General features: G+C 42.9%; 1 protein-coding gene across 2 annotated transcripts; it reads left to right on the forward strand.

Annotated features, from left to right (window-relative positions):
* Positions 1 to 11,170: 11,170 nt before the first annotated feature.
* Positions 11,171 to 57,978, forward strand: CREG2 (cellular repressor of E1A stimulated genes 2). 2 transcript variants are annotated; one of them, XM_063078932.1, is made up of 5 exons: positions 11,171 to 11,587; positions 13,697 to 13,866; positions 55,154 to 55,267; positions 57,022 to 57,173; positions 57,258 to 57,978. In XM_063078932.1, exons 1-4 carry the CDS (start codon positions 11,171 to 11,173, stop codon positions 57,167 to 57,169), a joined length of 849 nt encoding a protein of 282 aa, XP_062935002.1. In that variant the 3' UTR covers positions 57,170 to 57,173; positions 57,258 to 57,978. The 2 variants fall into 2 exon arrangements, with proteins under 2 accessions (XP_062935002.1, XP_062935001.1); XM_063078931.1 differs by having other exon boundaries at positions 57,022 to 57,978.
* The last annotated feature ends 14,111 nt before the right edge of the window (positions 57,979 to 72,089 follow it).

Consider the following 72,089-nt stretch of genomic DNA (forward strand, 5'->3'; position numbering starts at 1 on the left):
GGGAGCGCGGCGACCCTCCCGCCGCGGGTTCGGATCCTATATAGGACTGACCGGTGCACTCACTGGCTGAGTGCCGGTCACGAAAAAACGACAAAAAAAAAAAAAAAAAAAAAAAAAAAGAAGATTCCTGGGAGCGCCCGAGCTGCGCCGCGACTGAACAGCCCGAGGCGGCAGCGGCCGAGAACTGGGAAAGGCGGCAAACCAGAGACAGAGAGCGAGCACCCGACCTGGCACAGCACTGTGAGTGATCCCTGGCACAGCTCTGTTCGGGGGGTGGATGCCCACGCGGCTCCCGCCTGCACCACCAGGCCACTCACCGCCTGGTGCTGCCTCCATTTTCCCAGGTGCGGGCAGCTCCGCCCTGCTCGGCCATCACTGAGCCCTCCCACTTGCTTGGCCTGGCGCGGGGGCCTCCGCTCCCACTCCCTCCGCGGTTCTCTGGCGGGGCTGGTGGAGGGGGTGTCCCAGGCCAGTGTTGGGATGGCAAGGAAGTACGGGCGGGCCGACTGTCACTCCACCATACCCTGGACTCCGGCCCCAGGTAAACTCCCTGTTACTGGGAGGCAGATACCATCTCTGCGGCCACCAGTTTGGAAAAAAGCCTAACGAATGTCTGGTTGGGAATAGTGTGGTAGGAGAGTTCCCAGGTCCGCTTGAACCTGCCGGACACCAGGCTGCAGGTGGGCGCTAGACTCGGTTCATACTCGGGGGATACAAAGGTGAACAAGACCCGAGAAAGATCTACATAGTGCTACAAAGGCACCCAGAGAGACCAGTCGTCTGTGCCCAGCAGAAACCTGGTAGACTTCCTGGGCGAGGCGGTGCCGAGCAGGGTCTTGAAGGCCCAGCTGATAGACGAGGGGTGCAGAAGACACGCCCCAGCCCAGCACAGTGCGCACAGAGTGGGGAGACGTGCGGCCAGGGAGGGGGAGACTCGACAGAAACCACACACCCGGTGGGGTCGCCACTGCACGATCTAACAGCCTGGGCCAGAGCACACGGAACAGGGAGAAGTCCTGCACAGGAAGTGAAAGCTCAACAGAGATCACACACCCTGTGGTACGTGATCCACCAGCCCAGCAGAGTCCAAGCTGACCAGAAAGGTGGCTCCCCGGAGAAGCCCAAGACCCGAGACAACCACACACACAAGGCACTAGAGGCCAACTGAGCAGTCACGGAGGGAGCCATACGAAATTGGCAACCACAGCAACATCCTAGTTAGTCATTAGTCTCAAACCGGTGAACTGTGAAACCCCCGGCCACAATGAATAAACACCAAAAAAAAGATACCAGAAATACAAAAAATCAAGAAAGTACACCACCAAAAGTTAATTAATCTCAAACTCTAGATCCTATAGAACAAGAAGCCCTTGAAATGACTGACAAGGAATTTCGAGTGATAATTCTAAGGAAACTGAATGAGATACAAGAAAACTCAGCTAGACATCATGATGAAATGAGGAAAAGTATACAGGATCTGAAAGAGGAAATGTACAAGGAAATCAATGTCCTGAAAAAAGATGTAGCAGAACTTGCTGAACTGAAGAAGTTATTCAACGAAATAAAAAACACAACGGAGAGTTTAACCAGCAGGCTTGTCGAAGTTGAAGAGAGAACCTCTGAACTTGAAGATGGGCTGTTTGAAATAACACAAGCAGACAAAAAGAAAGAAAAAAGAATCAAGGACATTGAAGAAAATCTGAGAGAGATATCAGACAACCATAAGCGATCAAATATCCGAGTCATGGGTATTCCAGAAGGGGAGGAAAATGGAGATTCCATTGAAAACATATTCAACAAAATAGTGGCAGAAAACTTCCCAGGTATAGGAAAAATCACAGATCTTCAGATCCAGGAAGCTCAACGATCTCCAAATGTATTCAACCCAAAAAGACCTTCTCCAAGACATGTCATAGTCAAATTGGGAAAACTCAGAGACAAAGAGAGAATCTTAAAAGCTGCAAGAGAGAAGCGTCAAATCACCTATAAGGGAGCCCCAATCAGGTTAATATCAGACTTTTCATCACAAACCCTAAAAGCTAGAAAGGAATGGGATGATATTTTCAAAATACTAAAAGACAAAGATTGCCAGCCAAGAATACTCTACCCTGCAAGGCTATCCTTCCGAAATGAGGGGCAAATAGTATATTTCTCAGACAAACAAAAACTGCGGGAGTTCACTACCACAAGACCACCCTTACAAGAAATCCTCAAGGGAGTACTGGGTTTGGTTCCTGAAAAATAACTACCACTGCCATAAAAACCCAAGAAAAATCTAAACCCGCTAGTATAATAAAAATGGCATTCATGAAGAGAAAACAAGCTAACAAAAACACTATCTACAACCTAAGGAACCAACAAACACAGAAAACAAACAGTAAATCAGAAAGCAAGGAACAAAAGACACCTAAGACAACCAAACAACCAATAAAATGCTAGGAATAAATCAACACCTTTCAATAACAACTCTTAATGTAAAAGGCTTAAATTCCCCAATTAAAAGACACAGACTGGCCGACTGGATCAAAAAGCAGGACCCAACTATATGCTGCCTACAAGAGACCCACCTCACCCATAAAGATTCACATAGACTAAGAGTGAAAGGATGGAAAAAGATTTACCAAGCAAACAGAAAAGAAAAACGAACTGGAGTAGCTATTCTTATATCTGACAAAATAGACTTTAAACTAAAAACCATAAAAAGAGACAATGAGGGACACTACTTAATGATAAAAGGACTGATCCATCAAGAAGACATAACAATCATAAATATGTATGCACCCAATGTTGGAGCAGCCAGATTTATAAAACAAACTCTATTAGACCTAAAGAAGGAAATAGACACTAATACCATAATAGCAGGGGACCTGAACACCCCACTGTCAATATTAGACAGATCATCTAGGCAAAGAATCAGTAGAGAAACACAAGATCTAAACAATACTCTAGACCAATTGGAATTGGCAGATATCTACAGAACATTCCACCCAACAACCTCAGAATATTCATTCTTCTCAGCAGCACATGGATCATTCTCCAGGATAGATCACATATTAGGTCACAAATCAAGTCTCAATAAATTCAAAAAAACTGCAATTATCCCATGTATCTTCTCAGACCACAATGGATTAAAACTAGAAATTAATAACAAACGAAACTCTGGAAACTATACAAACACATGGAAATTAAACAGCATTCTACTTAATGACATATGGGTCCAAGAAGAAATCAAGCAGGAAATCAAAAAATTTCTTGAAACTAATGAAAACAATGATACATCATACCAAAACCTGTGGGATACTGCAAAAGCAGTATTGAGGGGAAAATTTATTGCATTAAACGCTCACTTCAGAAGAATAGAAAGATGGCAAGTGAACAACCTAACACTTCACCTTAAAGAACTAGAAAAACAAGAACAATCCAAACCTAAAGTTAGCAGATGGAAAGAAATCATTAAGATCAGAGCAGAACTGAATGAAATTGAAAACCAAAAAACAATTCAAAAGATCAACGAATCAAAAAGTTGGTTTTTTGAAAAGATAAATAAAATTGACAAACCATTAGCATGGCTAACAAAAAAAAGAAGAGAGAAGACTCAAATAACAAAAATTAGAAATGAAAAAGGCGATATTACAACTGATTCATCTGAAATACAAGGAATCATTCGAGACTACTATAAACAACTATACGCCAACAAATTTGAAAATCTGGAGGAAATGGATAAATTTCTGGACACACACAAGCTCCCAAAACTGAACCGTGAAGACGTAGAAAATTTGAACAGACCAATAACAATAAAGGAGATTGAAGCTGTTATCAGAAGGCTCCCAACAAAGAAAAGCCCAGGACCAGATGGATTCACAGCAGAATTTTACCAAACATTCAAAGAGGAATTGACACCGATTCTTTACAAACTATTCCAAAAGATTGAAATGGACGCAGATCTCCCAAACTCATTCTATGAAGCAAATATCATCCTGATACCAAAACCAGGTAAAGATATAACCAAAAAAGAAAACTACAGGCCGATATCCTTGATGAATATAGATGCAAAAATCCTCACTAAAATACTAGCAAACAGAATACAGCAACACATACGTAAAATTATTCATCACGATCAAGTGGGATTCATCCCAGGGATGCAAGGTTGGTTCAACATACGCAAATCAATAAATGTGATACACCATATTAATAAACTCAAACACAAGGACCATATGATCATCTCTATAGATGCTGAAAAAGCATTTGATAAAGTTCAGCACTCATTCATGACAAAGACCCTCTATAAGTTAGGTATAGAGGGAAAGTATCTCAACATAATTAAAGCCATATATGCCAAACCCACAGCCAATATCATCCTGAATGGGGAAAAGCTGAAAGCTTTTCCTTTAACAGGAACTAGACAAGGATGCCCACTCTCACCACTCCTATTCAACATAGTGTTGGAAGTACTAGCCAGAACAATCAGAGAAGAGAAGGAAATAAAGGGCATTCAGATTGGAAAAGATGAAGTCAAACTGTCCCTGTTTGCAGATGACATGATCCTATATATCGAACAGCCTAAAACCTCTACAAAAAAACTGCTGGAATTGATAAATGATTTCAGCACAGTAGCAGGATACAAAATCAACACACAAAAATCAGTAGCATTTCTTTTCTCCAATAGTGAACATGCAGAAAGAGAAATCAAGAAAGCCTGCCCATTTACAATAGCCACCAAAAAAATAAATTACTTAGAAATTGAGTTAACCAAGGAGGTGAAAAATCTCTATAATGAGAACTACAAACCACTGCTGAGAGAAATTAGAGAGGATACAAGAAGATGGAAAGATATCCCATGCTCTTGGATTGGAAGAATCAACATAGTGAAAATGTCCATACTACCCAAAGTGATATACAAATTCAATGCAATCCCCATCAAAATTCCAAAGACATTTTTCTCAGAAATGGAAAAAACTATTCAGACATTTATATGGAACAATAAAAGATCACGCATAGCCAAAGCAATGCTGAGCAAAAAAAATAAAGCTGGAGGCATAACACTACCTGACTTTAAGCTATACTACAAAGCTATAATAACCAAAACAGTATGGTACTGGCATAAAAACAGACACACTGACCAATGGAATAGAATAGAGAATCCAGAAATCAACCCACACACTTACTGTCAGCTGATCTTTGACAAAGGCACCAAGCCTATTCAGTGGCGAAGGGACTGCCTCTTCAGCAAATGGTGCTGGGATAACTGGATATCCATATGCAGGAGAATGAAACTAGATCCATACCTCTCGCCGTATACTAAAATCAACTCAAAATGGATTAAGGATTTAAATATACACCCTGAAACAATAAAACTTCTTAAAGAAAACATAGGAGAAACACTTCAGGAAATAGGACTGGGCACAGACTTCATGAATACGACCCCAAAAGCACGGGCAACCAAAGGAAAAATAAACAAATGGGATTATATCAAACTAAAAAGCTTCTGCACAGCAAAAGAAACAATTAAAAGAGTTAAAAGACAACCAACAGAGTGGGAGAAAATATTTGCAAAATATATATCTGACAAAGGATTAATATCCAGAATATATAAGGAACTCAAACAACTGTAGAAGAAGAAAACAAGCAACCCAATTAAAAAATGGGCAAAAGAGCTAAGTAGGCATTTCTCTAAGGAAGATATACAAATGGCCAACAGACATATGAAAAAGTGCTCAACATCACTCAGCATCCGGGAAATGCAAATCAAAACTACATTGAGATACCATCTAACCCCAGTTAGGATGGCTAAAATCCAAAAGACTATGAACGATAAATGCTGGCAAGGCTGCGGAGAAAAAGGAACTCTCATACATTGTTGGTGGGACTGCAAAATGGTGCAGCCTCTATGGAAAATGGTATGGAGGTTCCTCAAACAATTGCAGATTGATCTACCATACGACCCAGCTATCCCACTGTTGGGAATATACCCAGAGGAATGGAAATCATCAAGTCGAAGGTATACCTGTTCCCCAATGTTTATCGCAGCACTCTTTACAATAGCCAAGAGTTGGAACCAGCCCAAATGCCCATCATCGGATGAGTGGATACGGAAAATGTGGTACATTTACACAATGGAATACTACTCAGCTATAAAAACGAATGAAATACTGCCATTTGCAACAACATGGATGGACCTTGAGAGAATTATATTAAGTGAAACAAGTCAGGCACAGAAAGAGAAATACCACATGTTCTCACTTATTGGTGGGAGCTAAAAATTAACATATAAATTCACACACACACACACACACACACACACACAAACCGGGGGGGGGGGAAGAAGATATAACAACTACAATTCTTTGAAGTTGATACGAGAAGCAAACAGAAAGGACATTGTTGGGGGGGGAGGGGGGAGGGAGAAGGGAGGGAGGTTTTGGTGATGGGGAGCAATAATCAGCAACAATGTATATCGACAAAATAAAATTTTAAAAAAAAAGAAAAAAAAACACATAGAAGAATAGCTTCATGGTATTGGTCTTGGCAATGATTTCTTGAGTGTGACCCCAAAAGCACAGGCAACAAAATGCAAAAATAAACAAAGTGGGACTATATCAAACTAAAAAGCTTTTGCACAGCAAAGGAAACAATCTATATAATAAAAAGGCAACTTACTGAATGGGAGAAAATATTTACAAACTACATGTCTCATAAGGGGTTAATATCCAAAATACATAAGAATCTCCTACAACTCAATAGCGAAAATAGAAATGATCTGATTTTTTAACGGGCAAACAACTTGAATAGACTTTTTCCATAGAAGACATATAAGTGGCCAACAGATATATACAATGACGCTCAACATCACTAATCATCAGACAAATGCAAATCAAAACCACAATGACACATCATTTCATGCCTGTTAAGATGGCCAATATTTTAAAAAAACCCATCCAAATAAAATAACAAGTGTTGGCAAGGATGTGGAGAAATTAGAACCCTCATGCACTGTTTGTGGGGATGTAAAGTGGTGCAGCAGCTTTGGAAAAACAGTAAGAAAGTTCTTCAAAAAATTTAAAATGGAGCTACCATATAATCTAGCAATCCCACTTCTGGGTATTTGTCCAAAAGAACTGAGAACAGGATCGTGAAGAGATATTCATACCCCCATGTTCATTGCAGCAATATTCATAGTAACCATGAAGTGAAAACAACCTAACTGTCCATTGGTTGATGAATGTATAAAGAAAATGTAGTGTATATATACAGTGGAATCTTACTCAGTCTTAAAAGAGAAGGAAATATGTCATATACTACAACACAAATTAACCTTAAGGACATTATGCTACATGAAATAAGCCAGTCACAGAAGGACAAGTACTGAGTGATTCCTCTTATATGAGGTCTCTAACATAGCCTGACTCACAGAAACAGAAAGTAGAATGGCAGTTGCCAGAGGCTGGGCAAAAAGAGAAATAGAGTTGCTGTTCAGTAGATACAGAGCTCCAGCCATGTAAAACGAAAAGTTCTGGAGATCTACTCTGTGACAATGTGCATATAGTTAACAATATTGTACTGTACACTTAAACATTGTTCAGAGGGTAGATTTCATGTTACAAGTATTAGATAAAATTATAGGAGGCCATCGTTTTGAACTAAGTTACTGCACTAAGCCCCCCCCAAAATAAAAATGGAGTCACCCCTGCTAAATTCCATGTCACTTAGATTGTGTTCTGACCTTCAGAGAAACCAATAGAAAAAAGATAACAGCCAATTTCCCAACCAGGGTAGTTTAAATTTTCAATAGGTATGATAATGAAGTTCCCTCTGCTTTAATCCTTACACAAAAGAGATGGCCTGAGGTAATCTGATGTTAATTAGTCAGTTATTTTTCTATTCTTCTGTCTTCCTGTCCTCACCTTACGAAGAAAGTAACTTTGAAATGACCAATCTGCCTTTTGTTCTTTATTTCTGCTTTCTTCAGCCTTTTCTTGTTTATAAAACCAACCTCCCCTGCTCGGTTCCCTGGAACACTTACTCAATTTTATGGAATAACACGTTGCCTGATTCTAGAATCACAGCAAATCCAATTGAGATCTTTAACTAAACTTGTAATTTTGTCCTTGACATGTGCTTTTACCACAATAAAAATAAATGGGCAAAAGACATTAACAAGGCATTTCATGAAAGAAGACGTCAAACTGGCCAGTAAATATATGAAAAGTGACCCACTCCATTGGTAATCAGGTAAATGCAAATTAAAATAACATTGGGACACCATTGCTCATCCACCAGACTCTGGGGGCTGGGGGGAGATAAAAAACAAAAAACCTAAAAATAATCTGTGTTGATGAGAATGTGGAGTAATAGGAACTCTCATATTCTGATAGTAGCAGTTGTTACAATCGTTTTGGAAGTCGGTTTGACATCATATAGTAAAATTAAACATACTCATCCCCATATCTTTTCTGCCAGGGCTATGTCTCTTAACAGGTCTGGGGGAACAGGTCTCTGCATCTCACCAGAGGGATACACTACCTGTAGCTTTTCAAGGCTATTCAAACTGGTGTGGACTCTGTAGGAATGCAGAAGACCCATGGAGAATTATCTCCCAAAAGTTTAGTTTGAGGGACCTGTCAGATATTCAGGGGTAAATGGCCAAAAGGCAAGAAATAATGGCTCTCATTTACTGAGCACTTACTATGTCCTGGCACATATTATGTGATGGGGCTTAAAGGGTGATTATTGGTCACCCTTTTAAATCTCCTTTGAGTTTGGGTCTAATTGAGAAATAAAACACAGGAATCAGAAAGCTTAATAGAGATAAAGCTAATTGAGAAATTTTGACCAAATAGGGCTCCTATTAGGTTCTGCAACTGAACTTACTCCCTTAGTGACAGACAGGGCAGGGCAACCACACACCTCCTCCAGGGACAGGTGAGCTCAGTCAAGGCAGAAGAAAAGGGGGGACAGACCATTCAGAAAAGAATAGCTTTGCAGGGGCTGAGACGAACATGTTAACTTCCTCTTCCTAAACTCAGCCATCAGATGAGTCACTCTTCCTCCCACAGGGAGTAAGAGGACAGCCAAAAGCCTGCAATGTTCCTGCTAATTTTCCCTTTCTGGGGACTGGAATGAACGTTCTTTCTCCTCTGTGAAAACAGAGAGTGTGTGATGGGCATTCTCCCATCACTGCATACTTCATATCTGATATCCCATTCTGTAATCAAAACCCAGTGAGGGAGATGTGACTATACCTGTTTTGAAGACGAGGAAATGAAGACTCAGAGGAGCCAAATGACGTACCACTATCGACGTCTCTGTGGGCCAGCGTGTGGCTGCAAAGGCATCCCCAGGGCTTGTGCTAGTAGGTGACAGAGAGGATTCAGATTCAGTTGAATCCAGAGCCCATGTTTGTAACCACTTACTATACTGCCTCTCCAAGACTGTGGGATGCTTTATTCCAGGGGCAGGGGGAGAGAGAAAGAATGACAGCCCTAAATTGGTAATTTAGGTTGGCGAGTCAACAACATAAAACCATGGCAGAAGCCATGACAGCAGAGGAATCAGTCAGGGAGGGTATGGGGAAGAAGACGACGAGGCTAGAGACAGAACTCCCCATAGAATACCAGTGCTTAGGAGCAGTCAGAGAAGGGATCGCAAAGGAGACGGAGAAGGTGCAGCCAGAGAGGTAAGAAAAGACCCTGAGGAGGAGAGAGGTCAGCTGTGTGGAAGGCTGCAGGGAGCGCCAGTATCGTGAGGACCGGAGAGAGGCCGTCTGGGAAAGGGCAGGTGCGTTGGGGGTGGGGATGCACTGGAGCGTGGAGTGTGAAGGGGGGTGAACTAGACTTTCCTACAACACTGGCTGTGAATGGACGGGGAGAGGAGGAGGCAGACCGAGGGGTGGGCGGAGCAGACCACGGACCCTCTGGTTACCACCAATGTAACGTTTGCCCAAATGCTTTTTAAAAAAATCAAGTACTATTTCAAGTTATTTTCATCCAGAACAAATCGGAAGCAGGATCATCAGATTGTAGGTAGAAGATCTAGAGTGGAAAATGTCCCCTAGTGGGCTAGACCGCGGGTGCTATAAGCAGAGGAAAGGAAGTGTAATGAGTCTACAGTTGTTTTGATACCTACAAAGCTCCATTACTGGAAACGACCCAAATTTCTATCAAAGAGGATGTTTTAAAATGGTGATAGATTCGTACAATTATCTTCTCACTTTGCTCTGCTTCCTCTCCTCTGGGTGCTGGCTCCCCTTTATTTCAGCTTAAATGTAAGTGACTTGATTCTGCTTTTATTTATTTATTTATTTTTATTATTATTATTTTTTTTTTTGTCTTTTTCGTGACCGGCACTCAGCTAGTGAGTGCACCCGCCATTCCTATACAGGATCCGAACCCGCGGCGGGAGCGTCGCCGCGCTCCCAGCGCCGCACTCTCCCGAGTGCGCCACTGGCTCGGCCCTTGATTCTGCTTTTAGATGGACTGGTGGTAACGCCGTCCTGACATAGCAAAGTGTGAGACGGTTATTGTCCCTGCGGAGAAACACCACGAGCCTTGGTATCCGACAGAATTGGCGCTAACTTCACCACCGTTTTCTCCGTTTTCTCTTCTAATAAAGTGGTGACAATCCCGACCTTGCGTCTAGTTAACAATATAGAACGTTTGCTCCTTGCCACACTCTGTTCTAAGCCTCTTCAAATATTAATTCATTTGAACCCTCCCATCCATCACCGCTACGAGGTAGATATTATCTTCGTTTTCTAAAGAAGGAAATAGAGCCCAGAGAGATGAGGTGCCTTGCAGGGTCACGCAGCTGGCGAGCTGAGGCGTGCGTGGAGCCGGGATCTGAACGCCCACCCTCTGGCTGCAGAGCTTGTGCCATCCTGCAGGAACCGAACCCACCCCGGAGCTGGCACGCGCCGCGCACCCTGCACTCGGCGGCTGCAGGACGCGCAGCGCTCCAGTGCGACCTGGTCTTCCAGGAGCCTCGGCTCCTCCACGCGGCGTGCGTTCGGCTGGGAGAGCACCCCCGGGGCCCGCGCTGGGACCCCGCCCAGGAATCTCGCGGCGGTCACAAGGCGCGTTCCGCCTCCGCGCCTCCGCCGCAGGGGGGCGCTGCCTCCTCGCCGGCCGCGGGCGCGCTGCGGGCGGTCCCCGCGGCAGGGCGCGCCGCCTGCAAGATGTCCGTGCTCCGCGGCGAGCGGCCGGCGAGGCCCGGGACCCGCCTCACCTGGCTGCTGTGCTGCAGCGCCCTGCTGTCCCCGGCCGCGGGCTACGTGATCGTGAGCTCCGTGTCCTGGGCCGTCACCAACGAGGTGGACGAGGAGCTGGACAGCGCCTCCACGGAGGAGGCGCTGCCCGCGCTGCTGGAGGACTCGGGCAGCATCTGGCAGCAGAGCTTCCCGGCCTCGGCTCACAAGGAGGACGCGCACCTGCGGCCCCGGGCGGCCGCCGCTCGCGCCAGGCCGCCCCCCGCGCCGCCCGGCATGTTCTCCTACCGGCCCGAGGGCGGCCCCGGGCTGCGCGCCGGCACCGCCCGCTCCCTGGCCCACGCCAGCGCCTGGGGCTGTCTGGCCACCGTGTCCGCCCACGAAAAGGTAAGCCGTCCCCACTGGGCGCGGGCTGCAGGTGCATGCCTCGCGGTGGCCTGGCAAGCAGGCGGCGGGACCCGGGGACAGGGACACGCTAGCGACCGCTCGCGTACTGGGAGCCAGGTCTAACAGACGTAGCCCGTGGGCAGTATTGGACCGTCGCACCGTGCAAATAATGGAACCAGGCTGTGCTTCCGTGAGCCTGGCAAAGCGTGGCGGCGGAAAGGGGGCACTGAAAACCAGGCTCTCTGCAAAGACGTACAAATAACCAGCGCCTGACCAGAGACCTGGACAAAAGGAGCCAGAGCCGCCTTTGGAACCGCAGAGTAGGCGCGTACAGCCCCTGCCGGGTCACAGCACAGTCCCATAGACCCGAACTGCCCAGTCACCTACTGACATGGGACCAAAGTGGGGATGGGGAGCAAGACACCACCCCGGCTTTGGTGGAAACGTACATTTTTAAAAATGGAACTCAAGAATTTTTCTGGAAAGGAGGCTTATTATGCAAAGTGTGTAAATGCTGGAACGGCTATCAGCAGCTGCAGTTTTTACCGTGCAGTTCACATCAAATGTTTTACTCACCTGTTAGACATGATTCCACCTGGAATGTCATAGAAAAGTAATGTCATGGATATGTATGTAACTTCCATTAAGTATACACCTCCGGAAAGTTTTTAGGGCTGTCAAGATAGATATAAAGGTTTTATTGCAGGGCAATGATTTGAACTCCTATTTACTTCATGCAAGGCAGAATTAATATTTTTAGAATGCACAGGACATTGGCTGGGGGCGCGGGGGGGGGGCAAGTTCTTGTCCTGCCTCAGGGTCTCACCAGCTCGACTGTGGCCAGGTCACTGGCTTCTACACTTTGCTTTCCTCATCTATAAAATTAAATAGTCGACTAGGCAGTTTTGAATGTCCTTTGTTGCTTAAAAATTAACTAAATGGCAACTTTATGCTAATTACAGCAATGATCTTAACCTCTTTAGTGTCAGATTCAGAGCCAGTTGGACATTCACAGCAACGAAATGGTTTTGCACAGTTGCACTCCTAAGACCCATCCTTCTAAAGCCCTCAGGACCACACCCATGACCACCAATAAACTATCAACTTAATCACTTCTTCAAGCCCCACCTTTCAATTGTCATAATAGGATTTCCCAACCTCTTAACACTGCCACAGTGGGGGCCAAGTTTCTAATACCTGGAACTTTGGGGGATACAATTTAAGTTTCAATGAGTTTGGGGGGGGGGGACATTCAATCCACTACATAACACTTCAAAAACAATGACAGCCCGTGAATTCTGAGCTAAGTAACGATAAGGTGCACTTTATAAGGGACAAAACTCATGAAAGATTGGGATGCTTGACCAGCAGCATTTAGGAAAACCTAAGATTTAAATATTTTTGTCTATGTCTGAAGTCACAGAAGCATGATATACTACTATACCCACCTATTGGATGATCATGAACAAAAATTGCTATATCATGTTTCTGTGACTTACTTTATGCTAAAACGGTAACAAATCAACTTCCCATAACATGCCGAGTTCTATAATGAAATGTCATTGCAACAAAAAATGCAGCTAATAAATGAGAAAGTGGAGTAGCCCTAAAAGAAACAGTAATAGAAAGTTTCTGAGGTCCAAAGACCAGGCAAGAAGTTAAAGTTAAGACTTCAATTCTATCCCAAAAGTTTCCAACTGGGGAGGCAGCCAAGCCGGTGAAGGCAGTAAAGGGTAGCTTGCGGGAAAGGCTCAGAAGCACCACCCCTCCCATCAATTTCATCACCCCTTCCCAAAACAATATTAAATTCAATAAAGTGAATGTATTTGCTATGCACAGCCAGCTTCACGAATAATCCTTTAACCATCCCTTACACACAGAATGCTACTGCTAAGCATCTCCTATAGAGATATTCTGCAACCATGACGGGGTGAGTTACGTATATTGGGGACCACCTTACCTTAATGTAGTGCCTGCCAAAAATACTGTGATACCATGGTCTGCTCACATCCCTGGTGCTGTATTTCCTTGCCAGAGACACAAGCTAAGCTCCCAGCTCAAGTTAATCCACAACTCTGCATTGTAAAAGGCTTTTTTGGTGTTTGTTAGATCCAAGGACTACCATTTGGGAACTGCCTGCCCGTCAGTGATGGCCCCTTAAACAACAGCACTGGGGTTCCCTTCTTCTATGTGACAGCGAAGGACTCTGTGGTTGCCGATCTGATGAAGAACCCCATGGCCTCGCTGACACTGCCAGAATCAGAAGGAGAATTTTGCAGGTAAACAAGGGTTTGGCCTCACCCACACAGGTCCTGGGAAGTTTTTGGCAGAGAGTCAGGGTGGGGGGTGAGGGATGCTTTCTGGGTCAAATGGCTTTCACAGAACCCTGAGAGCCAAACTGATGTCTTTACCCTTGGAATCAGATAAATTAGAATTCTACCACTCACCAAGCAATGTCACTTGTATGTAGCAAATTCCTTAACCTTTGTGAGCTTCAGTTTCCCTGCCTGTAAAATGGAAACAATCATTTCTATTCATAAGGTAATTATGAGTGTTGGAAATAGGTTCAAAATGCCTTGTGCGATGCCAGGGTGGGTAAATGGCAGCTTGCTATTATGGAAAGGGTGGGGTGGAGGTGGATGTTATAGTGCAGGAAGTCAGTGGTTTGTCTCCCCAGCACTTGCAGTGCAGAGTCTATTTATTGTTTTTCCAATTCTTTTCTATTCCCCTGAGATGCATGCAATAAAGAGCCAGCATCCTTTAATATATCTTCTCAAAAACTCTCTACAATAAAAGCCTACTAAAGACATTTAAGCACAAATGGAACATTGATCCAGACACCTTTTGTCTGACTTCAAAATGCAAAGCTTGAAATCATACCCTGCGAGGGAGATGTCTCCACGGGGCTGGTGTGGGGGCTGCCTGTGAGAGACCCCGACCCCACCCCAGCCTGGGGAGCTGTGCATGCAGCAGGGTGGCCTGGGTGAGTCCTTGAACCCCTGGGGCCTCAGCCGCTTCACCTGTAAAGTGTAGTGATGCTGTGGGACATCATAGGCTTCATCCCACCTCGGAAAGACCCTGCCGCCCCTGGCATTCACCCTCGGCAATGAGAGACCAGCGGGCACACTGAAGCTGACCCTGTTCCTCACTGGGTTATGGCAAGAAGCCAGGAAAGGAAATGTTTTCTTTTTCTTGGAATATGCTTTCTGTTCTTGGTCAGTCAAGCTTGCTGTTCCTAGAAGTATATTTCCAGGATACCTTTCTAAACTTCTCAGGCTTTCCTAATTCAGGGATCCTAAAAGCCATCGTGCAGGAGCACATTGATCCCAGAACCCAGAGCGCGGCTGCTCTGGGAGAGAGGCAAAGGAATTTAGATCTGGAAACAGAGCTGCAGCAGCACTGGGCCATGGAGGGATTTGTCTCATGTCAGGCCCAGGCTGAAAGCTGCAACACTGAGCAATTCAGCTCAGGAGAGGTCCTCATGGGGGATGGGTCATAGGGTGACTTCTGTCAGCCCCGGTGAAAACTGGGCATGTTTGCTTGCACGACCCAGAGCCATGTGTGCGGACCTACCACATGGCAGGCCACACATAGCAAGTGCACACGTCCGTGCAGCACGCCAGATAACTGGATGAGGCCGCTCATGGCCAGGGGTGACCAGCCAAGGCCAAGGAGCATCAGTATCCTGGCACTCCTGTCACTCTGGCCTGGGCAAGCAAGGTGAGCCCCACCCTTGTAACCCTATGTTTAGATCCTCTGTTAAGACCATTTCTCAGAACTGCTACCCCCTTGCACTATTTAAGCTTCTGAAGTATTGAAATGAGATGTAAATAAATATTTCAAAGCTAATTTTCACCTTGGTAAGCGGCACACTTCAAAGCAAAGCTTACCAAGCAGTGGGGCTCTTCCTATCACCCCAGGTTCAATTTCCCATGAATGGCCTAAGCCCACATGTGATTCATCTGTGTGAGGTTCGCATTCCAAATTCAGCATTACATTTTAGGTTTTGCCTCCAGAATCTCAGTAAGGTTGAACACAGGGACTTCAAAAGTCAAAGCCTTGCTGCCAGCACTGAAAAACAGACACCAAAGCCCCAAATAAATGAGCCAAGCAGAGAACTCCTATGGCCTTCGGGGCACAGCGAGGCATCTGGTAGAAGCGTCTGTGGCTAAGAACTTCCCAGACAGCACCTGCATGGAGTTAGCTGGCAAGGTACCCGCCGGTGGCCCCTCTGTGGGATCCAGGGCAGGAAGAGATCGCCAGTGAGACCAGAGTCCATTGTCAAGTGCTTCAAAGCTTCAAAGTATTTCCCATGGGGGGAGGGCAAGGTTCAGATAATGCCCATTTCTCATCTTGGTAATGATAAATCAAGACCACTTGATCCTTTCACCTCTGGAAGGCAGTTCATACTCTGGAAGGCAGTTCATACTCAGAAAAGTGAAAAAGCCTTCACTCCATGACACAGGTATCCACATGAACTGGAAGCTTGTACGCCTGGTGCTTCCTGTGTGCTCACAGTCCTCTGCCAGTCTGTGTACCTGCCCAGGGCATGGATCTGCCCTGTTTTGTTGTACGTGGGCAGACAGAGCCACACTGGGCTCCTACGGCCTGGAGGGCCATGTTGGAGCTGAGGAGCCCCCAGAAGCTGAACCATAAGCCAGATTTTGACAGGGAGGAAGCAGCATGGCCACTGACCTCTGAAGGGCGGAAAGACGGCCTTCACAGCCATTTGCTGTGGCCCACCGTGCATCCCCGGGAGAGGGGCCATCGCAGCTGCCAGCCTGCCTCTGTACTCAGCAGGGTCAGCCCTGGTTCCAGCAGACCCTGATTCTGGCAGACCCTGCACCAGCACAGCCTGGTGAGCACCACCTCCACCGACAGGACACAGCCCAGGACAAGGAAGTCATCCACCAAGGGGGCGAGCACAATTCAGGCCTAAGGGTGGGAGGGGTGCCAGCCTGATACTCCTGCAAGGGCAGGCTGAGCTGCCCTCTGCACTTTCAGAGCTCCGTGTGGTATGCAAGACAGTTGTGCGTATGGTGTGTGGGTGTTTAATAAGCAGAGAGAAGGGTGGATAGACAGGCAGGCAGACAGATTCCTTCCCGTATTCAACTATTCTCTCCTCGAGAAATATGTACTGCAGTTGCCCCAGTTGGCCTCCCCATTCCACTCTTTATCACCTTGCACTCGTCCTCTATCCAGCAGCCGGGGTAATCTTTTAAAACCCAAATCAGATCCTGGCCTTCCTCTGCTAAAACCCTTTCATGAGGAAAAATAACAAAATCCTTAATATGGCATACAAGGCCCTACCTCCTCATCAGAATAGGTAATAGTGTCTGCCCTATTCCTGACTGACCTAATATTTGATTTATACCTACTTTTATCAAATTAAAAGCATTAGCCTGATAACTTCTTGTAGTCAAAGCTGATGCACTCATATATGCTTTGACACGTAGCTGAGAAATGCTTTTTTCTTGGTAACCCCCCCACATATATGTGGGTGCCCCAAAACCTCGTGTAAAAAGGGAATGAAAAGGTAATACGAATCTTTCCACAAACTTCCTGAAGACCCCTCATGTGTTGACACATCATGTCACTCAAAAATGATATTTAGGTCCATTAGCTGGCCTGTGTATTAAAGATAAAGTTAGATCCAAATTGAAATGGGTGAAGGACATTGAGTATCCCGGCTCCAAGAGTCTCAGGAAGAGACTTAATGGTGAAGAAAATGCACAGAAGATATAATTTCCTTAACTGAAGCTGGGAGAAGCCGATGTCTTGAGTATGATGAAAGGATTTAATGTCCTCATATTTTACAGATTTATAGGGACCTTACAGAGCTTTTAAATGAATCTGTAAAACCCAACCTGGGATACTCCATCCTATTCAGTTGTGAATTTTTCCCAGAACTTTTCAGTGCCCTGTCTGCTGGTCCCTGAACTTTCCCTAAAATGTCACAGCAAAGTTACTAGATTTAATTGGGTGCAGTTGTCCTGACTCCCACCCCAGGGCATATTGAATTGGGTACTATCACATGTCCTTCCTGGAGCAGACAATTTGGAAAATGAATCTGACTAGATAATAAGTAGAAAGTGACTTTGATTATTAGAAAAGTACTAGGTTGGTGGTTTCCGTGGAACAAAGCAGCCAAGAAAAGTTGCTTGGGTAGAATGAATATCATACCTGTTCAGCACGTCACTTGTCCCGTTGGTGTACTCAAGGGAGGAGGGAAAGATGTCTGAGAGCCCTCTGGCTCCATGGTTGACTGGGTGGGATGCTCCAAGAATGGCAAAGACAGAATAGGTGAGAATGGCCATCTAGGTTGCTATATTTTATATATATTCTATGTAGATTGCTATGTAGAATGTTATAAAGTGCAAACTCCCACAAATTTGGAGTAGAAGAGTGACTTTCAACTGCTTGAGAGACATGTTAATGACCTGGACAAGCTTTATCCGTCGCCCAGCCCAGCTCAAGCACCAGAACCTCTTAGGGAAGAGGTATACGGCTTGACCTGGAGCTCCAGGGTGATTCCGATACTGCTTTAGCACAATGAGAACATCGAGTAGGTCTTATATGCATTTTCTGGATTTCCAGGAAAGACCTGCTAAGAACTGTGAGTTAGCCCCAGCATGGCTCAGTCAAAGTTGCAGTCTGATAGAAACACGAACACTGCATAATCTCACTTGTATGTGGACTCTAAAGAAGTCCAACTCACAGAAGCAGAGAGGAGAAGGGTGGTTCCCAGAGGATGGGGGAGGGGGAGATGGGGAGATGTTGGTCAAAGAGGACAAACCTTCAGTTACAAGATGACCAAGTTGAGAGGATCTAAGGTGATGGCCGGTGATGGACATGTTAGTTCATTTGATTGTGGTAGTCATTACATAATGCATACGTGTATCAAATCATTACATTGTACTCTTTGAGTATATTCAATCTTTATTTGATAATTAAATATTTTAATATTAAAAAATGTATTACAGTCTGAAAAATATAGGAAGAAAGGTGGCTCTTCCACTTGTCAGACATCATACCTATCCAGACCAGAACCTGTAAACATGTCTTGCCTAATAATAGTTTATTTAAAGTCTCTTTGATTCAATTATTCTGTTTACTCCTGGGTGCTGTGATATCTTCATGTAATTAATGAGATGAATTAGGGATGGAAATCTATTTCCTAGCTGAGGTTAAGATGGCCAATTAAGCATAAAATTCCAGCTTAAAAGATTCACTGGCAATCAGCAACTCCCTCCTCTCTGTATTTCTCTCTTCCTTCAACACACATAAGCATGGACAGAAGATCCTGCATGCAACTAAGTGAGTTTATACTCAGGCCAGAGACCCAGTTGTATAAAAATTCTCTCTCTCTCTCTCTCCCTTTCTCTCTCTCTCTCTATATATATATATTTATATATACGTGTGTGTGTGTGTGTGTGTGTCTGGCAGGTACAGGGATCCAAACTCTTAACCTTGGTGTTACAACACCATGCTCTAACTAACTGAGTCCTCGATAAATATTGGTTGACAAAGAGAGGCCACCCAAGAAATGCATCTTCTGTTGCAGCATCCTTCCTTATGGAGGATATAGACTTGAACCCTAAAACAATGGGTTTTAAGTTTGTACCTTCTTAGCAAGTCAGGGCAGCAAGCCCTTGGGTCTAGGGGGGATTCTTCAGTTGAACGATGTTGTGTTTGATTATACTGGATCGATTTTTATTTTGAAGATTAGGATATAAACAAAACCAAAAGAGGTTTATCAAATGCCTTTCCTGAAATGAAAAAATTTCAGCTGATAGCTTAAGCAAATGCTAAGTTCCCAAGTAGACTGATTTGATTATCCAGAAAGGAGGATCTGGAAGCACTTTTTCCCTCTTCCCCAAGGGTTTTTTATGAAAAATTGTCATGGATGTCACCATGGGTCACAACCCCTTTGATCCCCAAGGTTGAAGACGTCCCTGCCCTAACGATGAACAGTGGCTCTTGTCAAAATTCTTTAATTACCAGGCCTTGGTGTGGTTTAGCATCACAGGAGATCCTACGATTCTAGTTTCTGAGGGGGAAGTGCTAGACCACGAAAGGATGGAAGCCCATGGGTGTTTGACACATAGAATGGAAGCCTTCAGAAATGAGGATTCAGATGCTTGGACGGGTGCACATTGTAGAGGCAGTTCAACACGAAAGAATCACACATCAAAAAAGCATTGCTCCCACTCGAGCAACTGGACCATTTTCTCGGACATACATGTCCTTCCTGCCCTGTCCTATAAGCAGCCCCTGTATGTTGTAGGCACATTAACAAGAGGAGAAATTCCTCCAATGAAACGGGAGGACTACGGGGAGGGTGTGGGTGGGAGGGTTGGTTTTCCTTCATGCCGTGGGTTCAGGATAAGCCCTTAGTGAGCACAAACAACTACATTATATGTACTGAGTTTAATCATTTCTTCTGTGTGAAAAATAAGAAGAGATTCTGGAAATGTAAAGCCACTCCTCCCCTCCACCTCCATCTTTTTAACTGTTCTTGTAGGAAAAAAACGTTGAATGTTAGATAAAAGCCTCAGCCCAGCCTAATCCCAAAAGCAGGCTCCGGGATTTGTTCCCCTAGAACTCTTTGGAAGGCACTCTGTTCATTCATTCGCTCTCTGGCTAAGCTCGATCGAGTGAACGCACAGAATGTGCACGTGCTGGCAGCAGCTTGCTTGCTAATAGCCAAGATGTGTCTCTGTCTGGAGTCTGCGTCTACCTGAGACGTGATGTGCATTTCAAAGAACAGGGCCCGGCCCTCACCAGATACAGAAGCTGAATCCAATTTCCCTTCACTGACTCTTGTTCATTGCCCTTGAAGGCAACATATAAATCTTCTAAATAAATTGCTCTCCGTTCAAATCCGCATTACCTCTTCTCCTCCTTGGCCCACTCATTCCTGTATTCCTAGCACTAACATTAATCTGAGTGGTTTTTAAAAGAGCTGCCTAGGAAGAGTCAGAGAACTCCGCAGGGGGAAAGTATGATGAGCTGGTGCTCAAGTATTTTCTTCCGTCTTTTGCTCATTTCTGTGGTCATAGCTCATAGCAACCTGCAGCCACTTCTTTCTCCCTGGTTTTATTTCAGCCCCATGAAGTTTTGTCCCCATGGTTCCTATCCATTTCACACATCTACTGATGATTCCAGTTCCTCTGTCTTTACACCAACCTTTCCTTCATCTCTGACTACCTCTAGCCACCCAGTTCACGAATGTTTCACTCACCTGTTAGACATGAACCCGTCTTAAGTGATGACGATGTAACTCCCATATACACCTTCCAAATAGATGTAAATGTTTTATGACAGGGTCCCCACCTCCTGGCAATCATTAATCTACTTTCTGCCTATATGGATTTGCCTATTCTGAACATTTCATATAAATGGAATTTTGTAATGTGTGGCTTTTTGTAACTGATTTCCTTCAGTTAGCATAGTGTTTTCAAGGTTCATTATCTTGTAGCATGTAGCAATAATTTATTCCTTTTTATGGCTGAATAATATTCCATTGTATGACTATACCACATTTTATTTACCCATCCGTCAGTTGATGGACATTTGTTTCCTTGTTTTGGCTATCATCAGTAATACTGCTATGGGTGTTTGTGTGCAAGTTTTTGTGCAGACATATGTTTTCAGTTTCCTTTGGTATATATCTAGGAGTGAAATTGCTGGATCATACGGTAACTCTATGCTTAACTTTTTACGGAACTGCACAACTGTTTTCCTGAGTGGATGTCTCATTTTATATTCCCACTAGCAATGGTTCCAATTTCTCCACATCTTGCCAATACTTTTTATTGTCTGTCTTTTTGATTATAGCTGTTCTAGTGAAGTGATACCTCATTGTGGTTTTGGTTTGCATTTCCCTGATAACTCACATTGCTGAGCATCCTTGTGTGCTTATTGGCCATTTGTATGTCTTCTTTGGAAAAATGTATATTTAAATCCTTTAGATAGGGTTATTTATCTTTTTATTGTTGAGTTGTAAAACTTCCTTATATATCCTAGATATGACCCTTTTTAGATGTATGATTTGCAAATATTTTCCTAATGTGCTTTTATCTGATTTTCTCTCTCTCTTTTTTTTTTTTTTTTTTTTTGTCATTGAAAGAAACAGAAAAACTGCTAAGGATTCAATAGTGACATTCCAGTTGTACATGTTCTTGGTCAATGTCCTTTTTGCATCTGTTAGCTGGGCCTTCCCCATCAGACAAGCAAATAATTGAGTAACATTCCTGAGATAATACAGAGTGTACCTAAATTATCTAGTGAGTAGAAATGGTAACAAAATGTCTGACCAAGAAAAAAGTCTTTAATTAATTGAATTACAAAGGAATTTGGGAGGGAAAGTTATTACTCCAACAATGTAAAGACAAGATAGAGAAATACTGATAATAACAGCATACTAAATATTGTGATGGAAATAAGAATTTCTTTTCCTTCAAATGATATTTATTGAGCACTTACTATATGCTGGGCCTTCCTAGATAAGACTTAATGACAAAGGCTCCTCCTGCTTCTTCGTCACTAGTCACTTGAATCAAGACAGCGCCATCTCTTACAAGACCGCGTGGATAAAGTTCCCTGACAGATAAGCCCATGCCTCTGCACAACCGGGGAGATGAGCAGGATTCCACAGTGTAACTTCAGTTTTCACCATCTTGGCATCTTCATGAACCACTTGCATGTCTGTCTGTCCATCTGTCCATCTATCCATCATTTCCATCTTACCCAACTCAACCTGACGTGTCCTTCAGAAATAAGACACTGACTTCTTAATGTTCTTTCCTTTCTTTACCTCTTTCTTTCCATCTTAAGGCTCTGTTTAAATTTCTTAGTGCCAGTGATTACTGGTCTGTTCCCCAGAATTTCATTTTCTTTCTTTCTCTCTTTTCACTGGTGAGGATGCCTGTGACTCAGCCTCCTGGGACTGCTCAGTCCAAGGTCCCTTCCTCTGAAAAGCCCAGACCCCTCCCCTGGTCTGCCAGGACAGCTGGGGTGTTTGCAAGCTCCCTCCCTGCTGGTCTTGGTTTACAACCCACTTCTTTTCTGCTCTTTACTCCCTGAAGTTTCTGCAGCATTGGCAGAGCTGAGGCTAACTGGGCTGTCCACAAAGCAGCAAAGCTTCCCCTGTAAAATGGACAAGACTCCAATGTGCTTAGAAATACTCATGATCTGGAAGGGCACTGGCCTTTCATTTTACAGATTAGGAGACTGAGGAGCTGAGAACTGCAAGGCAGAGCAACGGATGGTACAGTACTGAGTCTCCATCACCTGCTCTCTGCTGCATGGGCTCTACAAACAGCTCTAATCCTGACAGCCTCCTATTCCCCATGGCTTCTGCTATCCCTGCAACTACCTTCTTTCCTTTCAAATGAATCAAACATTTGAACGGCAGGCAGTTTTCCTCGTTCATCTGCTACATATGTCTAAGCCAGACGTACAGTAGGCTTTTGGAGAGGATAATTAAGTATGCAATGCAGGGATGGTGTCATTAGATAACACATATGCTACATTTTAGGCTAGAGGGACAACTTCTGGATCCACTGTAATGCAGAATAAGGAAAAAAGCCAAGCATACTCTGAGGGCTGCTTTTGTCTGTGGATGCCTGTACTGGGAGTCGCTGTTCTATTTCTGACATCTATTGTCCATGCTGGAGGGGGGAGGATGGAGCCGGGGTAGATTTAAGAAGCACAGGTAGCCAGGTCTGAGCAGCGAGAGGCCTGCCTGCCAGGACAGGTTTCGGCAGTGTGGCAGAATGGCAGAGAGAGCTTAGAAGGAATCTCAGAAATGGTTTCAGGGCAGCATCCAGTCAAAGATCAGCATGGCAGCAAGACCCTTGGGCAGTTGGGGACCTGCCAGGGCATCCCTGCCCCAATCCCAAGGATCAAGTGATTCTGGGGATGAGCAGGCAGCGTGGCCCCTGAAGTGACCCTGAAGCCCTGCAGCCCCAACCTGGCTGCTAGCTCTGGGCCTAGTAACAGGACTAAGGCCAGCCTGACCCCATCGGGCTGGATTCTAGAGCTGTCCAGTGAGCGGCAGAATAACTAAGCTATGCTCGGGAGCAGCCTGAGACCAGGAGAGCCACCTGATCTGCTTGCAAATACCAATTCCTGGGTTCCAGCAGTCTCTGAAGATAGAGGGCTTAGAATCTGCATTTTCAAGGAACAGCCAGGGAATTCTTGATGCACACTTCAATTTGAGAATTACTACAGCAAAGGAAAGAACTTTTGAGTTGTAGTTCAACAATTTGAATCCTTAGTCTTCTAATTAATATCTGCGTGGCTTTGAGCAACTTAATTTGTCTGATTCTCAATTTCCTTAACCCTATAATGGGAATAAGAGTACCCATACATTTGCTATGGGGTTGAAATATTCCAATGTGTAAAAGTTTCTAGCACATGCTCAGTAAATGGTAGCCATTGTCAGCTGTTTCCTCTATGCAGGGTCAGGGATGACAGAGACAGGAAAAGGAGATGAAAATCGATTGTAGCCTATTTACACTGTATGCTTCATCGATGTGATACGATGTATACTATATGATATACATTATGCTTCTGTGCTAAGCAGTGTTCTAAGTAAGTGACATGATACCTCGTGTGATCCTCACAAAAGTCTCATGAGAGAAGAACTATTATTAGCCTTTTACAGATAAGGAAACTGAGGCACATGCTGTCACCCCCACCCCCCTGCCTGCCTCCCCATATCAGCTGCATATGGAAGCAGTGAAAATCCCCAGCCATGTCTGAGAAAGAGCTGATTCAGAAGCTGCAGAACCGACAATACACAGAAGTACTTCTAAGTTGCTTTAAGGTGTTCGAATACAATTTTCCTCCCACGACTTGCCGTGAGTACACGCACACAGGCTCATGTGGCAGCCTCTCCCAACAAAGCGCTCACTTCCACAGACGCCCACTGAGCATCTGCTGTGCGATGAACCATGCTATGCACTGTCAGGGACAAAGACGAGAAAAGGTAGTGTCTGCCTCGGAGGGGAAAGGTGGAAGACACACATGGAAACACGTATTCCGTGGGTGTGTTAAATCCCGAGAAATGTCGGCTGGAGACAGTTGGTGGAGAGAGAAGCTCCATGGATGAGCTGATGTCTTTTCACTCTACACGCTCTCCCTGCTGTCCCCCATCCACCCCCAACCACGACCCACATGTGCCACTGACACCCATACTTATATTCCCAGCTGAGGCCTCTCATCTGAGCTCCAGACCTCAAATCCATCTGCTTCCCAGACATCTCAAGGACACCTCAAACTGAGCTTCCCCCTCCTCCACCAGCGGCCTCGTCACGCAGACCCTCCGCTCCTCCTGCCTCTCACCCCACACCAGTTAGCAAGGTTCACCTGGGCCACCTCCCAGACCTCTCCCTGCCCACCGCTTCTCTCCACCACCCGGCCCAAGCCCTCACTGCCGCTCGCTGTACTCTTTAAATACTCCTGACTGGTCTCCCTAAATCCCCACTTCCCCCTTTCCAACCCATTCTCCATCTTGAAGCCAGGGAGAGGTTTTTTAAATGCCCGTCTGATCTTTCTACCGTTCAGCTTAAAATTCTTCAACGCTTTCCCATTGCTCTTAGGATAATATTTTAAAATCTTAATGTGTCCTGCAAGGACTAAATGGCCCACCCTGTGCCGTTCTAGCCTCTCTGACTTCACTCTCCCCCCTTGTCTTTGTCCTGGTCCCAATGGCCTTTGGCTCTGTCTTAAACTGTTCAGGCTGCTGTAACAAAATATCGAGTGGCTTATAAATAACAGAAATGTATTTCTCACGGTTCTGGAGGCTGGGAAGTACAAAAACAAGGCAGATTCAGTGTCTGGTGGGGCCCACTTTCTGGTTCATAGAAGGCGTCTTCTTACATGGTAGAAGGGCCAAAGGGCCTAACTTATATGGACTCTAATCCCATTCATGAGGGTGGAAAGCACTTCTGTCTAGAGTACATTTCCTACCCCCACTTTAATTCCCACTTGTTTTCCAGGGTTCAGCCTTTGTTGTTACTTAAAACATGGACTGAATTCCATGTTACAATGGCAAATGAGTAAATCATTAATTGCAGAGCAACCTGTCTGGTCCCTGCCTCTTCTGCTGCAGTGCAAGCTCCTTGAGGGCCAATATTGAGTCTTTCTACAACCCCCCAGCCACTAGCACAGATCCTTGAGCATAGTGTGGGGCTATATATTTAGTGGTTGAATGTGCACAATATTTGAGGAGGCATGGAAGGATGGTGTATTAGTTTCCCATTGTTGCTGTAACAAATTGCCACAAACTTAGTACCTTCAAACAGCACAAGTTTATTCTTTTACAGTATGAAATGAGTCTTACAAGGTTAAAGCCAAGGTGGTGTCAGGACTGCTTCCTTCTGGAGGCTCCAGAACACTATCCATTTCCTTGCTTTTTTCAGCTCTTAGAGGCCACCCACATTCCTTAGCTCAGGGCCCCTTCCCTGCATCACTCCAGCCTCTTGCTTCTGTGGTCACATCTGCTACTCACTCGCATCTTCAGGCTCCCTCTTATAAGGACTCTTGTGATTACATTGTGCCCACTTAGATAATCCAAGATAATCTCCCCATCTCATGATCCTTAACTTAATTACACCCACAAAGTCCCTTTTGCCATATAAGGTAACAGGTTCCAGGGATTAGGATGTGGGCATCTTTTGGGGAGTCACTATTCAGCCTACATCAGATAGACATAACAGTTTAAATGTATTTGCAAGTGGAGGTAGAAATATGGTAGTTATTCTAATGTATACTACGGCTTTCTTTGGTATTTTTGGAATATCATAATTGCACTTATTTATAATACAGATATTTTTAAATATAGAAATTAAGTTGGCTCGAACACCTGTGTATTCAGTTGATGAAGGTAAACTTTAATGTACAGTTGTTCCTCAGTACCCTCGGGGGATTGGTTCCAGGACCCCCTGCAGATGCCCAAATCTGCAAATACTCAAGTGCATTATATAAAATGTCATCATATTTGCATTGAATCTATGAACATCCTCCCATATACTTTAAATCAACTCTAGATTACTTATAATACCTAATACAATGTAAATAGCTGTTATACTGTACTTTTTAAAATTTGTATTACTTTTTATTGTTGTGTTGTTGTTTTTTATTGATTTTTCTTTCAAAAATTCTCTTATCTGTGATTGGTTGAATCCATGGATGTGGTATCTGTGGATACGGAGGACTGACTTTATTCTCAGTATATCAAAGTGATAGATAAATGTGAAAACTCAAGAGAAAAATGAAATTGAACCAACATGTGACATAGAGACTTGTCCCTCACAGTGGAATGTCTTTACCACCCTACTGACCAGGAAGTTGATCTGGTTTCCCCTTTTTTCTGTTCTGTCCTATTGCGTGTGGCTGGCCAGAGTCTGTTGAGTCACAAGTTTTGATACTGGGTAAGAGAAAATTCTAGCCCAAGATGAGTAAGAGAATGTAATGGAGCAGTTTTTCCCTTGCATATGGATGTCCAAGGCTTGCGAACAATACAAATTTCAGTCCAAGATACTCAGGGAATGCATGGATTAGAACATAGACCCAAGGAGTGGCAAAGGTGTCAACAGCCCGAAATGGGCAAATGTTCAGAATCTCAAAAATCAGAGGTTGGAAGGGTCTATGGATGAACACAAGTAATTCACATGGTGATTCTGGAACAGGCTGTTGAAAACATGGTTTGTGTGCCCTAAGAATAGGAGGACATGACCACCTACAGGCAATATTGGCTGGGAAGGATGTCACATCAAAAGACCACCTTTCAGGGCCAGCCCATGGCTCACTTGGGAGAGTGTGGTGCTGATAGCACCAAGGCCACAGGTTCGGACCCCTATATAGGGATGGCCGGTTAGCTCACTTCGGAGAGCCTAGGTCAAGGGTTAAGATCCCCTTACCAGTCATCTTAAAAAAAAAAAAAAAAAAACCATCCCCTTCACCAGTAGCTTTCCCTGCGGTGCTTAATCAGGCAATTATTGTGGATTTCCCTAGGCATTTGACAGACACCTGTGTGGTCACATTCTCATGAACAAGATGAACTATAGTAATAATAATAATGGAGATAGATCTGTATTTGTTTGTTTTTCTTATACCTAATTTCACAGAGAATATGAAACTGTGGATGGATGAACACTTGGCTGAATGACCAGAAGGGGATTATTAAAAGGATGGGGTTTAATCTGAACTCTAAGTAGGATGTTCTTGGATCCTTGACCATTCACAATCTCCTGGAAAGTGGTCGGAACCTGAGAGCCAGTGGAAGGGTCCTGGGGTTCAACTGACTTGGAGCTCAGTACAGCGAATCTTATCTGGGAGACAGAAAAATTGTCAAGAGAAGCCCAAGTCATAACCAGGAAAATGGTACCAAGAAGAGAGAACAGAACCGGGAAAAAATTAACTAGGGCAGTATGAAGCATTATACTGGTATGCCATTAAATAAATGATCAGCTTCCCATACCAGCCAGCCACACACACACACACACACACACACACACACACACACACACACACAAATTTAAGTTAAAAATAAAATAACATAGAATAGACATGCTCTTTAACTACTTCCCTAGAAGGATGGAGCAGGGGGCAGCAAACCTGCTACACCTCCTCCACTTCCATACCTTCAGCTAGAGTATTGAGGTCAATTCTGGATATGATAGTATAACAGGGATATTGACAAACTAGGATGCCTCAAAGCAGTCAGCCTGGCAAAGAACAGTCTTAGGAACAACATAAGTGCTTTCTGCAGATGTCTGAAAGGCTGGCACAAAAAAGAGGAATCATATCTGTTATGGGGTTATCTGGGAGGGCAGAAGTAAAAGCTGCAGAGACCTCACAGTTTTCCTCTCGGCTGCCACCCTCTTATTCTTACCTTCAGCATCATGTGGACGGCCTGTCCCACACCCCAGCTTCTCCAGCCAAGTTCTCACTGACCACTCCCATGGCCACATCCCAAATTTGCTAGCAAATGTGCCACATCCAGAATCTCCCTTCCAAGCATCTTACCTCGTATCCTTGCTTGAGTAACCCTTTTGCGTGCAACATGCCTGGGCCACATGGAGCCCACCAATCCTTTTCCCATTGTGATCTCACCATCCATCAGCACCTCCCGGCTTACCTTTCTCTTTACCCAGCTTAGACTTCATGGTCTATCTTTATAATCACCCCTGAGACCCCCTACACGTCATCTGCCCCTCTCCCCTCTGGAGTTCCTGCGTGGCCACACCCAACCCCATTAAACCCTGTTTCCACCTCCTCTCTCCCTGTCACATGACCAAGCAGATGCTTCCCCTCTCAGCTCATGAACAAAATCTTCCCGTGCGTTCTCAACTCTATTAGAAAATCCCACTTCCTTTCCCCTGTAAGGTCTCTCTCACCCTCAGTTTCACACCTCTCCCATATTTGGGGACCAAACCTAATCATCCCCTCCCTTCTCTCTCAGTGGCAGGTGACACCCATACTCCTTTGACTAAGTACAAAACCACACTCACTCCTCTCCCTCCACTAGGTCTGTAAATTTACCTACGTCTTCACCAGGGAGTCTCAAACGAGGTTGTAGGATCTCTCCCCAGGAACATTTGGCAATGTGTGGAGAGAGTTTGGGTTGTTACAACTCGAGTTGGGAGTGGGGGGTGGTATCAGCATCTAGTGAGTAGATCCCAGGAATGCTGCTAAATACAGTATTCTACAATGCACAGGACAGCCCCCACCACCTATCTAATCCCAAATGTCAATAGTGCCGAGGTTAAGAAACCCTGGTCTATACCTGCCTTCCTTCACTTACTACCTGGCAGGATACATCAGGGAGGCACAAAGCCAAGCAGATGTCTCAGTGGGTTCTACTGGCATTTGGGGTGGGACAGTTCATTGTAGAAGATTGTCCCCATGCATTGCAGGACATTTAGAATTTCTGGCCCCTATCCACTAAATCCAAGTAGAGCCCTCCAACCCAGGTGAGGGAACAACCAAAACTGCTTCACATATTTCTAGTTGCCTTTTATGGAGAAGAAATCTCTCCCAGCTGAGAACCATTGTATGATGATGATGTTTTCACCGTCACAGGGCTGAACAGTCCAATCTATTGAAATCCCTATCATTCAGGGATCGCATAAAAAAAATTATTTTGTCTATCTTTTAAAGAGTCAAAGTAAAGTTGAACAAGTATTTCAATGTCATTTGCTGAGTATTTTTGTTTATATTGGCATAATTTCGGAGATCTGTGTTTCTCCCAAAATGGTGGCGCTGAGCTCGGGGTGACTGCAGGAGGCGACAGGGCCCTTCCCCCACCGCCAGGTCCCCGACGCACCACCCCTGGCTCGCTCGCCCGGGTGCCCGCCATCGCCGCTGTTAGGCTTCACCTCTGCCGACCTGGCGCGCTCGGTGGCGGGCGGCCTACAGGCCCCGCCGGGAGGACCCCCAGTGTGGACAGGCAGCGGTGGCTGGGGACGAACGCCTGGTTTTCGGCGGCTCCGGCGCCCCCATTCCCGGCCTCGGTTTCCGGAGAAGGAAGAGCGAGTCCCGCATGAGCCCCGGCGGGGGCGGGCGGGGGCGACGACAGATGTCGCCGTCGGTCGTCACCGTGACATGCCAGTGCTGCGGCTGCTGCAAGTGTACGTGGAGGTGCATCAGCAGTGAGATGCCGGAAGGAGTAAGGAAGCAGTTCCGGTTGTTCTTTCTTTGGATCCTCTCGGGCCTCCGGCGCCTCCTTTCCTACTTCCCATGCTTCCCGTTGTGCAGTATGTGCCTGTCGTCATTCCTGAGCTGTGTGAGATCAGTCTTAGGGTGCTTCCATGATGACAGGCCAGGCAACAGGCCTGCAGATCCTGCACTGGACAGGAATAACCGTGAAGATACGGGACGCAAATCTATCGACTTTGAATGTATGAGAAGTTCTAATGACGCAAGCAAAAACTGAGGGCTCGGGAAGAGCGACCAAAGGTGTCAGGAGGTGCTTCCGCTGTGGCAGGCAGCGCACCAGCCTGCAGTAGCCGTCCCCAGGGAGGAGGTGGCCCCCGTGAGTGGGAGCCACGCAGCGCTCCCGGCTCCGGAGGAGATCACGGAAAAAAGTAAAACTGAAGTTGTAGAAACAGCTGCGGAAGAAACAGCGGCGGAGAAGAAGCTAAAGAGTAAAAAGAAGTGTGGAAAACTTAAAAAAACAAAAGAGAAGCCAAAGAGCAGCTCAGGTCAGGTGGGCAGATGCGGCACAGCAGCGGCTTCGAAGTCCCCAGAGCTGCCAAGGCAGGGAAGGAGGCTTCCGTGCTGAAGCTTTGATCAGTAAACCGCAGCTGCTACAGCCGCTCCCAAGTGCAGCAGAAGAGGATATGCTATCCACCAGGAGCCTCCAAGATGGAAAAATCCTGCATGTGAGGGAGCAGAGGAGGCCAGCAGGGACGTGACGTGGAGCTGGTGTGGCTCAAGGGAAACAGGCTCGGCGCTGGAAAATCATTAGGCCCCGCTGTCTGCAAGCAAAGGTTCGGGGGAGCTCTCAGGCTGGAGAGACCATTCAGGACCTGGGACCCGAGTACCCAGGATCTGTGTGCAGGCAAAGGCGTCCCGGGAATGCCAGAGGCTGGGAAGACGGGCCCCGTCAGAGCCTCCACTAGGAGATTCTACAGGTAAAGGGAGTCCCGGGGCACCAGAGGAACCGCGGCACCCAAGGGTAGGAGCCGAAGTTGCGCTCACCTGGCCCGGCGGCTGGGCGTCGCCTTAGTAACAACCACTTCCGGTTCCGACCGGAAGCCCGCGAAGTCTCTTCGGAGGCGTGCCCGCCTCTACCGGGACGCGATCCCCAGACCGAGCATCCTGGCCAGTGTTCTGAAACCGACCCTCCGCGGAGTTCTCCCGGCGCCCCAGAGGACCCAGAGAGAACAGTGCGACACGTGGCCTTGGGCTGGGCGCCATGGATGCCTTTACCCGCTTCACCAACTAGACCCCAGGATCGGGACCGACTCTTCAGGTGAGTCGTGCCCACGGCCTCCACCAGTTTATCGCATCGCCCCCTACTCGAGTCCCTCTTCTCCAGCACCCAGAGAAGGAGCAGGTAATAGCCCCGTGGATCCAAGCAGGAAGGTACCCTGCCGGCTCCCACAGAGGGAGGCTGGGACTCGAGGCCTTCCCCACACTGAATTCAGCGGGGCTGGGCAGAATTCAGTGTGGAAGAGAACCGTCCCGAGTCTCGTGTGAGAAAGTCCCCGTGTCTGGCGCCGCAGCCGCTGACTGTCACGCTGGTCACGAATCCTCCTCCTCTCCTGACTTTGCTCTCCTGGCAGAGGAGGACTGGGTTCTCTCCACTCAACATTCTTCCGAGGAATTTCTTCTAAAGAGAAACTTTGGGTTGGTATTTGTGCCCAGGGAATCAAACCACTTGTTTGTGGCTTCACATACCCCTTGAAATGCTTATGGAGAGACAGAAGTTTATCTGTCTTCTGTATCTGCCATCATTGCCCGATCTATCTCATTGAGATGCTGCATGTGAAGTAGTTGTGTAAACTGTACTCCAGAATACGGGGGAAGAGCCTCAGAACTAACTGCACCTCTCAGGTACATGCTGTGCTACTGAAAATATCCAAGAGAGATTGTGGCTTTAATATTAATACAGTACTAGTTCGTGATGTTTCTTTTAACTATTTGGTTGATTATTGCTTAATAATAAAAATAGTTGAAGTTTTATTTAACAGCCGTTCCTTCTCTTCTGGGTGTACAGGTGCTCGTACAAACAGACCAATAAGAGTAGTGCCAATAAGGAGACTTTGGGAAGCCTCATTATTTTATGCCAGGTATTGTTCTCAGTGTTTTGCAACTATTAACTTGTTTAACTCTCATCACAACCCTATGAGGTGGATATTCTAATTATCCCCATTTCACAGAGGGTAAACTGTAGCAGAAGGAGGTTAATAGGTACCAAGTAGCAGAGCTGAGAAATTCAAATCTATATAGTTGACTCCAGTGCCCACGTCTTAACTCCCAAGCCATACTGACTTTCTGATTAATCTGATAGATTTTCAAAATAGTTGCATTATTTACAAACTTTACTAAAATAGAAGCATATAATTCCAGCGTACTCAAAATGTACTCTGCAAGGTTTATCAAAGAGGTTGTTAAATAAAATAATAATAATCATTTAGGACATACTTATTCAGCAAGATCTGAGATCTCTGGCATTCATTTCACAACCTCCTTGATCTGTATAACCTCTATGATCAAACTGGCATTTATAAAATAATGTCTGCTTTTGGACTGACCCCTATATAAATATATATATTTTTTGGTGGCTGGCCAGTACAGGGATCGAACCCTGGACCTTGACGTTATCAGCACCAGGTTCTGACCAACTGAGCTAACCTGCTAGCCTGACTCCTATTATTAGACCAAATTTGAGAAAGGGAGATTCATTAACATGACCAACTTGAGCCCTCTAGCCAGGAAGCACACTTAAAAAAAAGATAGAGAGATTGTTTATGACTCCTGTCTTCTCTTTTTACTTCATTCCCATGAACGGGTTCACCATTTTGGAAAATGTGCCACATTTTTATTGAGAATAATATAATAGCATAATAAATAATGACGAATATTATTTATAGTATATATTATATAATATATAAAATAATAATAAATAGCTTAAAGGGATTCAAATGCAGTTACAGTACAGTACGAAACAGGCACTTTATTAAATAGACTGACAAATGCATTTGGATGTTTGACTTTGTGATTTAAAATTTCTCATGTATTATATTTTATCAGTAAGTCATTGTTATTTGTAGGCATGACAATAATCACCTTATTGAGTACATGCTATTATTAAACGGGATTCTGCCTGTATTATCTGTAAAATACTAATTCATTTTGAAAGAAAAATGTAAAAATGTATCTATACTAATTTGTATACTGGTGTGTATTTTGTCCTTTATAAAAAATTAAACAATGTTCAAGCTGTTGGAAAAAAACAAAACAAAACAAAAACAAAACCTTTGAAGGCAATAGAGGTTAAAGTTGAATATTTTAATCCTATCCGCATGTAAAGCCCAGTTAACTATGGTGATGGAAGCTAAACTGAGCATGAATACGTGACCCCAGATAATCATCAGTTTCAGCCTCCTCTGCAACCAATGAATTTATTTAAAAACAACCCAACAAACAAAAAAGAATCCCCCCAACAAAACCAAACAAAAACACAACAGCTGCCAACAAATAGAATTGATTAGTTTTAATTTTTCTTTGATATAAAATACGCACTGTGAGAAAGACAAGAGGACTCAAGAAGCCCAAGTAAACCAAACATATGAAATGAAGGATGAACACTGTAGATGTCTCTGTACTGTCCCTTTCTTCATACTGTCCCCGTGACTTCTGCTAGGCATGCAAATTGGTCAGGATTCCCAGTCACTTTTTTGGAAATCTTCAGACCAGGATGTCTTAACAACTTGGATCTATGAGTAGAATTCAGGGGGATCTAAGGTTTGTTTGTTCATTTGTTTTTTTACATTCATACACTGCCTTTCAAGTGCTAAGCATTTTTATTTAATTTTTAAATTTATTTTTATTTTTTATTGAAACATAATTGATTGTACATATCTGTGGGGTACCATGTAGAATATCAATATTTGTGTACAATATGTGATGCTCAATCATGATTTTATCTTTATTTTCCCTAATCTCTAACTAAAATTTAACATTCCCTTCAGTTACAAACATAGGCAACAAAGCAAAGGAATATTAGCAGAACCTGTGATTTTTGTCTCCATTAAGAATTTTCATATCATGCTACAGTTATTGCTGACATGTCAAAGTCTTCATCATTGCTTTGAAATTGCTCTAGGGATCAGAACTTATTATTTCATGAATAGATAGTGCAGGATATATATTATCATATCATAAATTTGTTTTTTAAACATTTTGTTTAAAAAAAACATTTTGATAACTTTAACGTTAGTGGTTTCCCTTACAATGCTTTGTATTTTAATTTATGCATTTAAAAACATTATTCAGGGAAGCTTCATCAGACTGTCGAAGGAATCTGTGATGTAAAAAGATGATAAACCAGAAATATGCTCTGACTGAAGTCAGCTAAAATTCTAAAGCCTTGGGAGATCTGGAATGGGGCAACAGTCATGTCCCCACATTCTGGAACTGTTACCACAAGACTATTTTTAACCTAAAACCAGACTTAGACACCTGAAAAGGAGTCCTATCAACTTAGGCATGCTGAAAATGTATCTTGTGACCCTTACTCATACATCTGTACATAGCATGTAACGGAGAACGAATCATTAGCCTATAATGTAACCAATGGAAAAACTGATGTACTGATTAAGGGGCTATCCTCTCCCTTCCACCTTGTTCTCCCCTTCTCTGATTACAAAAATACTGAAACCCGGACTGCAAATAGGAGCACATGATTCAAGGCTTCTTGAATCTGTGTCTTCCTGGGCTGCAGTTGCACATATTTGACTCAAACTCTCCCACTTAAAAAAAAAAAAAAAGTTGGCATAATTTCCTAAATTCTCAAGGAGAATAATATATTTTTTCTTCTAACATTTTTTCTACTGAATACCAACACATAAAATAAAACAGAGCTTTAAATATACTAACCGTCAAGATATAAAGTGTTTGAGAAGGTTGCATGTATATTTATTAGAAAAAAAATGCATCCCTTGTGAAGATCTTACAAAACTGTAGCTCATAAAAATGTGAGTAGTGAGTATAAAAAAAATTGTTGTAGTAAAAGGAAGATTACTTATCTCAAAGGAGTTATATGTTTGGACGGCAATCTTCTCATTTAGAAACTACTTGAGGACAAATCATGTTCTTATTGTGTCCTTTATCATGCCCCAATTTATCTCATCCACTTTTTTATGGTTGATCATTCTCCCTATTTAGCAACATCCTCGAACTCCAACATAATGGTGTTCACACCTGCGGCCATGAAACCCCGGGAACAGACCCTTTTAATATTTTGGTCCCTTGACTCCTCTGGATTAAATTAGCACATACCGTATTAGGATCTATTACAGGAAAAATGAGATTAAAAGGGTTAAAGAAGTTTCTGACCAAGTGTGCAACATTTCACACAGCAGAGGCAACTTGTAGGGTGTTGGGGGAGTGCCAGAGCTGGCACAATGTGGCAAACACAGCTGCGGAGCAAGAGAGCAGATGACATGTTCCAGGACACCTTCTGCCACTCTCTACCAGGGGTCCTCAAGCAGGCAAGATATCCCCTGGGCTCCCCAGGTGGTCACCTGTGAATGAGTGGATGGGGCTTTCCTGGTCCTGCCCTTGAGACACAGGTGGCTGACCCCAAGATCAGGTGGAAAGGGCAGAAATGTCCAAAAGAATGTCTACTGACCTGAAGGAGAGATGGAATCAGCACAGCCCAAGTCCTTCAGCCCCTAGGGTCACCCATGCCAGCAATACACAAATAACTAAGCTCATTCCAACTGCAGGAGGCAGAGAGCCCGTTTGGACACCCCCAGGATTCCAAACAAGTGCTTCTGATTGAAGTAGTGATGGGACCCTCCTGCTCTCCCCTCCCTTCTCCTCGGTCACCACTGGATGTCTTTGCACCCCACCACACAGGGATGCTGGATGCATCCAACCTTTACCATGGTCTGGAAGTAACAGCAGGGAATAGGGTACGGGTAGGGTTGTCTGATAAAACACAGGGTGCTGAGATAAATTTGAACTTCAGATAAACAAACACTTATTTAGTATAAGTATGTTCCAAATATTGGATGGGACATACTTATACTGAAAAAAGTTGTTGTCTAAAATTCAGATTTAACTGGGCATCCTGCATTTTTATTAAATCTGGCAACTCTAGGTACAGCATAGGACAGAAACCATGCCACGTGAGACACCTCCATCACTAGCCACCCCTCATTGCAGAGATGAAAGTCACCTCTCACCTTATCTCCTGCCTCCTGCCAGGCTGCTGAGGCCATCCCTGCCACACTCTGTGTCTCCTCTCTGTGCCTTTCTTTTTCTTCTCTGCATCTCCGCAGATAAACAAGACTTAATAAAACCCTTCTGAGTCTCCTATCTGTAAAGGAATTCAAAATTCGGTGACATCAGGGAGGGCACCATTTATAGTATTGCACACACTTAATTCCTTTTCTCTCCTTTTGTCCATTCGGGCTGCTATAAAAAATTACCGTAGACTGGTAATTACCATAGACTGTTCATTACTATGAATATTTAGGGCTGGCTGGTTAGCTTAGTTGGTTAGAGCATGATGCTGATAATACCAAGGTCCAGGGTTTGAACCCTGTACTGGCCAGCCCCCAAAAACAAACAGTGACATATATTTCTCACAGTTCTGGAGGCTGGAAGTCTGAGATCAGGGTGCCAGCCTGGTTGGATTCTGGCAAGGGTTCTCTTCCTGGTTGCTGACTGCCGACTTCTCGTTGTAGTCTCTCATGGTGAAAAGAAAATGAGACAGCTTTCTAGGGTCCATTCATAATAACACTAATCCCATTCATGAGGGTTCTGCCCTCATGACCTAATCACCTCCCAGAGGCTCCACCTCCTAACACCATCACATTAAGGGTTAGGATTTCAATGTATGAATTTTGAGAGGACTCAAACATTCAGTCCATAGCACCTTACAAACATTGGCCTAGGGTCCACGGGGGAGGGAGAGGTTTGCCTTGATAATCAGACTCATAAAGAGCCTTCCTAAACAAAACAGCAGCTCTTCCCAAGATGAATTTGCTACCTTCTGCTACTACCACCACCATCTCTACCACAAACATCCACAGATTCACACATGCAAAAATAGCTGCAGACGGTGATTATTTCTTTAATACCGTAGTGATTTTCTTTTCTTGCTCCATAAGGCGCCAAGGAATGGAGTCAGAGTCAGAGGTCAGGGACTAGCATGTGGTGTATCAGACCAGGGGGCCTGTGCAAAATACTAAACAGAGAACAAGAGGAGTATGAAGAGACTGGGGAGAGATTCATACAGGCCTTTTGTGTCGATGCTGCTCACATCTCTTAAAGGCCCTGGGCTAATGCAGAAAGGCCTCTTTTATTATTTTGCTCCAAAATCCATATAATCTGAAGCATTTTTGTCTAAGAACAGATAACATTTCAAAGTAATTGATGCCCAATTTTTTTTAATCAAAGACTTAGATATAGATATATAGATATCTGTAAATCAGAGTTTCTCATCAGCATGGTATAACTATTTTTACCTCATTGATTCCCAACTGATTAATTTCAACCAAAAGCAAAGAAATGTAATGTTTTTACATGGTGTCAAGAACTATGAAGGGTATAAGATTTTATGCAAATGAACTAACTAGCTTGCCACAGTGTATGGATTCCAGCAGAAGATACAGAACTCCTGGGCCAGAGACAAAATTTTATTACTGACAGCAATCACAGTAGCCAGTTTTATGGTGCTGATTCTCTGATTTCCCAATTCCAGCAGGGTGATGTGAAGAGGGCCAGTCGACACCTGTACACACAGTGGGTGTGTTACAGGAGAGGAACCATGAGCCTAAAGAATCAAAGTCTTGTATGATGGAGAGCAGCCTACTTGCCCTTTGCCCAGGAGTCATACTGGACAGCAAACAAGCCTGCTCCACACTATCTCTATCATCCAAGGTGGTTTGCTTTATAAACACCTTTGTGAAAAGATAGTCCCGAACAAAGGCAGCTAGTGCCTCTGCTCACAGGACACTCAGAAACATGAGAGACCCATGGAGAACTGCCTTCAAACACATGGTCTATGTAGTCTCATCAGAGGGAAACATATAATTTTGTGAATATTTTTAAATACAGGCTATCTTTGCTCTGCATGGTACCATGTTAATGGAACATGTGTGTGGGATCCCCTTCACACAGTTTCATGGTAACTCTACTCCCTTTATTAAAAATAATAGTTCATGGATCGTTATTGATACCATCCATCATTAGATTGATATGTATTGGCATGTCAGGACATTGGCATGTCTTGACCATATGATCCACTCTAAAAACAGAGACAGAGTTCCAGAAACTTGAAACCCTTCAATTAGTGAGGAAGCTTTAGTTGAAAGGAACAAAAATAAGCTCGGATGGGCTTAAAGAATTAAGAAATTTATTAGTTTACATAATTGAAGAATCCAGAAGTATAGTTTTCTTAGGGCCTCAACAATGTCAGCCAAATGAACTTCTTCCCCTCTCTCTTCCCTGCCTTCTGCAGTGTCTGCCTCACCTCAAGGGGGCTCCACTTGTAATCCAACATGGCTGCCAGCACCTCCCAGATACACATGCTCTCCCATTCATGTCCAGCAAAAGTGAGCATCTCTCCAGGTAGATTCCAAAGAAGAGTAAGGGAGTTTTCATCCCAGAAGTCCTCAGCAAGTAGTTCTTTGCACTTTAATGACCAAACTTGCTCTTGTTCCAATCCATGACTCCATCAATATGGCCGAGGGATGTGATGTACTGGTTGGTTCAGTCAATCCAGGCCCTCTCAGGACCTGTGGATGTAACAGGGTTCCTGAAGCTGTGAGAGAGAGAAGTGCATGTCTAAACAATATTTGAGATATGTTACCAAGAGGAGGGGCAATGCCTACTACAACCCCTGTTTACCACAGTAGCTGTCATGAATTGACAACCACCCATCAGGGTCCCCAGGGTACACAATGTCCCCTTTCCTAGCTAGAGTTGTACTGGTTAACCGTTTCAGGAACAGTAACCACAGGTGTGTTGCACCCATGCGACTCAGGGTGGGGTTGCAATTCAACTTCCTTTAGATGGTGTGTTAGTTTTCTGTTGCTACTCTAACAAATTACCACAACTTAGTGGCTTAAAACAACACAAACTTATCATGTTATAGTGCTGGAGGTCAGAGTCTGAAACAGGTCTCACTGGACTAAAACAGGTGTTGGCAGGACTGTATTCCTTTCTGGAGGCTCTTGGGAAGAGGCTGTTGTCTTTTCCAGTCTCTAGAGGTGCCTGCATTCCATGGCTGACGCCCCTTCCACATACAGTGACAGCAATGCCCAGTTGGGTCTTCTCACATCACTTCTACACTCTTTTGCCTCCCTCTTCGATGTGTAAGGATCCCTGTGATTGCTCTGGGTCCATCCAGATAGTCCGGGATAATCTCCCTATCCCAAGTCAGCTGGTGAACAGCCTCACTCCCTTTTGCCATGGAAGGTAGCGTATTTGCATGCTCCAGAGATTAGGATATGGACATCTTGAGGTCCATTATCATACCTCCCACAGGTAGGAAAAAAGTGAGACCAACTTCAGCTGGGTTTCCCACTGTGTAAATGGAAAGTTTTCTATTTACCTATTTAAATATATAATCTCCTTTCTATTCTATGTAATCACCCACAGTAGAGTAAAAATTCTCCCTGTTGAAATGTGCTGTACAATGACTGACTTACGAGGGCTAATTTTATTACTTTCATCATAAAGCAATTTTGTGAAGAAATTAGCTTTAATAGTGAACAAATAAATTGGGCACAACTGATGACAGTCTTATCCAGACACAAATTTATTTTTTCTTATGCATCTCAGTTTTTTTTTTTTACAAAGCTCAATGTAGATTTGGTTTTCATAGTTATTATGTAGATTACATCTCATAATTCTTTCACCTTAACCCACCCAGAAAATTCACAACTCAGCAACTACATTTTTGCAGTGTCAAAAACCCACATATTATAACACTTTCAAATGGTACACAATATTCCCACATGAAGCAATTTACATGAATATGTGGGCATGTCCACTTACTCTCTCTTTACAACTCAACAGGGTATATAATAAAGAAAAACTTCTAGGCAGGTGAAAACAGATTCCTTAAGTATAGCAAAACATGTGCTTTGCTTGACAGATGTACCTTTCTCAAGATTTTAATGTAATGTAATGGAAGAGAATAAGTTTTATTTTATCATGCCTCAAGGCAGCTATTTTATGATATATACCATCTGTAAAAGGAGGAGCTTTCAGAATCTGCTTGGCCAGGTATGTTGGGGGTCCCCAAGACCATCCCCAGGCTCAATGATTTGCTAGAAGAAGTCACAGGATTCAGAAGCTCATGGTTTATTACAGTGAGAGGATACAGAGCAAGATTATAAAAGGCAAAAAGTGCACTAGTTAAAGTCCAAGAAAAACCAAGCACAAGCTTCCAGGTGTCTCCTCCCAGTACAGTTGCATGGGGTTGTGCTTAATTCTCCCAGCAACAATGCATAATAACATGTACAAAGTGTTGCTGACTGGGGAAGTTCACCTGAGCCTTGGTGTCCAGGGATTTTACTGCAGTTCAGTCATGTGTGCACTACAGTGCCAGCATGACCCATCTTAGCTACTCAGTTTTCAAACCCCCAGAGGTCAAACTGATACAGCCTGGCCCAGGGCCTCAGGCATATAAAAACACTCGTATCAGGCAGGATATTCTAAGGGATCAGAGGTTATCTTCCAGGAGTCCTCCTGAAGACAGGCCTTTCTTTGGAACATGCAGGGTTTGAGCAACCCAGGCCTGCTGAGCTAACCCTTGACTGCACAGGAGAAGATGTTGGTATGTGACCTACTTCACAAGGATGTTGTGAGGATTAGACAAGTCAGATGCTTTAAAACATGAGAAGATACATACATCTAAATAATCATATCTGATTTCAAAATGAAAATGTTAGAAATTATATCATTCTCTCAAGCAGTAATCAAATTATGGAACTAAACAAATGAATAGGCAGCCAGAGAAATAGACTTGAACTGATCTGCACAGCCTACCCAGAACCTGTCAGGTCTGCTTAAAGTGGGGCCCAGCTTTTACCACGATGCTGGTGGGCAACACATGATTAGGATGGTAAAAATATACAATATTTCTAAGAGCTATTAAAATATATCTTCACACATTTCCCTGGACTCCTTGGAAGAGGACCTTTCACGAACATGACCAGTCTCCATTTTAAAACTAAAAAAAAAATAATTTCAAAACTGTGTAGATGCCTGCCCACATTATGTATTATCCACTCTCCTAATCTAATCCCTTCCACTACCATGGCAATCTCCATCTGCAACACTCTTAGCAAGAGAGGCAGAGGGGACGGCTTTTGATGTTCCTCATTTCAGGAGCATCACTCAGTCCTTACCACCTCTGTCTGCTCAGGCTGCCGTAGCAAAATATCACAGACTAAGAGGCTTAAACAGCAGACACCTATTTTCTCACACTTCTGGAGGCTGGAAGTCAAAAATCAAGGTGCTGGCAGGTTTGCAGATGGTCACATCATCGTGCCTTCACATGATTTCCTCTGTGTACACACATCCCTGGTATCTCTTCCTCTTCTTATAAGGACATTAGTCCTATGTGATCAGGGCCCCACCTTAGGACCTCATTTTTAACCTCGATTACTTCTTTAAAAGCCCCATCTCCAAATACAGTCATATTGGGAGTTAAGTCTTCAACATGAATTTTGGGGGGACACAGTTCAGTTCATAACAACCTTCTTGATATTTCATGGTCAATCCTACCACAATTTAGGCTGTAAAATCCCAGATCTCTGCAGCCTCTGCACCTTTTCGGCAACCCCCTCCCCCAACATTTCAGCAGCAGCAACAGCATCTCTATATCAGCTTATGACATGCCAGCCACTATTCTAACTACTTTATGTGAATTCATGCATGTAATCCTCACGTAGGGCCCAATGAACAGCACCCCGCTTCCATTCCCATGCTGTAAACCAGAGGTGGAAATATTTTTTTTCTGTGAAAGGCAGATAGTAAATTCTTTAAGACTTGTAGACTATACAGTTCTGGTCACAACAACTCCACCCTGCCACTGAAGCACAAAAGTAGCCATAGACAATATGGAAACAAACCAAAGTGGCTTCAATAACACCTTATTTAAGCACACTGAAATTTGAGTTTCATGTAGTTTTTGTTTGTCATAAAATATTATTCTTCTTTTGACTTCTTTCATCCATTGAAAAATGCAAAATCCATTCTTACCTCTTGAGCGGAATGAAACAGGTCGTGAGCCATGTTTGGACAGTGGGCCATTGTTCACCTGATCTAACCCAATTGAGAAATGAAAGGTTAAGGCAGAGAGAATAGGAAGATATCACCTGTAACATTGGTAAAGCCAGGCATGGAGAGTGTGGGCAAGGGAGCTCCAGAATTAGACAGACTTATACACCAAGTCCAGGCCCTGACCCCAGGCCTCCCTGTATAATGGCAGGTCTCTTTGTAATTTATGGCATAGAAGAGTAGAATAGAATGTGTACTTTTTGCATTGAGATGGGACAAAGCTGCACATGTCCAGTGTCTTCTTCCAAACTCACCAGTCAGTTTAAGTCTGAGTAGTGCAGAGAGTCGAGAGTGTTATGCTACTGAAGCCTCTCTTATCAGCAGAGGGAAGAAGTCTCCTGCCAACTCCCCCACCAACGCATCACAACAACACTAGCAAGCAGGAACTATTTTAATCTATTTTTTACAGATGAGGAAACTGAGGCACAGAGAGATTGAGTCACAACCCAGATTCAAACCTGGAAGGCTGACTCAGAGCCTGATAGAGTTTGGATGTGTTGTCCCCTCCAAAACTCATGTGGAAATGTGATCCTGAATGTGGCAGTGTTGGAAACTGATTGAGTCATGGGGGCAGATCCCTCATGAATGGATTAATGCTCTCCCTGCGGGAGGAAGGATTAATGAGTGAGTTCTCACTTTATTAGTTCCCGCAAGAGCTGGTGTTTAATAGACCCTGGTACCTCCTCTTGCTTTCTCTCTCTTGCTTCCTCTTGCCATGTGATCTGCATGTACCTGCCAGCTGCCTGCCACTTTCCGCCATGAGCAGAAGCAGCCTGAGGCCCGTGCCAGATGCAGCTGTCCCAGAATCGTAAGCCAAATAAACTGCTTTTCTTTATAAATTACCCAGTCTCAGGTATTTCTGTTATAGCAACACAAGCAGACTAAAACAGCCCAGACTCTAAGCCATCCCACTGTAAGCCTTTTGTGTCTTTCCCCGCTCACTGGTATTCATATAGCAGAGTGCTCAGGCCTGCAGACTGTACAAAACAGACCAGAAGAGGACACTTTATTCCCTTTCTCCGGACTGTAACTGGCCTCAAGCAAAAAGGTAAATGCAAGGTGCTTACTGCTTCTCTCCTTCAATGTCGGAGGAACATTCATACTAAAGGTTTCTCATCTTGTCTTAGATAATGAAATGCAGTGCCAGGAAACTAAAAGAACAGAGGTGTTCAGCCTATCTTAAAAAGAAGCTTCTCCATCTTTAAAGAGCAGGGTGTTGTAACACCAAGGTCAAGGGTTTGGATCCCCATACTAGCCAGCCACCAAAAAAAAAAAGGAAAGAAAGAACACCATTTATAACTTCTTTTTGATACATTTGGACCCTGTGAAGAAGGCAGGCAAGAAATTAATATCCTCACTTTACAGAAGAGGAAACAGGCTCAGCCCCTGTGGCTGCAGGTCACATGGTAAACAGTAGCACTGAGACTAGACACTGTGCTCTTCTTATTACTCAGAAACCCTGCACAGCTGTAGCAAATTCAAAGTGGAATTACTCAACATTGGAGCTCCAACTTTCTAGTCCCTTCTAGATACTCAATAGACAGGAATGGTAGAAAAATATTTGAGTTAAGCAGCAACTGAGAATTCTGTGAATAAACAGATTTCAAAACATACTTCCCAAAGTAAAATGTTCAAAGTTTAATTTCTAAGTGGAAAAAAGTAAAATAAAAATTTTTATATAAGCTGTAATTCCAAGTTTATTATTTTCATATATGTATGAGGGTACTTCAAAAAAATTTATGGATATATATATGGTTTCCAAATCTTCTCTGTGTTAAGTTATTGTGTTTATAATTTTAAAAAGAAAAAATCTCATTATTTAAAGTTTTGAGATATGACCACAGATTTCATCAATCTAAAAAACAATACGAAGATAAACATTCTTTCAGATGCATGCTCATAGTAACAAACGGAAGTCCCCTGGGGTTGAAAATGAAGATAGAACAAAAAACCAGAACCAGAACTTCTCTAGAGAGGCTTACCAGTCTGGGAAAATTAGAAGCTTAGGTTTTAATAGAATATGAAAAAGGAAACAATATCTTGGGTTGAAATAGGTGAAGAGTTAGAATATTCTCATATAAAATCAGGACCCCCAGAAAATCACACTTTTAATTAAAGATTGAGAGACTTTATTCATCTTAGGTATTCTTATCCTATACTCTGTTAAGTATAGGCTTTGGTGCCTATATCTGATATTTGTTGTTTCTACTTGCTCTTATTTATTTTTCCTGTGAATTTTGGACTGTGAGCTCATTTTTAACAAGTCTTTATCTGTTAAGAACCCTTTGAGGATTCTCCCAGGGAAAATGAACAGCACAAGAGAACAAATCACTCAAATATTGATAGTTAGAGGTCCCTAAACAAAACCACCAAACCTGCTCACCCCACAGTGAAGTCCATTAGTCAAAAAACCATACCTATGCAGTTGGAATTTCCAATCAGCTTTTGGGAACCACATTTTAAACATGAATGAATAGCCAAGGAAAGTCTCTCCCATTCAAAACAAACAGATAAAAAGAACACAAGAAGATCTAAAACAATTCAGAGAAGGAAGTGATTTTTCAGAAAAGAACAGACTTTAAAATAAAAATACTCAATGAGAACAAAAAAAGAGCTCTTAAAAATTTTAAATATGGCAGAAAAAAATTTTAAAACTCACATAAAGAGTTAGTAGATTTGAGATAATCTCCCAAAAAGTAGGGCCAGCCCGTGGCTCACTCTGGAGAGTGCGGTGCTGATCTCCCAAAAAGTAGAATCAAAACACAAATGATGAAACAGAAAGAATAAGAATATTAAGGGAATAATCCCAAAAGTCCAACAGTCAAAGTAAAAGAATTCCAGAAAAAGTAGACTGAAAAAATTATCAAAGATATAATTTTTCTAAAATTTCCAGACCCAAAAGACACGAGTCTCCAGGTTTAAAACAACCCACCAAGTAGCGAAAACAATGGAATTTCTTTTAAAGCTTATATCAAGGTACATTATGATGAAATTTCAGGAAATCATAGGTAAAGATTAGTTTATAAAACCTTCCAGACGGACAAAGGGAAGTTGACATACAAAAGAGCAAGGAAGAGAATCACATTTGGCTGTTCAATAGCAACTCTGGAATGGAGCAATGTCTTCAATGCTATTCAGAGAAGTTCTTTCAAGCATAACATTTAATCCCCAGCCAAACTATCAATCAAGAATGAAGGTAAATTAATCACATCCTCAGACATACATATCTTCAAATAACTTTTTTTCCTGTATACTTCTGCTCAGGAAGCTTACATATTTCTGGCAGAATGAATATATCAAAGTGAGCAAAAAAAGAAAGATGCAGACTCAGGGAAAAAGTGATCTGACGCAGAAATAAGGAAATTCTCAGATGGTGATAAAGGGAGTTCTTCAGATTACAGTTATGTAGTGAACACCAAAATTAAATAGTACAGATGAGAACCAGAGGAAAATGGTCCCCTGAAGGAAGAAAGTAAATTTAATGGGATACTGCTTAATTGAGATATAATTCATATACCATAAAAAGCATCCTTTTAAAGTGTTAAAGTTCACTTGGTTTTAGTATATTCACAAGTTTGTACAACTATCACCACTACCTAATTCCAGAACATTTTCCCCAAAGGAAACCCCACACACATTAGCAGTCTCTTCCCATTTCCTTCTTTCCTCAGCCCCTGACAACCACTAACTGCTAATCTATTTTCCTTCTCTATGGATTTGCCTATGGTGAGAAAGAGATGTACATATAATTTATATTCATGTGTTTTCAAGGTTCATCCACAGTGCAGTAGGTATCAGTACTTCACTCCTTTTTAGTTGCTGAATGATGTTACATTGAACGGATATACCACCTTTTGTCCATTTTTATGGATATTTGATTATTTCTACTTTTTTTAGCTATTGTAAATAATGCTGCTGTGAACATGTATGTTCAAGTTTTTGTGGGAACTTATGTTTTAGGTTATTTTAGATATGATAGAGTGTATCTTGTGTTTAAATGTACTAAATGGAAAAGTTTGGCAATAAATAAATGGTAAATACATAGAAAACTAAGCAAAAAAAAAAAAAAGAAAGAAAAAAATAGGGACGCTATTATTAATTCCAAATGAAAATAAAAAGCTGTTTAAAAGGAAATTTGCTCTCAGTGTACTACATGGCTTAGCTAAAAATAACATGGCATGATAATGTAAACACTAAATATTTGAGTGAATAAAAATTAGGACCTAACTGAAGAGGTGTGTGTGTGTGTGTGTGTGTGTGTGTGTGTGTGTGTCTGGTGTGTGTGTGTGTGTGTCTGGTGTGTGTGGGGGGGTGGCTGTGTCTGGTGTGTGTGTGTGTGTGTGTGTGTGTGGGTGGGTGGGTGGGTGGGTGGGTGGCTGTGTCTGGTGTGTGTGTGTGTGTGTGTGTCTGGTGTGTGTGTGTGTGTGTGTGTGTGTGTGTGTGTGTGTGTGTGTGTGGGTGGGTGTGTGTGTGTGTGGGTGGGTGGGTGGCTGTGTCTGGTGTGTGCAGGGATGGGGAGCCTGAAATGAAGCTCCTAAAATATGTAACACACCTTTTAACAATCATTAGAGCAAGCAAACAAAAAAAATTAGCAAGAATATAAGAGATTTGAAAACACAATTAAGAAGTTTGGTATAATGGAAATATGTAGAACCCTGCTCCCAACAATTAGCAAATGTCAATTTTATTTAGGTACACAGCAATTGACCACCAGGCTATATGGAAAGTTTCATAAATATCAAGCAATTGGTAGCCTATGGCTGACTCCCTGACCAAAATGTAATTAAGTTGGAAATCAGTAAAAATATAAGAGAAAAAATTTTGTCAGTTAAAAATTACAACTAGAAAAGACTCGCTATATTAGTTTTCTATGCTACATAGCAAATTACCACAAATGGAAAGTCTTGAAACAACACACATGCATTATCTCAGTTTCAGTTGGTCAGGAGTCTGGACATGGCTTCACCTGGTTCTCTACTCAGGGGATCGCAAGGCTGCAAGCCAGATGTTGCGGGGCCATGTTCCTTCCTGGACTCAGGGTCTTCTTCCAAGCTCATGTGGCAGCTGCCAGAATGCAGCTCCTTGCAGTTGTGGGACTGCAGCCCTCAGCACCTAAAGGAGCCATTTCTGCCATATAGGTAGGCAGTTCACATCAAGCAGCTTCCTTCTAGCCCAGCAGGAGAGTCTTTCTCCAGTGGCTAAGACAGTCTTAGGTAACATCTTATAAGCATGGGATTGGCTTCCCAGCATTTTTGCCATGTTCTATCTGCCAGAAGTGAGTCCCAGTTCCTGCCCACACTCAAAGAGAAGGTGTACAGGAGGCCGAGATGGAAGAGGACACCTTAGCACTCTGCTATTCACTCACTGATGGAATAAAAAACCACTGTAGAAATTAGAAAACAGAACACACTCAACCAAAATGTCTCATTACTAGCAGGATACAGCAGAAGAGGGCAAGCAGAAATCTATAGCCCATAAATGCTTAAACCCGAAAAGAATAATTGTTGAAAATTAACACAAGTATCCAATACAAGAATTTAGAAAAAATAGAGAAGAACCCCCCCCAAAATGAAATAATAAAGTTAAATGGAGAAATTAATAGGCTTTAATCAAAGATAAAATGGAGACAAGCAGCACAACCCACGACTGGCTCTTTGAAAACTGGTAAATTGAAGAGAAAAGAGAGAAAGGACAAAGAATATCAGGAATGAAAGAGAAACATTAAAGACAAACATAGACTTAGAAGAATATTATGAACAACTTTATACAAATAAATTTGCAAACTTTGATGAAATGAACAATTTAAAAAACAAAAAAGAATTTGCCAATGAATAGAAATCCTGAATCACCTACACCATTAAAAATGTAGTCTTCCGGGGCCGAGCCCCTGGCGCACTTGGTAGAGTGCTGCGCTGGCAGCGCGGCGACGCTCCCGCCGGGGGTTCGGATCCTATATAGGACTGACCGGTGCACTCACTGGCTGAGTGCGGGTCACGAAAAAAAAAAAAAAAAAAAAAATGTAGTCTTCCCTCGGTATCTGTGGGGGGACTGATTCCAGAAGCCCTGAAGATACCAGAATCTTCTGGTGTTCAAGTCACCGATATAAAATGGAATACATAGTATTTGCATATGACCTATGCACGTACTCTTTAATCTCTAGATTACTTATAATACCTAATACAATGGAAATGCTATGTAAATAGTTGTTGAACTGTATTGCTTTTTAACTTGTATTATTTTTTATCGTTGTGGGTTTTTTTATTTTTTCATTTTATTTATTTATTTTTTGGGGGGGAGGGATATTTTCCATCTGAAGTTAGTTGAATCTGAGGATGCGGAACCTGCTGATATGAAGGCTGACTGTACAGATATTTGGGAAAAGAGTGATATCCAGCATACAAAAGTATAATTAAGGAGTAGAGAGTAAGGAAGGAATTGGTAAAGGTCCATGAAAAAAGATTACATTGTACATTGTTGAATACACTAATTATCCTGATTTGAGCATCACATATTGCACACAGGTGTTGATATTCAACTCTGTACCCCGCAGATATGTACAATCAACTATGTTACAATAAAAAAATTATTTAAGTATAATTACACTTAAAAAATTATAGAGCAATAAGAAAAAGGCAAACATCCCAACCCAATAGAAATATAAGCAGAAAAAGAAAACCCAATGAACAATAAACATAAAAACATGCTTAACTTCATATACAATCAAAGAAATGTAAATTAAAACAATACTGAAACACTTTCATCCTCCTCGAACTGGAAAATTTTTAAAGTCTGCTAATACCAAGTGTTGGAGAGAATGCGGAGCCACAGGAACACACTGCTGAGAGTGTAAATTGCAAAAACCACTAGGAATGCCACACATGTATGAGCCGACTGCAGCTCTCAAACATGTGCGAGGGGACGTGTACAAGAATGATCACTGCAGCGTTATTTGCAACCAAACCCATTGAAAATAGATTTAAGTAGAATGAATAAATAAATTTGGTAAATATTTTTACTGTCGAACACTACACTGCAGTAAAAAATAAATGTTTAACTATATGTTGTCAGCACGAATAAATCTCAAAAATAGACTGAGTGGAAAAACTTAAGTTGCAGAGGATATGTATGACATGTGTATGTGAAGTGTTAAATATGCACAATGACAAGACGTTGCTGTGAAAACATATATATATAATAAAAAGATAAAAACATAAATGGGCATAAGAACACTAAATTTAGGGTATAATGAAGGGAGAAAAAGTATGGCATGGGGAACTTTAATTGTATATGTCTTGCTTTATTTTTTAAAGAAAGGATTGTGGGCAAAGTTTTAATGTTAAGACTTGGAAAAATTGTGTGATGGGTACATGTGAGTTCATTAGAGACCAGTGTTGTAGAGATTAGTCAGGGGAACTCGTAGAAGTAGGCAGGACAGACCCACTGACTCACCCTGAATTGAGGCCGATGTTGGATGCGTTGGTCTGAAACGGCAAAAGGAGAGAGAGTCCCAAGTGTACCCAGTTTCGGCAGGTTCGGGAAGGGTGGCCAAGGGCCAATCAACCAAGGTGGGGATCGTCCAGTAACGTTGGCCAAAACCTTCCCGGGTTTCAGCACCATAATGAAAGAAAGTGAGCTGAGATGCCAGGTACTGTTCAAGCTTTATTAAAGGAAAAGAATCTGCCCGGCTGCGCCCAAAGTGGGTGGCAACACAGGGCTGCCCTCAAAATGGGGGGACAGCACCAGGTGTGGGGTGGTAGAGCTTATATAGGGGGCCAAGGGTTGGCTGATACCATCAAGGAGGGGCATTATGCTAATATGGAAACTATGCAACCAGGGTGGAGAACTGTGCTGATGTGAAGCAAAAAGGTTTCTGTTTAAGTCAGGAGGCTTCTCATAAAGGGAAGAGGGAAGGGGTTTGGTGCTAGAGTGGAAAACAAGGCCGGCAGCTATTTTGTGCTTATTGTGTGCACAATGGCACCGGTCACGTCCAAAATCCATCAGGAAAATTTGAGGACACAGGAAGAAGCGGCTGTCTATAAGCCAAGGAGAGAGGCCTCAGAAGAAACCAGCCCTTGCCAACACCTTGATCTCAGACTTCTAATGCCTAGAACTGTGAGGAAGTAAATTTCTGATGTTTAAGCCACCCAGTTTGTGGTATTTTGTTGGCAGCCCTAACAAACTAATTGTGTAGGGATCAAAGAAAAATTTTATCCCCAAAGGTTCATTAATAAAAATTACTGACAAATTTAGATCAGTAGGAAGAAAAGGCATGACAAATTTTCTTATTTAGCGTGCTGGGAGAAGGCAAGCACAGGAGAGTCACAAGAGAGCAATGTACCATGTTCCAATGGGAGTAACACAGCTATATCCCAGTGTTCATGAGAGAGAGAAGGTGGGGGAGGCAGGAGCCCCAGAACAAGGGCTTGAGACCAGATTTCTCTGAAGCTCTTGGGGGCAGTTTCGTTACAGGTGAAGGAAGGAAGTCAGAAGTAAAAGATAAGAAGAGACATCTCGTATGCAGATGCAGACACTTCAGGTAGTCTCTAGTCTCGCAGCTGCCATCAAAGGATAGACAGTAACCAAAGGAGGGGCCTCAGGGGGAACCGGGCTATTTGCATTTACAGATGTAAATTTCCTTTTACAAAGAAAGTCTTCTAGCTAATCTTGTTTTTCCAGTCTCTCTGAATTAGCCATCTTGAAGCAGGTCAAAGAAATATATTTGGGGGCTAAAATATTTTGCTTTCCCACAATTGCTCTGCCTGATTATACAAATAAACACAAACATTTAAAAATCAAACAATACACAAAAATGTAAAGAAAAAGGAAAAAAATCACCTATTATTCCAACACCCTGACAGTATCACTAATATTTTCATAAATACTCTTCCTGACATTTCTTCTCTTTAATACACACACACGCAATTTTACAAAAATGGAATAATCCTATCCATAAAATTATATTCCTTAATTATCAAAAGACATTTTGATTTCATTAAAGAAATGTTTGGCATTTTTAATAAACTTCTCTCCAGTCCATAAACCTCTAAGGCTTTTGGAATCGTGTTTTTAAATGCAGGTTGACTTACTGGGATTTTTTTGATAACGAAACTAATTGGTATTTATTCACTGCAAAGAAATATACTGATCACCTGCTGCAGCCACAGCACCAGGAGGGAAACAGGGGGCAAATGGAGCTCACTCTCTACGGTGGCTGGTTAGAGCAACAGTATCAAAGCACTTGAGAGCCAAAGTAAGGACACGGATATGTAGCCTTTATGGAAATTCAAGGTAATTCTCAGTTCTCAGGAAAGCATATCTGAAGGGTGGCTGCAGAGCCCCTATAAAGAAAGATAAAAATTTGCCTTAACGTTTAGGAAATTTTGTCTGTCCTGTTTTGTATTAATTTGAATTTTCAAAGCAATTTAATAAATGCTTTTAAAATTTCAGATTTCATTTCCAGACAATTAGGAAATGCCCATAGAATAGTGCTTTGCAATGATTCCATCAAAGTACCCCTCCAGCAGAAGACAAGTGGACTCTGGAAGGAGGAAGGGATGAAGTATGACATTATTTTAAAGTCTAGTATGTTGCTTAAAAAGAATACGCACTTTCCGTTCTACTCTATAATGTATTCCGGTTCCTTTTATTGAAAAATGATTTTAAAACTTTACCATTGAGAAAAATTAACACAAGTTTATGAAAATGGTGCTGCGTTCATTCTGTAACTGTGAGGGTAGAGGCCTCAGCAGTGTGTGGGGTGCTGAAACCAGGGGGTGCCCACCCCAGTTTTAGAGATCACAGAGCTGGAAAGCCCTGAAGGCTGAATTTTTACAGATGAGGCAAGGGAATCCCAGAGGGGCTGAGGAGGATGCATGGGCAATGCACAGACCTGGGACAGAAGCCAGCCCGGGCACCAGGGGCTGGTTAGTGCTTCTTTTCCTTTGTGTAACAGAAGTAGTACATCATCATAGTAATATTCAAAGGATATAGAAATATAAAAAATAAAAAGGGACTCCACACCCCACACCTAAAGCCCCTCAAATCCCTTCTTTCTGAATTAACTGAAGTTAAATTCTTGGGCTACTTCCTTCCAGAAATTTTTCTAAGCGCATATGAACTTATATGTCATTTCTGGATTTCTTTCTTTCTATTTTAATGGAGCCATACTGCATATATTGTGCTTCGGCTAACTGTTTTTACTTATATCTTTACCATAGACACCTATAGCTCTATCTCATTCTTTTTGAAGGCTGCATTCCATAGTACTGACAAAACTTTATTTGTGTTCCCTCACTGCTAAGCATTTTGGCTGCTTCCAATTTTGGCATCATAAGCAATGCTATAACAAACATCCTTGCATATGCTTTTTTTACACCATGTGCTAGTATTTTTTTGATCCCCAAGCCAAGCTTTTGAGAAGGGTTCTAGCATAATATTTAAAAGTCCACAATCAGGTAATAGGAGAGAGAATCCATAAACCTGGGGACTAACTGGATCTGGGAGCTAGAGGAGAGGTTGAGTCTGGGATGTGCCCAGACACAAGGGACCAGTAGGAGGTGTCTTAGCTACCTGCTTGAGACGACAGGCCCTGGGTCCTGCAGGCCTGGCTGCACCCCTGCCAGCTCTATGGCCCTGTGCAAATTACTTGACCCTTCTGAATCTCATTTTCCTTATTTCTAAAATGGAGTTAATTACAAACCTATCTACTAGGGTTGTTGTCAAGATCAAACAAAACAAGGTGACATACAAATGTCTTTGGTGTAAAAGTTAACAAATCTTATTACAGCAGGGAATGACAGAATATACACAGAAGTGTAAGACTGGCCTGAAAGCATGAATCTTACTTGTTGGGAAGGCTCATCTCGCAAAGACCAGGAGACAGAGATCGCTGCAATCAAGCAAGAGGTTTTTTTATTCCAGCATGCTGGGGTCGCTCCGTCTTCAGGACAGAAGCAGCCCCAAACTCTTAACATAAGCACTTTTTATACAGTTTGGTAGGTAGACTTTGGCAACAGGATGAGTTGTATACAGCATATTGGTCACCTGAGGTGACTTTTAAATACATTGGTGGCTTTCAGTGGGGTGGTATACAGACGAGGAACTGGGGAATTGCCCAACAGCCCACTCCTTGTGTGGTTAGGCCCTTCCCGGAACTGGGTGAACTTTGGGCGGTTTGGGAAGTCCTTTATCTGCCCTTACCAGAAATTCCCACCTGCAGGGGCTTGTAAAACCTTGCACAAGCTAATTACAGAAGCAGAAAAGCTAGTCAGTTAATATTTAAGGGTGGGGGAAGGGGTTGAGGTCCACAGAAGCATCTCAGAAATACCAAAAACGCTACCTAAATGTAAGTGACAAGCACTATCATTGTGTTGCCTCCTCTTTGAGCTGTCTTCCCAAATACTTATGGAGAGAACGTGCAAAATGCATAAGGCACAAGCCATGGCTGTGAAGTTTTCTCTTGGAGATTTATGTGAAGCCACTATCTGGACATCATTTGGAGTATCAGATTCCCTTGTTTACATTCCTTCCAAAAATAGGTAGCCGCACATGATCACAGGCTTTCAGTTTCCTTTCCCTACACTCTCACTGCCAGGTGACCTTCACAGTGACAGCAAGTCTCAGAAGAATTCTGCCACCATGGAAATATTTCTTAGCAAGCAGTCACAAATATGATCACATTACTGTTCTTATTATTTCTAATATACCTTATGATTAAGGAACCTCCAGTACAGAAGCTGATGGCAATATTTGAAAGCCCTTGCTCCAGCCATGCTAGCTCCAGGCAGGTGCATTACACTGCTCCAGAGGTGCCATTAATATTATCTTCTAGGTGAGTGGTGCCCCCCGAGTCGTGCAGGGCAGCAACACTACTCTGGACAGTGACTTCTGATTAGGGTGTTGCAGATGCTAGCCCTTGTATGTGCATTTTTAAAACAGTTTTATTGGGATATAATTAGTATACAAAAGCTGCACATATTTCATATGTACAATTTGATGAGTTTGGACATATGCAAACAATCAATATAACAGACACATCCAACACCTCCCAAAGTTTCCTTGTGTTCCTTTGTTTTTTGTTTTTGTTTTTGTTTTTTTTGCTTTTTGTGTAACAACCCTTAACACAAAATCTACCCTCTTAATAAATTGTAAGTGCACAACTCGTTTTTTAACTCTGATACTGTTATACAGTAGATCTCTAGAACTTACTCATCTAGCGTAACTGAAACGTTATCTCCTTTGCATAACAACTTCCCATTTCCCCCACTCAGGCATTGCCCTCTTGACTAGGGGGGGTCTCAGGTGTTATCTAACTGCCCCAGGATGCAGACTGACATCTAACTTAGGCAAACACACCTATCACAATGCTAATGCTGGAGTATTTTAAAGTCATTATAGAGAACATAAAAACCTGAATGATATAACTAGTAATATGACTACTATTTTCAATTTTTAATACAATCCTTAGTATCTCAGGCTGATGTCCCATCGTTGTTTTAATATCTTCTTCACATGCAGAAAAAACATCGTCGACCCGGAAGACCCCAGGTGTGCCCGGTTGACGCTCACTGGCCGGATGATGGCGGTGTCTCCAGAAGAAGTAGAATTTGCCAAGCAGGCCATGTTTTCAAGGTTTGTAGATGCTTTAAAATTGGTTTGCCTATAAATATACAGTAATAAAAAGTAGATGTCAGGGCTGTGCCACTCGATGCCTGTGACGCAGTGACAGTGATTGGCGGCTGCAGAGGCCAGGCAGGCGGTGGCCAAGAGAACCCACGTGAGGTGTTCCAGGCACAATTGCTACGTACTTCCAGCCTGTGACAGTGCCCTGCCTTGCAATCAAAAAAACTGAGCCCTCCTAGCAGACATTGCCCAACGCCCACCCTAGGCAGAGCGCGGAGTGGAGGAACCCTCCACAACGCCGCGGAGACCGAGCACCCGCACCAACCGACCGAGTATGGAGAACTAGAACAATCGGGACATGAACTCGGTTTTCAGTTCACAGGCAGGTAGAGCAATAGGAGTAGATGTGCGTGCGTTCGTGCATGTGCATGCGCATGTGCGTGTGCATGCTTGCCGCTGTTTCCAAACTCGGCGTCATTCCCTAGTTCTCTCCCCTCTCATGTTGTTACAAGCAGTGAGAAAAGGTCATCGGGTTCATTAGGCTCACCTCCTATTTTGCACATTGCCTCAGACAACAGTGCTGCCAAATTTGCAGCCACTGCATAACGTGGGCTTCTTCACCTCCAGCTTCCCCTGATGTTGGTTTCCTTACCTTCTTTTAAGCCCCGGCTGTTAGTCTCATCAAGATTCTTCCAGCTTCCACCCACTGCCTGGTCCCATGGCTGTGCCCATTGGATTAGGGTTTGTTACACCTGCACCCCACCCACTTCTAGGTAATAAAATTTGTTCCAGTTATCAGTACAGAACTAGGTTGTTTAAAATATCAACAATCATTTTATTATCTCTGCTGCGTGAGTACTTGTAGTGTTGGGGCATCAGATCAGCAACTTACTTTCAAATGTTTTAGGAAAATAAGTTAGTTCTTTATAAGTACTTTCAATATCTCTCAACATTTATGATTATTTCAAGATAATTTTTTTTAAAAAGATCAACCTGTTATTGCATTTGCTTTGCTACAAATGTTTTTCCCAGTTTGGACCTGGTCTTTAAATTATATTCATAACATTTTTAGATATTAAAAAGATGGTTTTTAAATGAAGATTTAAAAAATGAACCATATCCCCCTGCCCTCAAGGATATTACAGAGTGTCTGAGGGTCTGCGTCAGGGAGAAGGCAAGTTGGTTAGTAGCAGAGGTGGAATGGGACATTCCCTGTCCACTCTGGCTGGCTCTCAACTTGGCTGAACAGTGACAAGCTTGCTGAAGGAATAGAAATCTTCCCATGAGCAGAGATGTTTCATGGGTTCACCATTATGATAACATTTCATACGGGGATTCATTGAGCCTTTCTTTATGTTTCCTAGTGACAATGACCAGCACCCACTGAACACCTGCTCTCTGCCAGTGTTTTATGTGTACATCACTGCTCCCCACATAGCCCTATGATCCAAGCACCATCAACATCACCCATAGGTCAGGTGAGGAGACCAGGGCTTGAGAGAGCCAACAGCCCACAAGGCATCATGGCTCATCAGCAGTTTAACTATGATTCAAACCCAGGAGCCTGGCACCAGTCTTGAGCTTTTAGCCACCTGGTATAGGGACCTCAGGCTGTGCAGGCTCCACTGCCTGGCTCCCCAGCTTCTGCCTCTGGCTGCTTTGAGCAGTGCTCAGCCCCAGTGAGGCCTGCAGTCCAGGGGTTCTTCCTCTCAGCTGGCCTTATCAGGTGCACAGCTTTATTGTGACCTCCCTTTATCCTGCAGACACCCAGGGATGAGGAAGTGGCCTCGTCAGTATGAATGGTTCTTTATGAAGATGAGGATAGAACATATCTGGCTTCAGAAATGGTATGGAGGAGTCTCCGACATTTCAAGGGAAGAATATTTCAAAGCAGCTCCCAGAAAAGCCTGATGGAGTAAGAAGACCCTCATTGTGTTCAAATAAAAACCTTTTTAGTGATGCTGCCAGACAGTTGTTGACCGCTGTCTCTTTGCTGCAGCGTTCAGAGAGCCGTGTCATCCCTACAGCAGAATGAGAGAGGGAGAACAGGGAAGCCTGTGCTGGATTTGAGATGAAAGTGGCCACTTGCAGATCTCCGACTCACACAGGTACTTCACGTAGATAGTCTTTGTTTACGTTGTATTCGATCCAGACTCACCTATTTGGAAGTCATCGTTGGTTGTCAAGATGACATGTTGAGACCGTTGCTGTTCCATTGTTTAAGGAAACATGATGCCTGTACGTACAATGTGATTGCTTTGTGTCGGGAGAGTGCTGTCGTTGCTTGCTGCACCAAAGGCAGAGTCTTGGATCTAAGCTCATTGCAACCACAAAGAAGGCGAGCCGACATCATGTGGCCACTACATCGTATTTAGGGTGAGGGTGGAGAACTATTTGTCCGTGGATTATTCATCCTGCTACTGGATTGCAAATGCATTATTTGGTCACATTTGCTAGAATATATTGGTCATGTGTGGAGCTTTTCCCCCCACTGTAACATGCAAACCAGTGTAAAAACATACAGAGCGCCTACTCTATGTAAGCGGGCCTCGGTAGTACATTACAGAGGAAGGGTAGCTTCAGCATGAAGCTCCCAGGTCCCTGCTGCTCACACTTCTGATGAGGGTTCCCCTTCCACATGCATGAGGAGTGGCATCCAAAATGAGAAAACCTCATTCTGTGGTGTGTGGAGAGGAGAGGGGAGGATGATACCGGGAAAGCAAAGGCACCAGACAAGAGAAGGAAGGGAGGGAGGGAGGAAGTCAGCAACTGCCGGCCTGCTCTCTGCCCAGCCCTGGGCCGGGCCCTTGGCAGAAATCATTTCATTTAAGCCCTACAACCAGCGAAATGCATGTCATCATTCCCACTTACAGACAAGAAACCTGAGGCTCAGAGAGACTAAGTCAACATCCCAAGGGATTGACTCCAGAATTCACTGCACACAATGGATGGAGTGGTACCTAGAAAACTTCCAGTTTTCAGAACAAAAGAGTTACTGAAATGCACAAGTAGTCATTGAACCGGGAAAAATCAGTAAAGTAAACTTCCAGTTTTAAGAACAAGAATTGGGCCGATCCCGTGGCGCACTTGGGAGAGTACAGCGCTGGGAGCGCAGCGACACTCCTGCCGGGGGTTCAGATCTTGTATAAGAATAGCTGGTGCGCTCACTGGCTGAGTGCGGTGAGGGCGACACCAAGCCAAGGGTTGCAATCCCCTTGCCAGTCTCAAACCAGGAAAAATTAGTAAAATGATTGTAAAAGAGAATGACTGATTTGCCTGAAGATTGCTCACTGCTCTCCTCCCCCCCAAAAATGTCTCTGAAATTTGATTCTTACTACAGATTTAAAATTTTTCTGCAAATTACATGCAGGAGCTCCTGGGGTTTGCAATAAACTAGACTACATGTGTATATTTGCAAGGCCTACATGGACATATGTTTACATATCCAAGATCTCTTATAATTAAAACCTGTAAAGGATCTAGCAGTACCCAAGTTTTCTGTCTTTCTGTAATGGCTATAAACTCTCTTTAGTAGGTTAGGTATGTTGTATACCATAAAACCACTTCATTATATATAGGAAATATGCATTTTAAAAATAACTAAAAGAGTTATTAATGCTTATATTTTTGTTTAACAAAATAACACATGAAGAGAGTTTGAATTGTCAAAATATTATTTTTAACTACCTATTACTAAAAACATAGTAAGATGCACAGAATTCTTTGTCACAAGCTAATTCTCAAAACAGTTCCTAACAATGGCGATTTCTAATACGTAAGAATAAGGTACCTATGAAGGTATTTCATATTTTCAGAGTTTAAAATTATTGCTACCGCCCACTTAGAGGGAAGGGGAGAAAGCTGAAAGAACAAACCACATGCTCAAAAAATGCTCCATAAGTCAACCACAAACCTGAATTCTTGGCACAACACTGCCTCCTGGTCCTGTCCTAGAGATAATGATCCTATGTTAGGTTTGCTTTTATAGTCAGGTTCCATTTAGCTTGCTAAAGGTCACTGCTACTTCAAAGGGCTTTGCACCATGGGTGCCATTTATAACCACTGCTGAATGTAACCGGATATTTATCCAAATTACAGGAAATGAAATCTGAACAGGTTAGATATTAAGAATAGTGATGAAAATTCATAGGTTTGAGTCTGATGGGCCTTATTCAGACAAGTATGTTTCTGCAAATATCTAGAAATTTACATTGATTAAAATTATAAAGACTGTACTGGAAGATCTAGACATGGCAGTAAGGCAAGAAAAGAAAATGAAATGCATACAGATTGAAAAGAAAAAAAATAAAAGTACTCCTATTTACAGATGACATGATTACCTAGAAAATTTCAAATAATCTATTTTTTAAAAAAACTCCTAGAACTAATAAGTGAGTGCATCAAGGTCTCAGGATACAAGATCAGTGCACAAAATTCAATCATATTTCTATCTGTTAACAATGAACATGTGAAAACCAAAACTAAAAACACAATACCATTTACAATACTCCAAAGAAAATGAAATATGTAGGTATAAACTTAGCAAAACATGTACAAGATCTATATGCTGAAATCTTTAAAATGCTAATGAGAGAAATCAGAGACCTAAACAAATGAAGAAATATATCATGTTTATGGATTGGAAGACACAAAACAGTAAAGATGTCAATTCTCCCCAAATTCATATCTAGGTTTAATGCAGTTCCTATCAAAATCCCAGCAAGATTTTTGTGATATATGCAAGCTTATGTTAATTGTTACATGGAAAGGCACAGGCTTTGGAATAGTTAAAGCAATCTTTTAAAAGAAGAAGAAAGGAGGAAAAAATCACTCTACCCAATACAAAGATTTATCATAAGGCTCGAGACAGTGTGGTATTGGTGGAGGCACAGGCACAAAGATCAATGGGACAAAATAGAGAATCTAGAAATAAGCCCATGCAAATATGCTCAACTGATTTTTTTGCAAAGGTACAAAGTAATTCAACAGAGGGAGGACAGTCTTTTCAATAAACGTGCTGGAGCAAGTGGACATCCATAGGCAAATAAAAGGAACCTCGGACTAAGCTTCAGAACTTACACAAAGATTAACTCAAAAGAGATAATGTCCATAAATATAAAATGTAAAACTATAATACTATGGAAAAAATAGTAAACAGGGCTAAGAAAAGATTCTTAGATTTGACACCAAAAGCAGAATCCATAAAAGGAAAATTTGATAAATTAGAGTTCATCAAAATTTAAAACTTTGCTCTTGCCATGTTAAGAGGATAAAAAGGCTAGACATTGAAAGAAAATATTTGCAAACCACATATCCTGCAAAAGACTAGTATCTAGGACATATAAAGAACTCTCAAAATTCAACATATAAAAAAATCCAGTGAGAAAATGAAGAATATGAACAGACACTTCACTGCAGAGGATATGCAGATGGCAAATAAGCACATGAGAAGATATTCAACATCATTAGTCTTTAGAGAACTGCAGACTAAAACCACAATGCGATACCACTACACACCTACCAAAATTGCTAAAATAAATAGTAACAACATCAAATGTTGGCAAGGGTGCAGAGAAACTGGATCAGTCGTACGCTGCTGCTGGGAACATAAGATGGAACAGCCACTCTGGAGATCCATTTGGTAGTTTCTTTCTTTCTTTTTTTGATGGCTGGCTCAGGGATCGAACCCATAACCTTGGTGTTATAAAGCTGTGCTCTAACCAACTGAGCTAATCAGCCAGCCCTGGCAGTTTCTTACAAAACTCAACATACAACTGTCATAGCACCCAGCAATAGCAATATTGGGTATTTATCCCAGAGGAAAGAAAACTTATGTTTACACAAAAACTTCTGCATGATGTTCATATCAGCTTTATTTATAATATTCAAAAACTGGAAACAACCAGATGGCCTTTAATAGGTGGCAGGTGAAACAAACTGTGCTATATCCGTGCCATGGAATATTACTCAGCAATAACAGGGAACTAATTGGTGATACAGGCAACAACTTGGATGAATCTCCAGAGAATTACGCTGAGTGAGAAAAGCCAATCCTAAAAGCTTACACACTGTATGATTCCATTTATATAAAATTTTGAAATGCAAAATTATAGAAACGGAGACTAGACTAGGGGTTCCAAGGGGGGAGGGTGGAGAGTGACATAGGTGGGTTAACACAAGAGGTCCCTGCAGTGAGGGATATGTTTCGTATTTTGACCAAGTCAGTGTCAAAATCCCTGTTGTGATATTGTACTACCGTTTAGCAGGATGTGGCCATTGGGGGAAACTGGGTAAAAGGTACACAGAGTCTCTTTGTATATTTCTTACAGCTGCATGTGAATCTACAATTATGAACAACTATCTCAGAATCTACAATTGTCTTAGAGGGAAAGGTTTAACATAAACAAGATTTAATCTTAGCTTAAATAAAGGATTTATGCTGTCCCACTCTTTGGTCCTTAATGTTATGAGGAATTGAGCTGTGTGACATTAATGTATGCATTTGTGGACGAGATGTAAGACCTCTTTGAAAGCTTTCTAAATGTATTCAATTTAATATTGAATACAAATTAATAAGAATGCAACTAATCTGCTGTATAGATTTTATGTGGGACACTTGGAAGGGGAGGATATCTTCAAGTTTCTGACATAAACATGTTGAGCAAGCTATTGGTGTACATAAGTATCCGAGTCTGTACATAACAACTCTCCACCGATGTTTAGAGCAAAGAACTGTATTTCCAGTAATCTTCCTCTAAATATTCTGGGAAAGAATTCTTGTTTCTGTGAATATGCTAACTAAAGTATATCCAGACCCCCACGTTTTTATTTACAGTGACTGTACAAATCCATGATGTTGACATATGAAGTGTAATTCTGATGTTGTTTCAGTATGCCTAATAAATATTGACTCTTTGTAATGGAGTTGTGTTTTTGTTTTTGTTTTCTTTTTGGTTGAAATGTGGTTCTACAAGTTTTTCAGAAAGCCCATATTTTGTTTTTAATAATTTAACTATCAAATACTGTTCTGAAAATAAAAAGTCTTTTGAATAATTTATTGATGCTTATTTGATTGCTACAACAGCAAGTCAATTATTGTAAAATTTGAATTGTAATGAAGTTACTATTTGTTTGTGCCATGTAATGCATGTGGAGTGTAAAATCTGTTTTCAAAACTAGGTATATATGTCTGTTTAACCAAAGACCATTTCATTCCTGATATGATTTCTGTGCTTGATAAAATGAAATTACGATATTTTATATCGTCCTTTCATGTAATATTACAAAATAACATTGTTAGATTCCTAAGAAAATGGATGCTATTACAGTGAATAGCAGTTAAATTCCTAATAGAAAGAAAAGAACTAGCTGGATGATTTTCGTTGACATGATTTTTTAAGGATCTGAGTGAAATGCACTTAGTTTGCAGACTTGGAAATGCTGATATAGCTACACTTCGGTGTTCCTGCTCCTGAAATATTTGCCTTTTTAGCCTAATTGTTATTCCTCGAGTTCAGGGCTAGGAAAAAGCCTCATTCCACTAAGAGAAAACATACTCAAGGGGTCACACATAGACTGTGGCAAAAATGACAGGTGCCCACGAGAGTGATCAAGACTGGGTGACTGCAGCTTCCACAGACCACCCACCAACACCCTGGCTTCTCCGAGAAGTTCCTGTCCTTTACTTAGGGTGACCATCTGGCCTGGCTCACCCAGGAATGGGGGCATCCCGGGACATGGGACTTTCAGTGGTAAGTAAAGTCATGAAAGTCCTGGCAAACCAAGATGGGTTGGTCTCCCTCCCTTGACTTCCCAGCCCCCCATGTCCTAGGCCACACCCTGAAGTAGGCCACCTCCAGAGCTGACCACCTCTGACCCTGCATCTAGAACTCTCCTCCAGCCACTGCTGCTGCCCTTGGCCCTGCCTCTCCTGCTGCCAGGGCACCGAGGTCCTTCAGCCTCGTCACTGACTCGCTCAGGAAAGTGACAACCGCTTGGGATTACAGTGGAGGAAGGCCAAGGCCCTGCCCTCAACATGCTTATGTTTTGTAAATAATAAGTAAACGAACACATGTTCAGGCCAGGTAACCAGTCTAGATAGAGCTCCATCACTTGAGCCGGTGTCCTCAACATCCCCACTGTTTTCCATGAGAACCACGTGGCAAACCCCAGCCCTGGGTAAAGTCCGTGCTCATCTCTGCAGATGGGTGTTATTCACAAGGATCAGCTCCCACCGTAAGTACAAGGTCCGCATCCTCGACTGGACTCTCTGTGCTGCCCAGGCACTGTGGTTCTCCTGCAGCTCTCTCCTGTATTCTTCTTTCAGAGAATTAATGAACCTTCCAGTGAGTGTCCCCTCAACCCCTCATGGAATCTCCTGCTCTCTCACTCCTCCTGCTGGATGGCTTTCAGGAGCAGAGCACCTCTGCCCAGATACAGTCTAAGCTTCTGCAAGGCAGAGGCAGGTGTGAAGGAAGAAGGGGAAGGTGGGAGGTGGGGCATTTTCTAAGAGTGGCTGACAGGCCGCATCATGGGAACCAAGTTGGTCAGGGGATGCAGAAGGCACAGAACAGCTGTGTGGGCACGAGGGGACTGCAGCCTGTAGGGGCTGAAAGGTGTGACCCATTTCCTCACCCATCATAAGGCTCACAGCCAACACTCCCATAACAAAAGACAGATTAACAAGAGAAAAGCATAACAAATTTAATTAATCAAGTGCTGTGTGACAAGGGAGCCTTCAGAAATGAAGACACAAAGACGTAGGGACAGCTACCCATTTTTATGCTTAGGCTTGATGAAGAGAGGACGATGTAGAAATGCGATTGGACGAAAGGGGATGGTCTGATGGTAACAGACCCTGGGGGGAGCCCAGCAAGGCCTGTCCAGATTCTTCTTGGCCTTTCTGTGTACCATCCCTTCATCCTGGGTATGGGGCAGGACCTCTCTGGAAAGAGGGTCTTACGAGCTACTTCCAGACAAGGTAGGTCAAATGACTTCTTTAGGGCCAGCTCCTACACAGAAAGGTGGGGGAAGGTTAGAGTCACGTTTCTAGGTTTTATGGCTGACCTTAGGGGACAGGGGTTCTAGTTTCTACGACCCACCCTCGAGAAAAGGAATTCTAGTCTTTATGGACTTCCTTGGAGGAGAAAGGGGAGTGGGACCCAGGAGGGCAGGAGAAGGGCAGAGAGTGACTTTGCTTCTGAGGCCCTCCAGCTGATTTTAAGTTCGAAGTACACAGCCTGCCCAAGCCATACTCTGGGGTATCATTATCTGAGCCCCAACAAGACCACAAGCAAGAAGGCCCTGTCAACAGTGAGATATGTGAACTCACCAATTCTGGACAGAGCAGCAGAGTGATGGTAAGGCCAGGCTCTGGCTGTGGCAACGGATGGCCAAAGTGACCGGGAAGATGGTGGCTGGGGTCAGCCAGAAGCCCTGGTCAGAGTGAAGTGAGCAGGCGGTGGCCATGCAGCAGGGAGCAGAGAGGCTCATGGAAAGCTGTCGCGGGCAGGGGCGTCCTGCCCTCTGGCTGTCAGCTATTGCTGAGGTTAACCTCAAGTTGTGAGCTTCAAAGGAGCAGGACTGTTTTGTTTGGCTTTGTTGTTTTACTGGAAGAGTAATTATTTGTAAAGCACTAACATGGTTTTAAAATAGTCCGGCACAATTGTCTTCCCACAAATTTCTCAAACACGTGTCTGTTAATCTGAAACCAAGGAAAGGATGTTTCACCTTTGCCTGGATTTTGTCTGTATACTTTGAATTATGAATACATTTTAGTGTTAGGTAAGAAAATAAATAAATAAATAAATAAACGATAAATATATATTTAAAAATTAGACGGGAATAACTTGAATCCATTGTTTCTTAGCCCTGTGAATTTGGGGACTTAGTGTATCTTTGAATCTCAGCTTCTTCCTGTGTAGAGTTGGATAATTATAATGTGGTAACTGGCACACCTGAAGGGTTAAAGAAATGGTGGGGTTCCATGACTGTTGTATGACTTCTCATTTTCACCTTGTATAGAAGTCATTTGTCCGCGTCAGTCTCTTCAGCAGAACCGGAAGCTGTAAGGGGCTGGTTTTGCACATGGCCCGTTTCTGGCTCATGGTAAGTGCTCAACAAATGTGTGTAGAAAGAAGGGGGCTTTGGGCCAGAGCCCCACCCAAAAAAAGGGGTGGGTGGGGTGGCAGCTGGCTGGTCCAGGGGTCCGAACCTTGACCACGGTGTTATAATCAGTGGGTAACTTTTGACGAGGGAAAATGACATTGGTCTGGTTAAGGCACCTAAAATAAATCCCAGAGGCCACCTCAGCTTGAGCTCCAGGCACGTCTCAGCTAGGAACACTTTGAACTTCTGGGGAACTTTCGCATTGAGCCAGTCTCAAGCTGGCAAGGGACTGCACCAAGCCCCACATCAGGCAAACAAGCAGCTGTAGCCAATCGGGTTGTTTCTGAAGGTCACCTCCTTTTCTCTGGCTATAAACCCTGTGTGGCCCTCACGTGTGGTGGGTGGAGCACGTTTTTAAGGCCTCTTGATTTTGGTCTTCAGGGCTGCAGTCCTAATGAGCTCTCAACTATAACCTCTTTATCTCAACCAGGTGGTTACTTTGGTTGACACTTTCACCGACACTTTCTTTTTTTCTCTTCCCGCCCTGACTCTCCCCCCTCGCCTTCTTGCCCCCTCACTTAGACCTCCCAACCTCCTGACCGCTTCCAAATAAACTGCTGAGCTTCCCGGAGTTTGTAACAAACTTCCCAGTTTCCAAACCTGGAGCTACATTACCTCATGTGGTCTTTACATCCACTCTACGAGGAAGAACGTGCTTTAGTTTTTCACATGGGAAACCTGAGGCTCAGACAGCTCTGGAACCTGTGCTACTGGGGTCCCAGGGCCAGGTAGAGGCTGATATTAACCCAAGACTGCCTCTAACCTCCTTTCCCTCCTCTCAGTGCTCTGGGGTTTTCAAGAAAAACCCAGTCAGATCAGTTTTCCCCTCCTTGGGTCTTCCTTCTGTTCTCAACACCCCCTATTCCACTCCCCCCGCCCCCTTCCTGAGAGTCCCTGGTCCTGTGGCTTCCTGCAATCACGAGGACCGTAAGTCAGTGGAGTATTTACTCCATGCCAGGCCCCGTGTTAAGCCTTTAGGAGCTGGGTGTCACCAGTCCTCACAGTGACCCTGTGAGGTCGGGCCTGTCCTTCTCTCTAATTGCCAAGTGAGAAACCTGCCCACAATCACCCATGGGAGCTCAGCTTTCAAAGTTCATGCTCTGAACAACCACCCAGCAGTCTTACCCAGGCTTATGTATGCATTTTTTTAGTATCAAATTGAGATTCAAAATTTGATTTTGATTCAATAACACTTGCAAGAACCATAAGTCAAGTGTGGGCTCATGATGCCCAGTAGGAGCTTTGTCCCCTATCCCTTGCCCCACATCCCCTGTTGAGTCTTTTTCCCTTCCAGACCTACCAACCTCTTTGTAGCAAATTCCCTGCATTAAGCTTCTCCTTATTTGAAATATCTAGAGTGTTTCTGTTTTCCTGATTGGACACTCTCCTGATTGACATACCTTCTGACATAAAATTTTCGTGGCATTGATCTCTTAGTCTGTCATGGGATGAAGGCATTTGTTCTATCGTGATGATATCTCACAGTTGCTATGTGATCACGTAATATGTTAATTACTTCTAAAACCAGGCTGTAGTGGACTGAATTATGTCTCCCCAAAATTCACTGAAGTTTGAATTGTGTCCCCCAAGTTTTATGTGTTAGAAACTTGGCCCGCACTGTGACTGTTAGGAGGATGGAAAATCCTGCTATGGTGATTGAAGGTTTGAGCCTTGAGAGGTGATTGTATTGTAAGACCATGTGGTAGTGAATGGATTAAAGATGGTGGTCAGGGGCGTGGTTCTGAGGGCTTGAGAAGAGAGGAGAGTCTGTCTCTCTGTCTCTGCTCTCTCTGCTCCGCCATTTTGCAATGTGATACCCTGCCATCACTGTCACCGCCACCAAGACCCTCTCTAGGTGTGTTCACTGGACCATGGATTTCCCAGCCTCTGAAACTGTGAGCAAATAAATTTCATTTTCTTTATAAATCACCAAGTTCCATGTATTTTGTTATAAGCAATGGAAATGAATTAATACATAGCCTCTGGATCTATCTTATAGGAAAGCCACTTTTTAATATATACTTTCGAAAGGATTATGTAGTTGACCTAAAAGTGTTCGGGAGCAATAAAACAGTATGAATGTTTTAGATGTTTTTGTTTGGTTTTTAACATAGCAATTATGTTTTATTGTATTCATCTGTGGTGTGCTATATTCTGCAAATTTGCTAGTGATTTTTTTTATTTTTAATTTTTTTTTAAAAGATGACCGGTAAGGGGATCTCAACCCTTGGCTTGGTGTTGTCAGCACCACGCTCAGCCAGTGAGCAAACCGGCCATCCCTATATAGGATCCGAACCCGTGGCCTTGGTGTTATCAGCACCGCACTCTACCGAGTGAGCCACGGGCCGGCCTGCTGGTGATTTTTTTAATCAACAGCCAAACAATTCTCTCTCCAAACACATTTTTGAGAAAGTAAAAATCAAATAAGACTGAAAAAGGAAAAATATGCCCTGCCCTGCCCTGAAATGGGCTAGTGTAACAGACAGAAAACAAAGCCAGCTGCAGTTAGCTAATTAAACAATATCTCTCCCAAGGTCATGCCACAGCTGTAAAATGTCATAACAAACTCCCTTTTGAGTGACTTCTGCTTTCTTAGACAGTGAGAAACTTTGTTCTAAAATCTTAGGCTGTCAGAAATTTTGCTGTTTGAAATAAAATCAGTAAGAACAAAACATTCCACTTTTGCCTGGAGGATCTAAGTCTTTTAACATCAGGAGGCAGCCTCGATTTCCCACCCAGAGACAGGCTCCAGACAAGGGCTTCTTAGACAGGACACTGTATAGCTATCTTAACTTCCTAGTATCCAAGAAACAGGGCCTGAGTCCACTTTGCTGTTTAGACCCAATGTGACCCCGTACAGACACCCTGTTTGCAGTCCAAAACACTGCTTCATTTAAATTTTACCTAAACGACCTCCCTTCCCCCAAATCATGTACCGATCTTCTCTCTTTTTTCCTTTGGTACAATGCCCAATATTTCCACTGATACAGTCACCTTCACTTCCAAGGGCCAATAACCCCTACTCGATCGGACTTCGGCTTTGTCCTGATGGCCTTTGGCTGATCAGGCAAAGACAGGACCAACAGACCCAAATGCTCCCACTTCATGATTGGTGCACCCACCCTCCTTCCCGACCTCCAGGGAAGCTGAGTGAGTATTCAGAGAGTTCGGTGAGCAATACAAACACGCCAAAAAAGTGGGATGAGTTGGAAGGGGTTATTCACCTAAATTCAGAAACAGGCAAATAAATTAATCTTTATTCCCCAACAGAAAACGCAGCCACGTTGCTCTCCTATCCCAGATTTAGTGGCTCTCTCTAGGTGACAGTGATGAGCAATACTGAAGAAGCTGTATTTCAAGTCACTGTTCTACAGGCCAAGAGACAGTCTGTCTCCAACATGTTATACAGCCGTCCCTCGGTAACCACAGGGGATTGGTTCCAGGTCTCCTCACTGATCCCCAAATCCACGGATGCTCAAGTCCCTAATATAAAATGGCACAGTATTTGCATATAACCTACACTTATCCTCTCATCTAACTTAAATTATCTACATATTACTTATAATACCTTGTACAATAACTACACATCACCTCATTTGCATGGGTTCAACGTAATTCTTGGTGCATGGTAAATTCAAATTTTGCGTCTTGGAACTTTGGAATTTTTGTCCAAATATTTGATCCAAGGTCTGTTGAATCCACCAATGCGGAACCCATGGATGTGAAAGTTGAGCTGTATATTGATTTAATTAGAACTACTCAGTAAGTTTTGGGATGTCCTGACTGGCAACCAACAATTTCCAAATAGCCCGCTTTGTTGATTTAGATTGTATCTCAGTGTTTAGTGACCTATTGCTGTGTAACAGATTACCCCCAAATTTAGCAGCTCAACACAACAAACATTTATTATCTCACACAGTTTATGAGGCCAGGAATTCTCATTATGCATGTTGCTAGAAGTTTTAGGGAGTTCAAAGCCAGATAAAAAATAAATTTGATATTATTTCCAACTTAATGAAGATATTATCTACTTAAGTTCATATGAATGCAAATTTGTGATTTTGTTGTTGTGTGTTTAAATGCAACAGCATATTTATATTTTTCAGATCAGGAATACAAATACAATTTGTGTTAGGACTGATAACAAAAAAATATGCTCTACTGTAGTGCCTTGGGAGGTCTAGGATGTCAGTAGCCACGTCCACCTGTCCTGGAAAACTTTATCATCAGACCATTTTTACTTAGGAGCAGACATGATGGCACCAGAAAGCCATAAAATAACCTAGAATGTTTCTTATGATCCTTACCCTAGATCCCTGCATGGAGACTGTAACCCTGTAACAATCCCAGATCTACATGTCACATACAACCAAGAGAAGAATGAGGAAGTGATTAGATGGGGCTGTCCTCTCTCTCCTTCGATCCTTCCCCCTTCTTCTGATCACAAAATGCTAAGCTCTGCTGGCCTCAGAGAGTATTTCTCAGGGCAACCTGTGCATTTCCCTGGTTGCAATCGTCATATTGGCTCAATAAATCCTATGCTTACATGTTCAGCCTCAGATTCTTTTAGGTCAACATTCCAGAACCATAACTCATGGAAATTGTATAATTCAAAAATAAAGCAAGTTTAGAATAACATCAATTATTTTAGGGAAACTTTTAACAGTTAACTGCTCATTTTGATCATGACCAAAGAAAAATAATATATATACTAGTGGTGTAATTAATTTATTTGGGATTCTGAAGTAACCTTTTGCTTTATACAATAACCTCTGTTGCAATGGTCAATGAACATAAATCAGTCCCTTTTTCTCAAGAGGTTTTCTTAATTAAAAATACAAATGTTAAAAAGGAAAGATATTTGGAAGTCTTTTCTAAGATGAATAGTATTTATTCCAACTGGTATATTTTTATATTTGGCATAAAATTAAATATGCATTCTAACCTAATATTTTTTAAGTACATCATCAGCACTTAATAAAAGATAAGGCAGTGCGGAGGACTGGTTGAGTACAGGGCAATGGACCCAAACAGTCTTGAATTTAAGCACTGGCTACACCACTTACTACTGTGTGACCTCGAACAATTTACCTAACCTCTCTGACCCTTCATTTTCTCAACAGTAAACTTGGAATAATAATCAATAACTGCCATCGAGTTGTTATGAAGATTAAATGAGTGTGTCAATAATGTTCACTTAGCACTGTGCCTGGTGTATCAAAATCACTCTTTAAGTAGCAGCTAAGACTATTATAGTCTATCAGCATATAAAAATGGCAGTGGAGCCGTGCACAAATATAGAACAATTTATATGTCCATTGGTCAGTTTGAAAAGTAAAAATATCTGTTAATAACCCCGAAAGAATAAGTAAATGTAAGGAGGTAAGGAAAAATCTGTCTTGATAATTTCTATATTTCTACAGTTCTTTTTCTTCCATTTTTCCATTAGCCTGCTATACCTTTGTCCATTCTTTATTTTTAGTCTTTCTGAATCATTTTTTTCTAGATGTATTTCTTGTTTGCAGCACAGATAGTTGGGTCCTGTTTCATATCCCAAAGTAAAAATCATTCTTTGAAGTAGGTGAGTCGAGCCCACTCATATTTATTCATGGAACTGATATGTTTAGTACAACTCTGTCATGATATTTTATAATAATGTGTATTTTATTTGCCAAGATTCCCTTCCTACACGCTGTGCATTCTTTACTCTTACTTATTAAAACACTTTTGATACTTAGGATGGCTCCTGTCTTGTTTGGATGGTTACCTTATTGGTTCATGTTTCTCCACACCATGGTCCTATGTTCCTGCTCCTTTGCATGTCTGGTAATTTTTGATTAGATGCCATATATTTCATCTTGTTAGGTGCTCAATAGTTTTGTATTCCTATAAATATCCTTGAGCTTTGTTCTGGGATGAAGTTAAGTTATTTAGAAACAGTTTGATCCTTTCAGATCTTTTTTTAAGGTTAGGTAGGATCAGAGCAGCCTTTAAAAGTCTAATGCTAGGGCCGACCCCGTGGCTCACTCGGTAGAGTGCGGCGCTGGGAGCACAGCGGCGCTCCAGCCGCGGGTTCGGATCCTATATAGGGATGGCCAGTGCGCTCACTGGCTGAGCGCAGTGCAAGCGACACCAAGCCAAGGGTTGCGATCCCCTTACCGGTCACAAAAAAAAAAAAAAAAAAAAGTCTAATGCTAATATTACCCTATGGAAGCAATAACCTGAGCACTCTTCTGGATGTGCCATGAACTATGAAGTTTTCCGCTCTGGTTGGTGGGTACAGGAACAATTCCTAGCCCTGTGTGAGCTCCAAGGATGGTGGCCTCTAAGACTTCCAGGTGATTCTTTCTACAGCCTTGGATAGGTTTTCTTCACATGCACGCATTGATCAATACTTAGCTGAAGACTGGAGAAATGCCCTCAGCAGATCTCCAGAGCTGTGTGTGTGTGTGTGTGTCTGTGTGTGTCTGTGTGTGTCTGTGTCTGTGTGTCTGTGTCTGAGTGTGTGTGTGACTGCGTGTTTGTGTGTGTGTGAGAGTGTGTGTGTGAGTGCATGTGTGAGTGTGTGAGTGTGTGTGTGTTTGTGTGTGAGTGTGAGTGTGTGTGTGAGTGCGTGTGTTTGTGTGTGAGAGTGTGTGTGAGTGCATGTGTGTGTGTGTGAGTG

Source organism: Cynocephalus volans, chromosome 14 (genome assembly GCF_027409185.1).
Source record: "Cynocephalus volans isolate mCynVol1 chromosome 14, mCynVol1.pri, whole genome shotgun sequence".
Lineage (NCBI taxonomy): Eukaryota > Metazoa > Chordata > Mammalia > Dermoptera > Cynocephalidae > Cynocephalus > Cynocephalus volans.

What these genes read in the sequence shown, in the direction of transcription:
- CREG2 (XM_063078931.1), top strand. Translation starts at nt 11,171, where the DNA reads ATGTCCGTGCTCCGCGGCGAGCGGCCGGCGAGGCCCGGGACCCGCCTC. An exon ending in TCAGAAGGAGAATTTTGCAG is followed by an intron (nt 13,867 to 55,153) that starts GTAAACAAGGGT and finishes CTTCACATGCAG; the next exon opens with AAAAAACATCGTCGACCCGG. An exon ending in AAGCAGGCCATGTTTTCAAG is followed by an intron (nt 55,268 to 57,021) that starts GTTTGTAGATGC and finishes TTTATCCTGCAG; the next exon opens with ACACCCAGGGATGAGGAAGT.